Genomic DNA, 72,089 nt, shown 5'->3' with positions numbered 1-72,089 from the left:
ATAACTAGCAAAGTTTGGGAGAGTGAGAGAAAGAAAAAAGAGAGAAAAAAACGGAGGGAGAAAGATTGTAATAACTAACTGGTGTCTCATGGCACTTTTCTTCTTGTGCTTGAGTCCTATATCTGCAGCAAATTATAATAAAATATTTAAGTCTGGCTATGTGTCATTGGGCCATCGCCGATCTTATGTGACAGAAAACATACTGTACAACAGCTTATTTGTGTGAGACGTAGTCTCTCTTGCTGTGTCCACAAAACAAGTAGCACATGCATTCATAGATACACGCGGACACACAGACGTGAACACACACACAAACACACAAACACAACAAATAGAGACAAATATAGAGGCGCTCGCTGTGAACTTTCCTTTTTCCCTGCAGAGAACCGGAAATAAGCCCTTACACCATGACTCACGACTGACAGAACATCTGACACACAACATCCACACAGCGTCTGAAAGGCCTCATTCTCATGGCGTCTGAAAGGAATCATTCTCATGGCGTGTGATAGGCATCATTCTCATGGCGTGTGATAGGCATCATTCTCATGGCGTGTGATAAGCATCATTCTCATGGCGTGTGATAGGCATCATTCTCATGGCGTGTGATAGGCATCATTCTCATGGCGTGTGATAGGCAACATTCACACAGCATCTGATAGCATCTGATAGGCAACATTCTCATGGCGTGTGATAGGCCTCATTCTCATTGCGTGTGATAGGCATCATTCTCATGGCGTGTGATAGGCATCATTCTCATGGTGTGTGATAGGCAACATTCACACAGCATCTGATAGCATCTGATAGGCAACATTCTCATGGCGTGTGATAGGCCTCATTCTCATGGCGTGTGATAAGCATCATTCTCATGGCGTGTGATAGGCCTCATTCTCATGGCATGTGATAGGCCTCATTCTCATGGCGTGTGATAGGCATCATTCTCATGGTGTGTGATAGGCAACATTCACACAGCATCTGATAGCATCTGATAGGCAATATTCACACAGTGTCTGGTTGACACCATTTTCAGTCTGACACAACACTCACATGGCATCAAATAGGCGATATTCAATGTCCTGTTTTTTAACAGGGCATTGACCCATAACACGCATGCAGCATGTGTAAGGGCTATTTGACCAAGATGGAGTGTGATGGTGCTGCATCAGATGACCTGGCCTCCACAAACACCGGACCTCAACCAAATGGAGATGGTTGTTGGATGAGTTGGACTGCAGGGTGGAAAAGGAGCCAACAAGTGCCCAGTGTATGTGAGAACTCCTTCAAGACGATTGGAAAAGCATTCCAGGCAACTTTGCAGCAATTCAACCAAAAGTCCGGATACATGCAGTCTTCCCCCGAACAGTTTGTTGAGATGTGTTTCTTTTTTTTTTACTCAGTGAAGCATTTATTTGGGCTGCAATCTGAGGTGCAGTTATTAATTGTCAATTTCTGAAACCGGAAACTCTAATACACTTTAAGGAAAACCCAGAGGTAACTGAGTTCTGTACTTTCTAAGGTTAAAAGAAGCTTTCCTGTGTTGAAATGTTGCGGGTGTGCCAGGACAACAGGATGGTGTGGGCGTTTACAGGCCATTTAAAATATCACTGTTAGTAGACTGTTGAAGGCTCAACTCATCTTACTCAGGAGGATGGCATTGTGATCTTAGAAGTAGAAAGCGTGTATTAAATTATTTGAGTGACATATACATTTTAGGTCATTTTATTTAAAAAAAAATGTAATGATGTATTATTTTGTTATATGTTAACCGCTGACTCAGACTTTTAAATTCAGGATTTTCACCTGACATTTACTTAACTGAATGACATTGTACTGCAAAACGCGCAGTTACAGAACAGGAAGCAGAGAATGGATAGCTCTATAGAGAATATGCCAAGATGTAAAGTATGAGCACTTGTTAACCTTCTTTCACTTTTTTTTTTAAAGAAAACGGCTGGTGAAAACCCACACAAGCCCGCTCCTCCACAATTCCAGTGATTGTCGGCTCGTGGGAAGAAGTAAACGAGTTTGCAATTCAGGAGAAAAGACCGATTAACGCGAAGCACTTAAATACGTTTTACCCGTTCAGCACCACGGACAGCACCATGGCAAAAGGCCCACACTCGCTTTCGCTGTCCCTAGTCCCACGGTGCTGAAATTGCCTTGAGGAAGAAATGCACTCCGCAACGTGACTGGTTGAAAAATAAATGGATGTGTTATTATCGTTTGTTAACATGCCAGGGCACACACGACAAACATGCTCGAAAAAATAAAGCATGTGTCCACTCCAGACGGAAGAAGAAAGCCAACATGAAGCTCGCTCCATCCTCCTCGCGCCCACAACTTCCAATTAACTGAGAGGTCCCGCGCGGGCTAACGCCTACGTAAGTCTGACACGTTTTGTTACGCACTACTCAGAGCAGGAGTCCCCAAAAGTCATCATGAATATAGATGACTTTGGAATTGTATCACGCACGATTATAACTCCTTCTAACAGTAGAACCAGGTAATATTCCTGGATATTTTCAGACAAAATGTTTAATTAATTGTGAATAGTAGGTACATTTCATGTTCACATATATATCATAATATGTGTGTGTGTCTCTTTGATGGGTTGAGTAGTCTCAAATGGACACGTCCGTCCGTCAGTAACTGGTAACCGTAGGCTACATTTTGGTGTGAAGCAGTAACAATATTTATCTATGGTGCTTACAACAAAATTTAAATAATAATATTATCTTTTTAAACGGGGAATAAAGTATGGTCGTTCACAGTGGCCGATTGTGATTGTAGTGCCTCTTGAATTTGGGCTAATCTTTTCTTATACTCGCTGACTAATGTTTAGAAGGGCAATCCTAGCGAGCGACGCACCACAGCATATCTCGAGCGGGTTCTAAAACCGTAGTTCGGCTCCATGAGAGTACTGATAATGACAGCCCCGCGTGCACTTCTACTCGAGCCTTGTCGTGTGACTCAAGGACAGAGACGAATGGATCAACTCGTAGCCAATTCCTGCACCACGGATAGCCCAGTGCTACGGCAAAACTAGGTAATATTCAAATAACGAATACCCTTATGCAGGACTTGAGAATGATTTTTGCGGGACATTAGCTGGATACTGTACAGGAATGTATTTTGTCGATTTTTTTCACATCACCAGTAGACTACCACATCAAAATGATCTTGTTATACGTGAAAACGGAATGCAATTCCCATATAATTAATTTGAAATCTGAATTACGGGAGTCGACCTGAAAAAATATGTGATGCCATACTTTTCCCTAAAAGATTACTTTTCTGATTACCTTATTTTCTCATGTACCTGTATTTATTACCGACAAACATTTTTCAGATAAGGCACCCAACTCTGTGTAGTCCGAAACAATACAGTGGTATTCATTTTATTTCCTGTCTTAGTCCTTGGTCTACGGAACCAAATGAACAAATGCAGAAATGGCTGCTCCGTTATAGCCTGTCTCCGTTCCCACAACCTAACTTGACGTAAAGATTTATTCTTCCTGAAGATACTTCTCCGTGTGAAGTGAAAAAAGCTTGATACATTTGCCTTTTATTTATTTGGGTTGATTCACATATTAGATATTTTAGAAAAGTTTACATATCAGCTAAGCTTCTAATAAAAGTATGAATATTCTATTTTCATCTCCTTTCGGCAGTGTTCGGACCGTACCTTCCTCTCCACACGCGCTGCTGTCTTGTCTGTATAAATAGCCCCTCGGTTGACAACATTCCGTGGGTGACGTAGGCCACGCACGTAGATGTGTAGGTGATGCTTTTTAGTGAATGAGTTGTCCCCTCCCCTTCTGTGCCCCGACTCTGGTACTAGTACTACGGCTTCTATATAAAAACCCTACCGTAGATCCGGTTCAGACGAACGACTTTTACTGAAGGAGAAGAGGAGGAGCAGACTAAAGGTTTCTGAGAAGGGGGAGTAGATTTACGCTCCTGTCAGCCATAGCAGCAGAAAAAGAAGAGTTTCATCTGTTGAAGCCCATGTAACTACCTCCCTTGTCGAGACTGGCAGCCGCGGTGTTGATTGGGACACTTGATGACTGGAGCTTGACGGAGGTAAGTTCCAACCGGCGTGTTTTCTACATTGGTTAACGGAGGGTTATAATGGGACAATTTGGGATGAAGTTATAGGTTCAAAACGATTCTCCTGAAAATGCTAACTTTTTGTAATTGTGCGGGGCTCGTTTGTATGCCATGGGTCAAGTGGCGCCGCGCGCGCCTGGTCTTCTCGGCAATTGAAAGTTACTGCAGTGTGACTCACTTTCTCTCGCACGTGGGCAGCATGCAGCCTATTGACGGGCTGTTAGATGGGCAATGAGACCGAGCGGCCAAACAAGAATAACGCCAAACATGCGGTCAGATTTGTAGTTAAGTGTGTAGCCCCCCCGTAATGGTTTTTGGAAGAGTAAAATTAGTCCACGCTTGAAACGTCCTCATCGTGTTAACGCATATGGGGCGATCAAGACCGCAGGCTAACTGATGACCTATTGAAATATTTGGCTACGTACTTTCACCACTTGCTCGTGGTTCTAAAATGCAATACCAGTGAAGGTTGGATAGTATTTTGTATGTAATATCTCACCTGAAGTGTAGCCTATAATACATAGCCGTAACCCATGATTTACTCTCCATATTCATTTGGCAAACCAATCGGAAAATATCGTAATTTTTGAATATTTTCAATACACTCTTAAAAATCTTTGTTTTTGCCTCTCCCATCGCTGCCCATGGTGCTAACCAGTCTGCCTCTGCGTTACAAACACACTGTCATCGAACGATTTCGTTTTTTCGTTCTCTCCCTCATTCTAACTCAACAAGAAGTGTGTAGCTTTATTACCTTTTTTATTAATCCACAGCCGCTGTCTAAATGGACCTGATGGTATACCTAAGTAGATAGCGTACATTTGCGCGGGCACACGCACCCACACTCGCACACTCTCTCACACACGCGTGCGCACACACACACGTATACACGATCCTGCGTTGGGGTGTGTATTTACGGACTATAGGGAATAACACCCCACCACCCACAGGCTCATCTCCCGGGAGCGCGTGGCACCAGGAGGTTTCCGGTGAAGATGATGACAGTATCTCCTCTTCCTTTCATCCCTCCCTCCGACCGGCTCTTTCATTATCATATCCCCTGTGACTCTCTCTCCGCCACCCTCCTTGCCTCCCTGTCTCCTTCTTTCTCTTCCCTCCGCCTACTGTGTATTTCCGCACAGTCCGGCGTTTCCTTTAACTTTTTTTTTTCCGTTCTCAGTTCAGTGACGTGTATTCGGCTCTGCGTCATTCTTGCGCACTTTGCAGATGATTTGCAGTCCCCTACTGTAACCCTTTAAAGAGACAGCGCGCAGCTCTGACACTCACATACCACACACACACACATACACACACACACACACACACACACACAAGCATACACACATACACACTCAATGATAACAGTGATCTGATCCGTGTGCTGGGTCATTTGTGTGTGTGTGTGTGTGCGGTTGAGGGTGGGGTGGGAGGGACGTGAATATAGATCTCAATTCTGCATGCAGGGGGAGAGGGTGGCAAAGAGGAGTGTGTGTGTCTGTGTGTGTGTGTGTGTGGGAGGGGGTGTAACGTTCTAGAGAGGCGTGTGAATGGCTTGGAGCAGTATCTGTTCATTCATCATTTTCCATTCAGCATTGTGTTAATTGAGGAAGAGTTGATTAATAAACTCTGGGCTGCAGCAGATTGCGGGGAGAATGGAGAAAGAGCCCTGTCTCTTGAAAGTCCAACAAGACCGTGAGACTAGCCTGTATTTCATAGAGGTCAAAACCATTTGCAGGACAACATTTTCAGTGATGAACTGGAGTAATTTGTATTCTGTTAATGAACATAGGAACGCTGTGTATTATATCTTATGTATATATTGTTTCTCTTACATCTGGAAGGTTCATTCTTGCCATTCGTCATGGCTGTGTGTTAACACTTTCTGGTATTTCCGTGTTAATCTCTCCCTCTTTCTCTGTCACACAAACACACACACACACACACACACACACACACACACACCATCTCGTGAAGAGAGCAAAGCTGAACGCAGCGGAAGCTGCCCTTGCCATGGAAACCAATCCGCACCGAGGGCACTCCCCGTGTGCTCTGATTAGCCGAGGCAGTCGTCGGGCGAGTGGTGATTGGATAAAACACAATGTGACGTAGAAAGCCCTTCCTCATCACCACCTTCTCCTGTGTGTGTGTGTGTGTGTGTGTTCTGACAACGTTCTGCTTAGGGCCCCTACGTCACTCTGTCCTCGTACAAGCTGACGTCTTTACAGCTGAACACAGAGCCACGTAGTGTGAAAGGGCAACTACTCATGACTCTGTCAGGCTAAAACTCTTTACAGTGATCAACCACCTAGAGTTTAGGAGGTGAGTGGTTTAATAAAGGGATGTATGCATTGTGTCACAATACAATGTTTGTAATCCATCTTCAGTAACAGTGGAAGAGGTCCACAACATGTAATCGCCAGAAATTATTTTGAATGCGTACGAAATACGAAATGCTAAATTTCTGTTGGTCCATAGAAGGTGCATCGGCTTTTGTTGTAAAATGCAAAGTCGCCACTGTCCCTCTCGCTGTACTAAGCCGTGCTATCATCTCAACTCAAAGGAGAAATGGCATACAAGGGCATGTGAAATCCCTCAGTCATGTCCTGGTTTCTAAAAGTTCTATTTGCAAAGTATCTTTTCTATGCTGCTTGACCAAGAAGTGAAAGAAATGTGAGTGGAGTGTTAGTTTGAATGCGCCGTTGTGGCAAATCAGTTAACATCCACAAGGTGGCAGCAAATTTGGGATATCCCCTTTAATGTGGTCTGGCTAATGGGTGGTTGTGGTTAATAAACAAGGAAACTCCGGTGTCATGGTAACAGATACACAGCAGCTTAAAATAATAGACATAGACAGAAGGGCAGCCACCCTACTTCCTGGATCTGGCAAACAGGTGGGGTTACTGTACACACCTAACTACACTATTAGATTTAGAGGAGCTCCTTAGATACTCAAGAAAACATTACTTTATGCACCTTTATTCACTGAGATGTTCTTAGAGAGACATTTAATGGTTCACCTTAGTCCCGGAGGTGTTCTGTAGGGAAGGCATGTAGTAGCGGAAGCTACTTCATTAACAGTTTTGACTAACTGTTAATGAAATTAATGTTATTTCAGTTAATCTTATCTGTTGTGGTGTTGTCACAAGTTAAGGATGTATGCTAACACTCAATGAACTTCAATGAGGCTAACAGAGGCATATGAGTTTTATCAGTGTCGGAATAGTCAACACTTTCTTACTATAAGTCATCAGAAATGTTTGTATGATTGATATTATGCTAGAATCTATAGTGTGCATGAATATGGAAGCAGCATTTTAATTAGTGGTGTTTAACCTTAAGATGACAAACAGGAATTACATTTATGGTATCAGGTGGTCAGGTGATTCTAAGAAGCCATGCATCCAATCTGATTCCCCTACATCACAAAATGATTCTGGTTCAATCATTTCCACAGCATTTTCTACAAGAAACCTTTTGAACTGGAACTGTTCTGCCCAATGTTAGAACCTCAAAAGGTTCCTCCAGGTACCGAGCCAATATACAGCTCCTGAGAAAATTAAGAGACCACTGCATCTTTTTCTTTCCTTTACAAAAAAGTTGAAGAGGACAGTTTTGAGTGAGGAAAAGAAGCGTTCAATTTGCAGTGGTCTCTTAATTTAACCCCTCTGTTCCTCACGTAAATCCTTCCTTTTCTACTTTTTTGGAAAGGAAAGAAAAAGGTGCAGTTGGTCTCTTAATTTTTTCCGAAGCTGTATACAGGGTGTCCAGTAGAAGAATATATATTTTGAGAAGTTATTCTAACTATCCATAATCTACAAATACTGCCCCCTAGGCCAGCTGTGCGACACCTCTGCCGTGGCATCTATTGACAGATAAAGCCTTTTCTTTTGACATTAGCTTTCTGAACACAGGTAGTACAGAACAAATGTAGCTTAACCTTACAACCAGACAATACTGATTCAGCTTTAACAATGCTACATAATTGATTAGCCAAGTTGTCAATTTGAGAAGCTGGCTACTGTGGAAACAGACTGTGAGACAGTTCAGCATTATGGACACGGAAAATGGCCTCTTCTGCCATTCTCTTTTGGCATAGGAAGAGCTCTGTAGTTCACAACGGAGCCTCAATTAGTCGTTTTTTTCAGCTTGTGTTGAAAGAAACCGTGGTTTGTGAAGGGCATCAATTAAAGTGTTGAAAGAAGCATACATTCAGTGATTATAAATAAGTACTTAGTTATTAGAGAAATTGCTCCTTTAAAAAGGTTTCAGCCGTCATCTGTTGAAATTCCAGAAAATAATTATCCTAGAGAGACAGTGGCGGTTGACTGTCTGTGGCTTTAAAGACTCTGTCGCTGACTCAGTAACCTAATGTGACAGGTGTTACAAGCAACACCTAAGAGGGATTTCCAATATTCACCGTCTTGACGAGGATCAAAATAAAAGTCTGGGGAAGTTCTCGTCTGTCCTGTACAAATCCAGTAAACATCTAGTTACGAAAGCTTCACCAAGAGTTGAAATGACATAACAGACCCCCATTTCCTCTAAAGACAGCCAGTTACTGGGAACCCAGCACAGGGTGCTGAATCAACAACGCAGCCCTGTTGGGGCGTCACAAGACGTCAGGACTCAGTTAATCCGGTTCGTATCGGCGGAGTTAGTGGAGCTGAGTGTCTCCAGCTTGATCTAACACCAGCTCAGGCATTCCAGGAATTATAGCTTAGACAGGTGTTTGTGTGTTTGTGTGTGTGTGTGTGTGTGTGAGACAGAGAGAAATACTCCACAGGCATATTTATGAACTCAATTGTAATAAATAAATGAAGATGAGTCAAACAGTCGCATTGCAGGCTAACGGGCTGTCCCTCACTTTCTCCAGCCACACAGAGAAATGCCTTTGAAGGGAAGAAGTTGGGCTTCAGTTCTGGTCTCAGTATCTCTCCATCCTGTAAACCCAGTAAGCTGTTGAGATGCAGTGCCGTCTAACAGTTGGGTAACTCATTCTGCTACGTCAGTGCCGGGTAGTGGGAAGACACGTTAGGAACCCCACCCACGCCTCCTTTTCTCCCTCTCTGCATGTATCTTTCTATCTCTCCTCATCTCCCTCTCCGTGTCCCCCCCTCCATCTCTCCTCATCTCCCTCTCCGTGTCCCCCCCTCCATCTCTCTTCCTCTCCCTCTCCGTGTCCCCCCCTCCATCTCTCTTCCTCTCCCTCTCCATGTCCCCCCCTCCATCTCTCTTCCTCTCCCTCTCCGTGTCCCCCCCTCCATCTCTCCTCATCTCCCTCTCCGTGTCCCCCCCTCCATCTCTCTTCCTCTCCATGTCCCCCCCTCCATCTCTCCTCATCTCCCTCTCCGTGTCCCCCCCTCCATCTCTCCTCATCTCCCTCTCCGTGTCCCCCCCTCCATCTCACTTCCTCTGACGGCCCGGGGCCCCTGTGGGGAATATCAGAGATCTGAGATAAGCCTGGTTTTAAATCAATACTGTAACACACACAGCAGAACTGGGTCATCAGCGAGACAGAGAGAGAGAGAGAGAGAGAGAGACAGACAGACACAGAGAGACAAAGGGATAGTTTTAGTTTGTTTTGATGTGTAGATAATGGATGTGCCTCTTTAACAGGAAACACATGACACATCTACTTATCAATGCCCCGAGACACATGCCAGACCAACAATAAACCACTTCTAACAGGTAAAGTAGTGGCAATGGGGCACTAAACAGGACAATGTCCTCCGACTGAAGTTGCAATACCACACGGTCAGGGCCAAGGAAGTGCACTGAATAGTATATTCTGAATAGTATGTTCTGAATAGTATGTTCTGTGCTATTTTCCCATCCAAACGGATGTGCCAGGCTGAAGGTTGCCATAAGCTTTCCTCACGGGCATCCCAATCGTACCATTCTGCTTCCCGCAAAGGGCTTGACCAACCAGAAATGTACATGGGTCTACGGGTGCCTCCCCAGTCCCCTGGCCAGTTAGCATCACCCAAGCTCCCCAGCCACTCATTAGCTATCAGCAGAGTCAAGGCCGATCCTTGCCTCTGGTGGTCAGCTTGGTGCTACGAGAGAATGCCTCAGAGCACTGCGCCACCTGGAAGAGGTGGAATTGTACTTTTTTCTTTGTTAACATTGGGAATCTCCTCTGTATCTCATTGCAGGCCCCTCCTTCTCCTGGTTGCTGTGGCAACAAACCTTGACAGCCAGGGCTCCAGCACCTTGGCTTTAGACTGCTTACTGCTTTAAACAGTCTCACAGTCACAGTAACAGTCTACAGTCATGGCTACTGGCGCCTGGCAACTCGTCGTGGAGACACTACCTGCCCAGGAAGTGACGCTGTGGAAACATTCTGGAAGAACCAGGGACAGAATTCATACTGTAATGACAATGTTTGAGCCATGTATTTATTTACAATATACACGTAAGTGAATATAGCCCTCTGTCTCTGAATCTCTGCGCCTCCCTCCCTCGCTCGCTCTCTCCCCATCACCTTCTCTCCTTCTCGCTCTCCCTCACATTCTCCCCCTCGTCCTCTCTCTTTCTCCCACAGCCTCCATCTTTTTCCTCCCTTTCTATCCCGTGCGTGTGTCTGTGTGTGAGCTAGCCTGTTTAAATGGGTCTACACTATGGGAGAGTCCTGCGCTGATGTGCGTTGCATCGCTTCAACCCACAAGCCAATCGGACTTCACTTCCAGTTACCATGACAACCCCCGCTCCTCCTTCTCCCTGCAGTCTCCATGGCGACCGTGGCTTTAGATTGTTACTCTAGAGACAGGACCATGGTAACAGTCTACAGCCATGGTCGTTAGGAGGCATGCGTCACAGCAACAGCGAAAGACAATAAAGAGCGGGATCAGAGAAAAGAGGGAAATAAAGACAGTAGTGTGTGTGTGTGTGTGTGTGTGTGTGTGAGAGTGACGACAGCAAAGTTGGCAGGTTTTTGTAGGTAAGCAAACCAGATATCAGCACAGCCCTCTGACACACACACACCCACACACATAGACCTTTTCGGGTTAGGCACATGCTGCCTGCTGCAGTCTCTCTAAGTAGGTCAAAGGGACACTTCAACAAAGTTGATTATATAGTTTAAGATCAAACATAACTGTGAAGATACACAGCTGTTGATTATTAAACAGATTCAGGACAATCACATAAGCCTACCTATATCTCAGTTTTATTGGCAAAGGTGTTGATTTTTCTTTTAGTTTACAGGTTAATAAAATAGATTCCAACCAAAATGACCACAATTTATTATTAATCGAAAGTCTCTCCACATTGTGCATAGCTTGTGCATGTGTGTGTGTGTCGTTCAGGCAGGGCTCCTGTACCAGGGCCTGGGTATCAGTCGAAGCACAGCATGATGATCCACTTCAAAGCTTCAAAGACAGGAACTCCCTGTGGTCACAACTTTCCCTCGTACAGGTCTTATCACTCCCTCTGTGCGCTCTTTCTACAATCTCTCTCTCCCTCTCTTCATTCTCTCTCTCCAATGTCTCCCACCCCCCCATTCCTATTTCTCTCCCTGTTTGTCTTTCTTTGCCTCTCTCTCTATGCAACACAATGGCTAAATTGCTATATAAAGATAGTTCAGTGATCACTGAATGAATACGTAGCAATGTTTTCATATTTTGATATTTGAAAATCAAATTTTATATACTTGTGATTATGGTCAATGCACAATGAGTGATCGCAATGAGCACTTTAATTTTCTTAAACTAGCTGCTATATGAACTAATACTGGCATTGATGTAAATCAAACTCACTATTTAGCTGATTTAAAAGTCTAAATCATCAAAAACATCTCGATATCAACTGCATATTCGTCATCCCCTGTTCTCCTCGCCTTATTGGGGAAGAAATCCAGAAGTCCCACCCCTCCTCCAATGGGTTCGGGGGTAAGCAGAGAGAGTTGGCAAGGAGAATCGTGTATGGAGTGCAACACATTTAGTTCCAGCGATGATGCTGGCTTGAAATGTGCGAGTCTCTGCCGCCCCCTACAGGCAAGCGAGTGTCATTGGACTCCACATCTGGACGTGGGAACCTGCATGTATTATTCTTTATTTCAGCTGCGTTTTACCAGGTAAACGACCTGGCGAAGACACAAAGGTACAAGACAACAGATAGTTACACATGCAGCACTCGTGAAGGGTAAGGGCCCTGCAGCTATGTTCGCGTGTCGAGCCTTGAGGGGCCTATGGGGTCGGGTGGAGCGTATGGGGCTGTGCTGGGCGAGTGGAGATGTGTGGAGCATGTGGGGCCGTGTAGAGTGGGTGGGAGACGTGTGGAGTGGGTGGGAGCCGTGTGGAGTGTGTGGGAGCCGTGTGGGAGCGTGTGGGAGCTGTGTGGAGTGTGTGGGAGCTGTGTGGAGTGTGTGGGAGCGTGTTGGAGCTGTGTCGAGTGTGTGGGAGCTGTGTGGGGCCGTGTGGGAGCTGTGTGGAGTGTGTGGGAGCTGTGTGGAGTGTGTGGGAGCTGTGTGGAGTGTGTGGGAGTTGTGTGGAGTGTGTGGGAGCGTGTTGGAGCTGTGTGGAGTGTGTGGGAGCTGTGTGGAGCATGTTGGAGCTGTGTTGGAGCTGTGTGGAGCCTGTAGCCCTTAGATACACAGTGTCTCAGGTAGAAAGAGTCACACATCTCTTATGCCATAGGAAGATAGAGAACCTCACTGTTGATAGAGGAAGGGGGAGTAAAGAGGAAGGGGGAGTAAAGAGGAAGGGGGAGTAAAGAGGAAGGGGGAGTAAAGAGGAAGGGGGAGTAAAGAGGAAGGGGGAGTAAAGCACGGCGCAACAGACTCATCAAAAGACTGTTGATTTCGGTGGCCGATGTGTGTTGCAGATATTTTGTCAGTTTCTTACGTGGGGCTTCGGCGACGCTGCGTATTCACAGCGGTGACACAGGACAGATGAAGGGACAGAGAGATGGAGAGGGAAGGAGCGTCCTCTCATCCCTGTACTGTAAGAGGTCACATGCTGATTGAGAACGCAGCACATAAACTCTTACTGTCCAAGGCCGAGAGAGATTGAGAAGCAGAATAAATGAGTCACACGTTTTCTTACACGCACACACTTTTAGCACACACACTTGATAATAGCTTGGGTGTGAACTACACAGTGGTTGCCTTAGAACAGTGTTACACAAACATGTCAATTTAGTCAGACACCAGCCTCCTCCACACTTGCTTCTACACATCAACCCACCCCCCCCCCAGAAAACCTCATCAGCCCCCCCCCCCACCTTCCCCCATCATGCATTCCTTCCTTCCATCCTCTCCGGATGATGACTAATATTTACAGTGTGATGTGTGTGAGTCAGACAGGCACCTATGAGGATGGCCAAACCACAGAGCTATGCCTGCCAGCAGCTTTGACCGCTTTAGGCCCCTTAAAAAACATGGACGCCAGCCGATGACCTCATACAGCGGTCTCGTGGCCCGCCCTCTGCCCTCGCCTCACACCCATCTTCTGACCTGAGAGTGGGAGGTTAGAAAGGAAGGATGAATAAAGAATGACAGGTAATAAATAGCATTACATAGACCGTAATAATAAACAACACTAATATAGATCGTAATAATAAATGATAACCCACCTTTTAGGTAGCTATAATAAATTATAACACACCTTTTAGGTAGCAATAATAAATTATAACACACCTTTTAGGTAGCAATAATAAATGATAACACACAACATGGCTTTCCTTCAAATCCGCCACATTGTCCACAAGCAAGGAGTAGAGTGGAGAGAAGAGGGAGTAAGAGAGAAGAGTGAGGGGAGAGAATATTCTTCATCACAAATCACACCTGTACAGACTCAGAGGAGCAACATGCGAGCAGCTGGGGGCATTCAGGCATGTTATTACTAGTGATCACCACTGTAGAGAAACAGTTTCAAACACATCCCACCAAAAACAAGACAGTCGGAGAGATTCAGCGGGACCACTCTCCACCACATTTGGTTTCCGAGGAACCTGACCCTGACTGTCTGACCGTCGGCTGCTTTCATCTCGTCACCCGTCTTTCTTTGTTCGTCACCCCCTCTGTCTTTGTTTGTCAACAGAGTGATGTCACACGATGATGTCAGTGCTGTCCTTTCATAAAAACGTAGCCAAGCAAAACGCACAGACTAATGGTGGCGCACACGCACACAAACACAAAAACACAAGGACAAGATACTGCAGTCAACCAAGTCTTTTGGATAGAAGCTATACCTGTCAAAACATAACAGTCACCTCAACCAGCATAATGGTTACACAGACATATGCTGGAATGAACCCACCCACGCACGCACAACATATGTGTTCGCACGCATGCACGCACGCACACACGCACGCACGCACAGGCAAGGGGAAACGTGTGACATTCCAGAACTTACACACAACACTAATGCAGAGCACTGATCCCATTTAATCCACCTTCCTGGAGGAGACAAGGAAAATCCCAATCCGACAGCCTCTTCTCACAAAATGTTGAGGATGATGAAGAAGCTGGCAGCAGAAATAAAGATGAACTGATGCTTTGGTTGAGGTCAGGAGGTAAAATACACACGTGCATGGAGGCCATCTGGCGGTAGAGACAGTAACACGCTGAGGCAGTCTGGCCGTAGAGACAGTAACACACGGAGGCAGTCTGGCAGTAGAGACAGTAACACGCTGAGGCAGTCTGGCAGTAGAGACAGTAACACACGGAGGCAGTCTGGCAGTAGAGACAGTAACACGCTGAGGCAGTCTGGCAGTAGAGACAGTAACACGCTGAGGCAGTCTGGCAGTAGAGACAGTAACACACGGAGGCAGTCTGGTAGTAGAGACAGTAACACGCGGAGGCAGTCTGGTAGTAGAGACAGTAACACACGGAGGCAGTCTGGTAGTAGAGACAGTAACACGCTGAGGCAGTCTGGCAGTAGAGACAGTAACACACGGAGGCAGTCTGGTAGTAGAGACAGTAACACGCGGAGGCAGTCTGGTAGTAGAGACAGTAACCCATGGAGGCAATCTGGCAGTAGAGACAGTGACACGTTAGTTGGTTCAGTGGTATCAGCAGAAGTTACTGTCCTGAGCTTTAGTTTAACGGGTGACCAGGCAGTTTGAAGTTATAGGGCCTCTTTTATATACAATCTCTTAAGCTCCTCCCCCAGTCGAGTCTCCTATGACAACAAGGCTTCTAGAATCCAAATGCAGCCTGTTGGTGACACACCTACCCCCTCTGTCCCTCACTGCTCAGCGCTCTCAGATCCTGGTCGGCGGCCCCTGTCCCAGAACCTTTATACAGACAGAGACAGACAGGGAGACCCATACCAAGGAGAGAGAAAGAGAGACAAATAGAGGGGAAGGAGAAACCACCTCCCTCCCTCATTCCTTTATTTCTCGGTTGTTGTGTAACAGAAGAGGAACAGATTCCAGAACAGAGAGTCATAGTTCTGTTGTAAAACTTACTGGCAACACTGACTGTTATTCTTTTTCTGTTTCCCTTTTGCTCTCACTCCCTGCCCTCCCTAGTTATCAAAACCATGTGTATGTGTGTGTGTGTGTGTGTGTGTGTGTGTGTGCACGCTACGGTCTAGGAGGGGCAGAAGGGACAAAAGGAAGGACAGGAGACGGAAAGAGAGATGGAAAGAAGACAGGCAGGCTGACAGACAGGCAGGCAGACAGAAACAGACAAAGAAAATACCTGACATAGAAAGACAGCCGCTCTGCAGAAAGACATATGTAGAGATAAACAGAGACATTGGCTAAATAATGTATATATCCTGATGATAACTGGATGGTTGTAGAGGTCAGAGATGGCGAGAATAAGAGAGGAAAAGAGACTGAGACAGATGTAGAGAGAAAGAGAGAGAATGGTGGACAGAGAGGGAGAGAGAGACAGACAAAGAGATTAACAGGGAGAGAGAGACAGACAGAAAGAGATTAACAGGGAGAGAGAGACAGCAATATATAAAGACAGCGATGTAGAGAAAGAGATGCTGTACAAGAGGGAGAAAGAGATTGTGATGAGTTAGTTTATTACTTCCACTCTGAAAAATAAACACAACCCTCAGCTGCCCCCTCTTCCTGAGTTTAGAGTGCATATACACACAAACAGACACACCATCAATCTCATCAGCGGTTATTTAGGTCAAGTATGAATGTCCTTGTATTCGTGGCGTTTCACATGGTAAAATTGCTCAGAGAAAATTTTTTTTTATTGTATTAAAACTCATTTAATTCAGACATATTTTCTCAACAAACAAAAAAATATTTGCACCCCTAGAAGTTCTTATGGACCAAATATCTACATTTTTTATTCAAGATCAACTGAGTCATTAGGCATTCCTAACTGTTCATCCACCCGTTTCATTAGGGTATAAAAACCCAAACACCCATAATATGCAATTATCAACATGAGGAACGTCAGAGAACACAAAATGAGACAAAAGTTAATGAACATAAAAAAACTGGGCAATATCCGAAAAATAGCTGCACAGCTGAACATTCTTCTTTCTTTGTTGGTCTGGAAAGGTATTTAGATTATTATATATATTTTTTTGGATCAAAGGCTCAGAACGCAAAGGTTAAACCTCACCTCACATGCCCACTGTGGTGTTCGTATAGCAGTTTTTATTTTGCAAAGCACTGCTCGTTCTATAATGCTAGTTTGACATATTGAAGAAAATAGACAAACACATTACGTTTTGGGATAAGCATGGTCTACTCACAAAATTCACTCAAAAAATCTCTATAGAGGGATGTGAGTAGGATATGTTGATAATGGGGTATGTCTATAGGGTGATGTGAGTGGGGTATGGTATGAGTGGGGTATCATTTTAATGGTAGGTTTATTTGGACAGTGAGAGACAGAATAACAACAAAACAATCCAGAAAAACGCATGTCAAAATTTTTATAAATGTTATAAATAAATTTGCATTTTAATAAGTGAAATAAGTATTTGATCCCCTCTCAATCAAAAAGATTTCTGGCTCCCAGGTGTCTTTTATACAGGTTAAGAACTGAGATTAGGAGCACACACTTAAAGGGAGTGTTCAAACAAACCTACCATTAACATTATAGTCTGATCATTTCTTTGTCAGTGGGCAAATGTACAAAATCAGCAGGGGATCAAATATTTTTTCCCCCTCACTGTATATAGTGGAGTGTGTCTGCAGGGTGATGTGAGTGGGGTATGTATATAGTGAGGTATGTCTATAGGCTGATGTGAGTGAGGTATGTCTATAGGCTGATGTGAGTGAGGTATGTCTATAGGGTGATGTGAGTGAGGTATGTCTATAGGGTGATGTGAGTGAGGTATGTCTATGTAGGGATGTGAGTGAGGTATGTCTATGTAGGGATGTGAGTGAGGTATGTCTATAGGCTGATGTGAGTGAGGTATGTCCATAGGCTGATGTGAGTGAGGTATGTCTATAGGGTGATGTGAGTGAGGTATGTCTATAGGCTGATGTGAGTGAGGTATGTCTATAGGCTGATGTGAGTAAGGTATGTCTATAGGGTGATGTGAGTGAGGTATGTCTATAGGCTGATGTGAGTGAGGTATGTCTATAGGGTGATGTGAGTGAGGTATGTCTATGTAGGGATGTGAGCCGGTTATGTTTACGGAAGAATGTTTGAGATGACGTCTAACTGTAGTTGTGGTGCAGCCAGGGCTGTGTGGTGGTTGTGGTGATTCCAGGTCAATCTCAGTGTTGCTGCAGCTTTTCTTCAGCAGGATGGCAGATATCTTGTCTTCAGAAGCACAGCAGATATCTGTGTTTTGTGGCGCAGCTCCCTGTTAATGTGTTTTAAGTTTTGACCAAAACCTAACCACAAGTCTGCCCCATCAATTTTTTGGGACTGATTTGTCAGGCTTTACTATTTTGACGGTACTTCTGATTATAGACACACTTCTGCTCTGGTACACAAAAACTGGGATCTCACACACAGACTGGGATCTCACACACAGACCGGGATCTCTCACACAGACCGGGATCTCTCACACAGACCGGGATCTCTCACACAGACCGGGATCTCACACACAGACAGGGATCTCACACACAGACAGGGATCTCACACACAGACCGGGATCTCACACACAGACCGGGATCTCACACACAGACAGGGATCTCACACACAGACCGGGATCTCACACAGACTGGGTTCTCACACACAGACCGGGATCTCACACACAGAACATACCAATGTGGATACAACACCATTACGGAGCAAACAGAATTCCATAGCACAGAGTGTTTACATTCCTTCATGAAACCATCATGCATGTTACAGACCCACACAGATTAGAGTGAGGGGAGGGAGAGAGACAGAAGGAAGGGAAAAGGGAAGGGCTGAGGGGGAAAGAGGGAGAGGAGGGAGAGTCTTCCGGAACATTGAGAGATGAAAGCGTGATAGGGAAAGAGAAAAGGAATAAAAATGAAAGGGGAGAAGGGAGGGGGAAAGAAAAGGAATAAAAATGAAAGGGGAGAAGGGAGGGGGAGAGAAAAGGAATAAAAATGAAAGGGGAGAAGGGAGGGGGAAAGAAAAGGAATAAAAATGAAAGGGGAGAAGGGAGGGGGAGAGAAAAGGAATAAAAATGAAAGGGGAGAAGGGAGGGGGAAAGAAAAGGAATAAAAATGAAAGGGGAGGACGGAGGGGGAGAGAGAACGGATTGATATTCTCAACCCATCTGGAAGCAATCAGGATGAGAGCAAGTCCAACACGTTCAGTCCTCCAGTACCAAGGAACACAGAGTCCTTGCCTTACCCCCCCCCCCCCCCCCCCCCCCACACACACACACACATTCTAATTCAGCTATATAAAGTTCTTATTTTTATCATAACAAAAAATAACTGTAACTGAAACCTTTATTCACATACCTAACACAAACTGTAACTTCAACCATAGCCCTAACACAAAAAGGTAAATGCCTTTTAGGGACACTAATAACATATTTTTTCAGGTTTAATCAAAGGTCAGCTTTGTACCCACTAATACATTAAAATAAATTATCATGCAGTGCTCTCTGCAAGTACTGGGACAGTGAAATGTCTACCACCTCTCTTTCAAGATTAAGGACTTAGTTGTTAGTTAGGCTGAATCATTAATGTTTCAATGGTCCATCATCTCCCAGAACGTAAGGTTGAAGGACATGGTCACAGTGGTCACTAAGAAGTCACATCTCCCAGAATATCAGGTAGAAGTACATGGTCACAGTGGTCACTAAGAAGTCACATCTCCCAGAACATCAGGTAGAAGAAGTACATGGTCACAGTGGTCACTAAGATGTCACATCTCCCAGAACATCAGGTAGAAGTACATGGTCACAGTGGTCACATCTCCCAGAATATCAGGTAGAAGTACATGGTCACAGTGGTCACTAAGAAGTCAAATCTCCCAGAACATCAGGTAGAAGAAGTACATGGTCACAGTGGTCACTAAGAAGTCACATCTCCCAGAACATCAGGTAGAAGTACATGGTCACAGTGGTCACTAAGATGGGACACCAGTGGATCTTGCAGCAGCTGAAAAAACAAAACATGTCCCAATCAATCGTAATTTATCAGTCATAGTCAAACTTCTTATTTCTATATCAACAAACATATATAGATATATTTTTTTTTACCATACTAGCAATTTTAACTTAATTATGACCTGGTACTCAGGGCCAGTAATCTTTTCTCTCCACCATCAACAAAGATATTTTGCCTTCTGGTGGTGGCCTGCCTTGAACAAATCTCATCTGGGGCCCCCAAAAAGCCTGGGCCAGCCTGGTGCCCGCCATCCCCACTTCATCCCCTTCGGATCTCCCTCGTGCACGCTGTAACTGCACTGAACAGTGCGCACATGGGGTCACTAGCTGTCCTATAGCAAACCTATAGAACAACTGTTATATCTCCTTACCTTCTAAGCTCACCACCCATGTGACTGCCGTTATATGCATATTGATTACACCGGGTGCAATTCTGAATGTAATTCTAGTGTACAGCAAAAAAGGTGATTCTGACCTCTTGTGGCTACTGTTGGTACTGCAGCGGAAGTAGTCAGGATTGCATCAACGAACACATCTCGGTTAAATTGAAGTGTTGTATCAAGAGGCAGGGGCGCTGCTAAAGAGGTGGCAATTTCCTCCTCCGGAAAAGTCATAGCGCCGGGTAGTCACTAATGAACTGTTCACATCAAATTTAAACAAGTAATATTAATATGTGATATGTGCTTAAGTCTGCACAGTTTGAATCTTTCCTCGCTCTTTTCCCTTTCATCATCTTTTATCACTATCTGCTGCAAGGACAGATCCCTCTACAAGCATGACTCATAAAGTGTTGTCAATCCTAGATTGAAATTAGCCTCTTATAGCCCAGCATTCAGTACAACAGGCAACTTGATGTTAGTGTTGCTAAGCTTCTTTCAGTTGAAACTGAATAACTTTTAGTAGCCAGTATATAGTCTCACATCCTCAGTACCACCATCAGGAGATGATGAGGACCTGCCACTGCTCCACTCACTGTCACGGACGCCGCCAAGGCCACCCTGATACAATCGCTGGTTCAGCAGCATTTCCAAGGTTGAAGAACTAATGACATGAAATGGATGTTTTACTCTGATTTATCGCTTTTTCTTCTGGACAGGTACATTTATTCACATTATAGTATTTACAAATTGTTCCCTTCGTATTTTAATAGCTATCTAGCCAGTGCTGGTAAACTAACTTGGCTAGTTACCCAATGAAAGTTCAACATGGAGTTAATGCTTTCTTTCTACAGACAAAAATATTTGTGCATTAATATACAGGTTGTTAAGCTAGGTATTGTGTTATACTAGCCAGCTGTAGCATCCAGAACCACTGAGTTAACAGAGGGCCGAGGGAAGAATTGGGGGCACTGTTTCTCACGTTTAAATTATTTTTTAGAATGTTACCCAGTGCAGCTTTAAATCAATAATGTATATTGTTCATAATAGTTAATGTGAAAGAAAACAACAAATGCATAGCCAGGCTGGCCTTAATTTTTCTCATCTTCTGCTGGCTATCTGTCCAGCCTGGCTATGCATATTTTTTCTTTCAAATTAGCTATTATGAAAAATACACATTATTGATTATGATTAGCCTAGCACATGTATATACAGATCCACAACAATCCAGTTTTAATGTGTTATGTAACTCAAAATGTTAACTGTCCCATATTATTCTATGCATGTCAGATCATTAGGAACTTTACCTGTAAAATAAGTAACTTTTCTTAACTCTCATACTGTTATCGTTTTCAACTAGCCTATGTAATACGACCTGAAATGTTGTTATGGCTTTTGGTGTGTCACCCCAAGATTTTCAGTGAGCCCATCTGGCCACCACTATGGAACATTTCTAGGGGTGCCGCTGTTCTCGATGGCTGTTTCTGAAACTAAGGGCCAAGTGTTTCATGATGTTATGCTTTTTCTAGGTCATTTTGATGTATACTGTATAATAACATATGACCAGAGGTGGATCTTAAAGATTTTAGCACTAGTGAGCTGGGCTGTTATACCAACATTTCCAATACCAAGGATGAAATGTTAATAGCCCTCTTTGTAACTGTTAACTATTAACCAATGTTTTCTATAAATATTTTCCCAGTATTCATGTAAAGTTAGTCGGTGCACAATATTATATATCCACTAGAAAGTGAACTATTTTGTGAACTGAAGGATCCCAAGAATAGGTGTAAATAGGCAATGTGTGATGCAGAAATTAGTTTTTAATATTATTTTAATAGTGCATACAAAAAAAGCATAACTACATTGAACAAACATTATTGGAGATTAATTCACATGTGAAGGATTAAGTGCCTATCCTAGATATCACAAAATAACATGTATGCTACAATATTTGTTTATAAATCAACCGTGCATTAATCCTGCCTAATCAGTCATATTCTCAGCAATTTGGATGTTCATGCGTTCATACAGACCGAAAGCATTTCTAGCACCTGCCTTTCCTCCCATATTAAAACTAAATCAGCGCTGAAAAGTTGACGGACGAGTGGTTCTAAAATTAGACTCGCCTGAAATGTGAACTACTCGCCTTAGGCAAGCGGAGTGGGAGGCAAACTTAATTTCCAGCCCTTCATATGACATTATACCTAAGATTCTGATTTGTTTATGATACTGATTTACGGTATACAATGCAAACATGCACCAAGCTAGATCCCTGGCTGACTGCCTTAAATCTAAACAAGTGCTTATATTAACTTAACTATTGTTAAACTATCAGTTGTGTTCACCTTTCTTTACCAATAAATGAATTAGCATTCTTTCTCTACCCTTTTCTTTAGTGGTACCCAGATTTCCCTTTCTTGGGGAAAGACATGACTCAATCATAGTAGCAGTCACTCAGCTCAATTAGCTGCGACGAATCCTGGTGCAGGGATTGACTAAACCAATGTGTATTTTGTAAGGGGTGAGAGTGGCCTCAGAGAGCCTCCGCTATGTTTGGGATACAAATTCCAGTCAACCAACCAATTTAAATGTAGTTATGACACTAATTACTTAGAAAGCAAAAATTGCAACAACAAAAAAAAAGTTTTTCCAAGATTTACAAGGCCCCCCCCGCATTGGGGGATGGGTAGTCAGTCCCATGTCCCCCCCCCCCCACTTCGACGCCCCTGTCAAGAGGTGCTGAATAGATACAACTCACAGAGTGATGGATTCAAAACAAAACTGCTTAAGAGTTGGGTTTTAGCTATTTATTTCAACGTTAGCTTGAGGCCCTGAGAATGATACAGTAGTGCTGTCCCTGAGTGACATGAGAGTGGCTTGCTGTTTTTCTCCAAACTAATACTTAAACAGTTAAAAGCACTTTAGGAAGTCAACACTGTATAACATCAGCTGCTTTAAATTAAAATGTTTTAACATCAACTCGGAATACACAAGAAGACCTAAGGTCATTCAGATAAGTGCCTTGTTTTCTATGTATGATTAGGTGTGGCTCATTCAGCCACCGAACTCTAGAACCTCTAGTTAACACGTCTCTTTCCCCTTCTAAAACCTCTCGAGAAACTCCTTGTAGGTCTGTCTGTGTGCCGAGGTGGCCGGCACAAAATGGCCACCGGGATGAGTCAAAACCCTAGGCTCCTGGAACATGGGTAGGAGTTCCCGGCTCAGCCTATCAGGAATGACTTGGTCTTCCAGTCCAAAGACATGCAAGGACGGGATGACAAGGGGAGCATGGGCGTCATAGAACTGCTGGTGTTCTGTACAAGCACTCCGGAAACCAGCCACAAGGATGGCAAAGCGGAATTGGAGATGTGGTTCTTGATTGTGCTCCTGTAGAGAACAGAGCATGGCGACTAGAGCGGCACCCTGGCTGAAACCCAGAACGCCGTCAAACGGTCCCATGCTCCTCACTGCCACCCTCACAGCTTCCACACTCTCCTCAAGCCCTAAACTCGCCTGACACTGCTGCCTGGCGTCGAAGCTCCGAGCCTGGGTGTCAGAAAACCACCATCCCCTGGGCGACTCATCACTTCCGGGAACCGCCCCATTTTCCTGCCCTTGGCCTACAGTAGAGTCAGAGAGAGAGAGAGAGAGAGAGAGAGAGAGAGTCAGAGAGAGAGTCAGAGAGACACGTCTTATTTAAATACACAAAACAGTGGAACCTAAGAATGGGTTATAATAAGAATTGCCTGTAAAGTGTTGTACAACCTTGTACTAAATTAGCCTATTTCAGCAGGCTTTACAATGGCCACGTTTGTTTCATGATTTATTGGGCTAACCACAGAAAATCAAGGCCATAGTCAGAAAAAGTTGCATTGCAAAACAATATATCCTTACTGAAACAGGCCCACAAGCTTAAATTGAATCTAAATTTAGGATAGAGGAAACAAAAAAAATTATATAATTTTCCAATGGCTATTGAATACACACGAGATGTGCGTTCAGTAGATGTTTGATTACACTTGGTAATGTGATGCTGAGTGATGGCCAAACAAGGCTTCATTCGTGTTATTTTAGCAGCAGGATATTATGCTGCCAGCATTCAGATTTTCTTTATCACAATAAAAGCCATCATTGAAATGTATACGGCAACATAGTTAACAATATAGCCTGTAAAAAAGAACAGGCAGGAACCATATTGGAACAGAAAATTAAACATAAAAGGTTCACACTAGATTGGTAACTATATTGCCTTATATATTTCAATCAAGGCCTTTATTTTAAAAAACAAAATCTGAGTTAGGGCTGCTAGCATAATATCCTGCTGCTAGAAGAACGGTAAAGAAGCCTTGTATGTCCATCACTTGTGATGTTTAATCAATTTGCACAAAAACAATATGAAGGCGTTAACCGCATCAATATTTTCCTCCATCGCAAATGATGATCTAATTCCAATGATGAAGTTGGATTCAGCCTCTAATTAAAAATAAGCAATCCCTGTCCACACACTGATGGTTCTTAAACCAATCTTCAGGGCTCTCCATTAGTTTCATATCACTTTATCCACTGTCAGACCCATTAGCCACGTTCCAACAGTTAGATTTAAGCGAGAAGGTATCAATTGTCTAAGCCCATTCAACAAGTCAAGTTTGAGTGAGCGCAGGGTAAATTATTATATCCGTTACCCATGTAGCTTCATGAATGATTCCAGAACCGGCAAACCGGATTGAATATCACATCCATGATTAAGTAAACTACATTAGCTGGCTAGATTAGGACTACAACAAAATGTTGGCCTTATAACCAAGGTCATACACCGTTCACTTTTTAATGTAAACAAAATATGTATTTTTCCAAAAGGAGTCCATGATGAAATACAACGAATTACCGGAAACAATCACAACTGGATGACTGGTTAGTGCTATATGACCCACCATCGCCGGTTAGTTGTACAAAGTGAGGCGCGTTCATGTAAACCAGCTCCACATGCTTCTTTAAGAGCTTCCGTAGTGCTCCTGTCTTCTCACGAAACGAGACGCCGCTCTGTCGGTAACCGTGAATGCACAGGATCCGGAGTGGAGCTGCTCGTACAGTAGTAGCCATGTATGCAGTAAGTTATTGACAACTTTAAACTAACAAGTTAGGAAGTTATCATGGGGACAGTCCCCTTACAAATGAAATAACATATTCATTTGTAGAGTTAATTTAGCCCTCTAGTTGCCAAATAAAAACAGATAATTAGTAAGCGTAGCGAAACAACATTTCAACCGGAAAGGTCCATCTGAATAAAGCGGCCAACGGAAACGGTAGCTTGCTAATTTAATGGTTCCTAATGCACATAGTTCCAACCTAATTCGGGAAGAAGTAGTCATTGTGATTGAAATAGAATAACAAAACAGATATGCCTTCATAACAAGAGCAATCAAGAAAAATGTAGGTTGCATATACCTACCTTGTGACAACTGCAGATGAAAAAAGTTTTTTTGTTAAATAAATTTGACTAAAATGTAAAATTTAAATCAAGTCTGTAAATGGACATGTGCAAAGCTTCCCAATAAAAATCAAAAATTAGCAATTTTGCTTATTGTTCCATTTAATGTCTTATAATCTGCCAGAAAATGTGCCTCAAAAGATATTCAAAAGGATGAGTTTCATGGCAATGAATCACATTTATTTTATAAAGCCCTTTTTACATCAGCTGTTGTCACAAAGTGCTTTTATAGATTGCAAGCTTGAAACCCTAAAGAGCAAAGCGACAACTGAGTAAATTCACAATTGCTAGGAAAAACTCCCACAGAGTTAACTCCCATCGCAGAGTTCACTCCCACCGAAGACAATGCAGAACAACGGTAAGCCAGTGACTCTGCCCCTGAAAGGCACTGGAGAGAGGAACATGGAGATCCCAGTGGAGATGAGATACCCCCTGGCAAAGGCAGCAAGGGGGCTTGTAAATCCAATGCCTTACCCTTCACCTTCACAACACTGGGCCAGACTACACTTAATCATAGATCTCGCTCAAGAAATGAATCTTTAGTTGACACTTAAACGTTTAGTCCGAGTCTGCATCTCTAACCTTAGTAAGCAGATCATTCCACAGTAGTGGAGCTTAATGTGATAAGGCCCGGCCTCCAGCTGTTTGTTCAGAAATTCAAAGTACAATAAGGATGCCCGCAAGGATTCAAAGGGTTTATTTGTCAATTGCAATAACAAGTTGGTCGTCCTACACCCGACATCTCGTGATCTTATGTGTGGGTATGTATGGCTGGACCAATTCAGCGAGGTAAGTAAGAGCAAGTCCATGCAATGCTTTGTAAGTTAACAAAACCTTAAAATCAAATTCACATATCAGAAGCAGCAAGGGTTTTATTACCAAGTAAGTTTCACAACAAACAAGGGATTTGTTCTGGTCTGTTGGTGCCACAATGTATACAAAAGAAATAAAACCATAAGAACAGTGGATGGAGCATAAAAACATCAAATCTCACTCAGCAGTTTTAAACATAATGTTTATTGTTTTGCAAAGATTTCTGCGGAAAAATGCAATTACAGTAACTCCACCTCCAGTGCTATAAACTACCCAGCCTACACCTGTGTAGGCTTATTTCTGACCCTGGTGGATGTGTCCAGCATATTAATTATGACAGGGTGGAACTTCCTGTTTGACTGGGCGATATTATGTTTTACAACGTGTGTCTGCGTTCCTGCATGTTAAACACCCAGCATTTGTTTTTACGATAAGTGTGATAACAGATAATTTAGGGTTTTGTTTCGCAGTACTTTTTTATGACTTTTGGGGGTCTCTAAACAGTAAATCACACGATTGAAGAAGGGTTATGATTGGATTAAAAAGGGATGCACTCTTTCACCCATGAATTATGTCCAAAGGTCATGATTATTGTTTTGTGATCTGAGTTGCTGCATTGCAGTGTTTCATATTCTACAATAAATGTGTGACCCAACCAGGTGTGATCCAATGATTTTTGTTACATTGCAAATATAATAAACAACAGTTTGAGTTGACTTCTGGGGTATATTTTTTCATTATTTTATTCCAGCGTTTCAGTGTGTTTAAACCGCACAAGCCGCTGTATACACAGTTCAGCTAGCCGCAATGGCTCCACAGCAAGTGGACAAGGGCCTACACACAGATTTTGAAGACGTGACAACAATGTCAGCCCAGAAAAAAACAGTGCTGAGTTTAGCTTGAATTCTTCAACTACACCAGGATATCGAGTCACAGGAGTGGAAAAAAACCTGGCCACTGGGATGGAATCAAGAAAGCGAACAACAAAAAGTTACCCACCTTCGAACGTATGTGAACGCACAATTGTGAACTGAATTCAACTTGATTCCCAAAACAATGCCCAAAATTATAAAGTCACGCAACTCTACCCCAGATCTCTGATGCCCGGAGAGTGAACTTGATTTACATGAAGCAGTGTGCACTGCCACCTGTTGTCACAACTCTGCTACTGTCAGACAATCTCTCAAATAAGCCAGTGCTGTGATCCCATTAATAAACCAGCACTGTGATCCCACTAATAAGCCAGCACTGTGATCCCACTAATAAGCCAGCACTGTGATCCCACTAATAAGCCAGCACTGTGATCCCACTAATAAGCCAGCACTGTGATCCCACTAAAGCCAGCACTGTGATCCCACTAACAAGCCAGCACTGTGATCCCACTAATATGCCAGCACTGTGATCCCACTAATAAGCCAGCACTGTGATCCCACTAATATGCCAGCACTGTGATCCCACTGAGACCCAATGAGCACAGCTACACCAACCACCTTGGAAAAGGAGTGGGAAGAGGGAGAGGAAGAAAGGATGGGCCAGGAAGTCATGCGCACAGCACGATACACTCACAAAGAGTCTTAAACTTGGCAGCAGGTGTCCTGAGGGAAACACTCCACTTTGAGCTAGTCTGTGAATACCTCAGTGCAATCTCCTCATAGAGGGATGGGGAAACCCCAGATTTGTCCAATGACAATTGGGAATGGTCTACAAAGGGTTGGAAACACAAGAATGGAGAAATAAATTGTCGTAATACTGAGACAACGTTTAGTTGTTATGCTGCGCAGGGTTGGAACAAACTGCCTGAAAATCTTACTCCAACATTGACCAGTTTAAAATCTAGGCTACATTCTCTTAATACCTTTTAGCCCTCTTAAATGTGATGTTTTTTTTAAATGTGCAGTTTTCTTTTCATGCTTTGTCTTTTATGATCAGTTTATTTCTAGTATCCCTGATGTTTTTTTGTTTTTTTTTGGGCTAATAATGTGAAGCACTTTGAATCACCCCTGTGTATGCTATACAAATAAACCTGCCTTGCCTCGCATAGTTACCGATTGGTTGAGAGCACCCTCCAAAGCCCCCTCACCAAGAAAGGAAAAGCTGGGCGAGGGCCAGACAAATCAGTCAGAGACCATTAGGGGGAATTATTTACGTGTCATGGGCCCAGTGTGAACATAATCCTAAAGGCATCAGGTTATAGTGATAGTTTGTTTCCATTAGTTAAATCTTTCTCATGTAAAAAAACATATTGGGGGTGTTTCAGAAAGCAAATTCAACATACTCTGGGTTTAAACCACAACTCTGGGTTGGCTGACTCTGAGCTGTCAAACTCAGATTTGACAGTTTCAGAACAGGTGGTAAAAATGTGTTCAGTCAACTCTGAGTTAAGTTAACCCTGAGTAAAGCATGTGCACGAGGAGATAAAAAGCCCTCATCAATGGAACGCAGATAACATGATACATCATGGCAACAGGAGAAAAAGGTCTCGAGCTCCATACTTCTTCTCACTGGAGTTAGACATATTTATGAATGTATATGAAGAATATGAGAATATATTCAAGGAAAAAGCAATAGAGTAGCAGCAGCAAAAGAACATGTGCTAGCAGGGCAGAACATTGGTGACCAAGACTGTGTGAGTATTAATTGGAAACAGAAAAGTAAATAGTGTGTGTGTAATATCAAGTTCAGAGTTTATCAAATGCACCAAATAACAGTGTCATTCTGAACAGTGAAATTCTTGTGACATGGCACATGACCTCTACATAGTAAAAATATATCAATAATATACATAATGTAAATTAGCAGTAATTTTTAAGAGAGTAGAATGGGGAATATGAACAATACAGGTAGAAGGATTGAATATTATAGGCACGAGTGTACATGCTAATTCTAATGTACATTGAATGTTTGTGTGTGATCAGTATGATCATAAATCAGTGTTGCTGGTTGAGGAGCGTTATGGCCTGAGGGAAAAAAACTGTGAGTGTGGAAATGCGTGCCCTGATGCTCCGATAGTGTCAACCTGTCAGCAGCAGTGTGAACAGACCATAGCCTGGGTGGCTGTAATCTCTGATGATGTTCTGTGCTTTCCGAACGCATCGTGTAGTGGACGTACTCAGCAGCAACTGAAAAGGAAGTGGAAATGTTTTACTTCAAACAGGAAAGTATAATATCAGTACAAGCAATAGTGATGCTGTTTAGCCTTCCCTACCTAATTCAAAACATTTCAATGGCTACATTGAACATATATTTAAGTAGTAAGTGAAATTTAAGCAAAAAATAAGTACAATTCTCAAAGGAATTACAATTATTTGCTGGCCTATCTGCACATTAATGCTGTGGGAAGACTTATTCACATAATCTCCTTCATTTACTTAAGGAGCTGTGATAGGAGTATGAGTGCCATCTATGCAGCCAATCCCTGGACACCCTAAAATATTGACTGATTAGTGCTTTGAGTCTAAATAAACCGATTCCTGCTTAGACTGATACTTGCAATTCTGTGGAACTCTATTTTGATGAGTCTCGTGGGTCTTTGACTTGGGAACACTACAAAAGTGTCACATCTATGACAGCCCTAGAGAGACGCTTGCCTTGGACATATGCTCAGAATTATCGATGTTATACAGAAAACTGCAACACAAAGAATTTGTTGCGAACTGAGAGCACGTCCACGATGTATCATGGGAACGATATGAGGGCTGAGAATATTGTTCAGATGAATGATCGATTGTGCAGAAAAACGGTAATGCTCAAACAGATAATCATTAGGGAATGATTCAAGCGGGGTCTGATCATTCACGGCTGAGATTTCTGCGGTGTATTTGTGCTTCAGTTGGCTCTTCGAGAAAAGGACACACCGTCTGACACGTTCAGACAGCAGGTTTTCAGAGTAACGCTGAACTGGCTCTATGAAACCGTAAACCCAGATTTTCCCTCTATGAGTTTTCACTAAACCCGCTTTCTGAAATACACCCCACGATCTTGTCATATTATCTAGTGTTTCTGACTGTCCCAAAGTGAACAGTCTGTGACAGAGGGCTGAGTTTCTTAATTGGTCTTCCTCGTTTTACTACAGCACCTTGTCGTGTACCTGTCCTTCAGGACGACAGGAAGTGAGCAATGTCCAATTGCCCAACCAGCCGGTGATACAGACCGATAAGGAGGGATCTGTAGATGTTTATCTCTGTTAATGAATGTCTCTGTCACCATAGAGCGAAATTGTACACACCTGACTTGAATCACACGCTGAATGAGAAGCAGAAATCAGGTTAGTAACAACTGCGATTGGAGAGAGAACATATACAGGACCGTAGATCTCAGGAACGGGGTTGGGCGGCCACGGTGAATTTATTAAACTACGAGATCGAAGAGGTAACACACGGTGTTGGTGTGGAAGAACTTGCAGGTTGTCAGTGATGCTATCTTTATCCACACTGTCCGTCTATAGCTGTCGCACAACTATATGTATTCACTATGTCATACCATGAATGTCTAAAATATGTCAAAATGTGTGAATAATTGTATGACATGATCCTTTTATATGCATGGACGGGTACTACACGAAAAACAATGTAGGCAATGGCATGAGAGTCGTGAACCCTATACATTCACACATAAGTCAGATGTACTAACTACTATGCCACTAAGAGGGATTCATATTTGTTCCACAATGGTCATTTTAAGAAGGGAGATCTTTTTTTTTCATCAATAGTTAAATGTAATACTAAATCGTCTATATACTCTCTGTACAATTTCAAAACAGATTTTGTCATTATATACATGTGTTGGAAGTCAAGAAACTATAATGGATTATAGAATACAAGAAAAAAACTATGAACATTGAAAGTAACAAATTAACTATTTTCTGACCATAGCTGGCTTTTATATGAACAAGTTGATGTTCAAGGCATCCAACTCCATGGAACATGCTCAGTGCTGGCTGTAGCCTTTTGGGGGCCCTAAGAATTTTTTTATTTGGGGCCCCCTATTGGTTGAGGGCTTCCTAGCGTTCCCTAAGCAACTGCTTGTGCCTGGAGCCGGCCCTGAACATGCTGCCTAATGAACATGCTTCTATACGATTTATGTACTGCACAATTGTTGGTAGAGAAGTGAATGTAAAAATGATATTTTGGACCATCATGCCCTCAAGCGTTCCATTCAGCGCAGCCGACGCGTCTAATGGCTTATAAATGTGTCACAGGCTTCTGAGTCTGGAAAGGGTGTTTTTGGGTTGTTGGCAAAAGGCGTTGATAATGAATGGGAGGCGCAGCGCTGGTCGGATATCTTTGTTTCAAAGTCGTGATCTATGTTTTGCTAATGCATCGCCACACAAAATCAAACGTACAAATTCTTTGGTGTACTGAGTAGATGAGAGAGCTTGTGCCGTTGCGTTTACATTGATCAAGTAAATGAGAACCAATCGAAATGCACGCACAATATTCTGAGTGAATATAACCGTTACAATAGGCACCCGTCCAAACCTGTAAGTCATAAGTCTACCTGCGCTGTCAGGAACGTGCCATCGCGTCGTCCAGGGTAGGGGTGGGGCACCACTGGTGTAAAGTATTGTCCTGTAGACAAAGTGGGTGTTTGCCAGGGATACACAGAAAGAAGACTGGTACTGTTCCTGTAATGTGATTCCTACGCATCTTGATTTCACAGTGGGCTGGGGTTGGAGCTGCACTTTGGGTCCTAACACCGTACAGGCGACTGGGAGTAGGTGATTCTCAGGAACATCAGGCAAAATGCTACAAAGTGAGTAAAGTGCAACAGAAGCACGCCTGCTTTCATGTATGTGTCATGTAGATGTTATGTGAAGGCAAGCGTCAATGTGTTTTATATGAATGCTTTGTGGATACCGTCAACAGTTTGATCTAGATAGCAGAGACCTCTAGTATTGTGTTATATGAAGCAGATTTTTACATGCAGACACATGTTGGAGGTTGCCTCGGATGGTGAACTCTGAGCTTTGAGGATATGGATTCCTGGAGGTAGCTTAGGTTTGGAATGTTTGTCTTTCATGCATTTCTCAGAACCAGCAGACCATAAAAGACCCTAAGATGTTTGTATTGAAGAAAGGTCTTCAGTGAAAATGGAGACCATGAAACATGGAGTTGTGAGCCATAAATCACACACGCTCCACCTATGACAACCAGCTCTATTACATGGTAGAATGATTTCACTTTGTTCTGGATGTTTTGGTTCCTGACACTGTATCCAGGATCTTTTGGGTCTTGGCTCAGGAAATCCTCCCCTCAACCATTCTGTCACCGCTTTGAAGCAGAAAAGCTGTTGACTATGTTCTTTAGGTCTGATATCTAATTAGGAGATAATCTGTTACAGATCAACAACGCTGAATGTCCCAGATGGTTATAAAATAGCCCAACATAATTGTCTCTGTCTCTGGTCCTCCACACCTCCTCTTTGTGGTGCTCTCCTCTGTTGGGTGTGGTGATAAAATACCTCCCATTCTCTGCCTGTCCTGGGGCTAGGGTCATGGACATCTGGCCATGCAGCTTTTGTCTCTTCCCCCTGTTGGATCATGTCCTGGCTAATGCTTTGTTAAATCTAGTATTAACTTGTAATTTAACCTGGATGCCTTGTACAATGTGAGCTTTCATTTACATTGTTGTGAGGTAAATCCATTTGTCTGTAAACTCAGAAGTTCTTTCAATTTTGCAAATGACAAATCTAGAAAAGATAGATTTTCAATAGAATATCTACATAAGATTACAGAGGCCCTTAATCAGCAAACATCAGCCCTGTGTTACAATGTCACATTGTGTTTGCTAATCCAAGTTCATAATTTCATAAAAAGGTAATTGATCATTAGAAAACCCTTCTGTGATGGTTAGCACTGCTGAAAACTGTTGTCCTGATTTAAAGAAGGAATAAACCTCTTTAAATTAGTTTAGTAATCTGTTTTTTTGGGGGGGGGGGGGTTGATTACAGGCAAAAAATTGCCAGAAACTCATCAGTCTATTTTTTTTCTGAGAAATGAAGGCTATTCCATATGTAAAATTTCCAAGAAACAGATTTTCATACAATTACGTTTTCTACTGGCTTCACAGAACAGTGCAAACTGGCTCTAACCAGAACAGAAAGAGGAGTGGGAGGCAAGTGTTTTCCTCTTATAATTAGAGTGGCGCCCCGCCGCTGAAATAACCGAATATTTTAATGAAATATAACCAAGCTGAGTTTACCATCGTGCACGGTTTACTATCACACAAGGTTTACTATCGCACAAGCGTCAGAGCAGAGCAACAAAATCATGCACCTAACGTTTGGAGTATCAAGCTAGTGAGTGAGGTCAGAGAAACTTAACTGGCTGTGTCTGTGCACGCGCACTTTTGTTTTGAACTGTCAGTTTGTGGCTGTCACATTGATATAAAGGTAGCCATCGTCTGAGTGACAGCCAAAGATAAGAATCTAGCTAGCTAATTGATTTCACAACTCAATAGCTACAATAGATTAGCATCATGCAGGCAACATTTGAGATTTGGCAGCAACAATAAGACCTCCAGTTTTTGTATTTTGCATTCAAAAGATGTCTGTGGTGAAATGTTATATACATTAGACACCAACAATAGGCCTTCCGATTCTGTATTTTGCCTTCAAAGTGTGTGTGTGTGTGTGTGTATTGAGGATATAGATATATAACACACACACACACACACACACACACACAGCTCTGTAAAAAAATTAAAATGTATTTAAGAGACCACTGCACCTTTTTCTTTCCTTTCCAAAAAAGTCTAAAAGGAAGGTTTTTGAGTGAGGAACAGAAGGGTTAAAATTAAGAAATCCACTGCAAATTGAACGCTTCTGTTCCTCACTCAAAACTTTCATTTTCAACTGTTTTGGAAAGGAAAGAAAAAGGTGCAGTGGTCTCTTGAATACATTTTTTTTTTTTTAATTACAGTGGATATAAAGTCTACACACCCCTGTGACAATGCCAGGTTTTTGTGATGTCAAAGAATGAGACAAAAATAAATAATGTCAGAACCTTTTCCACTTTTAATGTGATCTCTTATAACTTGATGTGGCTGTGTTCAGAATTAACCAATCACATTCAAACTCATGTTAAATAGAAGTCATTACACACCTGCCATCATATAAAGAATTTTCCTGACATTTTCTTCGTTGCATCTAAGCAAAAGCCATGGTCCGCAGAGAGCTTCCAAAGCATCAGAGGGATGTCATTGTTGAAAGATATCAGTCAGAAGAAGGGTACAAAATAATTTCTAAAGTATTAGATATACCATGGAACACAGTGAAGACAGTCATCATCAAGTGGAGAAAATATGGCACAACTGAGACATTACCAAGAACTGGATGTCCCTTCAAAATTGGTGAAAACTGGTCAGGGAGGCTTCCAAGGGGCCTTCAGCAACATTAAAGGAACTGCAGGAATTTCTGGCATGTACTGGCTGTGTGCTACATGTGACAACAATCTCCCGTATTCTTCAAATGAATGGGCTATGGGGTAGGTTTGCAAGACTGAAGCCTTTTCTTATGAAGAAAAACATCCAAGTCCTGCCGAAGTTTGCAAAAACAAACATCAAGTCCCCCAAAGCATGTGGGAAAATGTGTTATGGTCTGATGAAATGTGTTATGGTCTTTTTGGCCATAATTATAAAACATCACCCAAAAAACACCATACCCACAGTGAAGCAGGAAGTTCATCTTTCAGCACGACAACGACCCAAAACACACATCCAAATCCACAAAAGCATGGCTTCAGCAGAAGAAGATTAACATTTTGGAATGGCCCAGCCAGAGCCCAGACTTGAATCCAATTGAACATCTGTGGGGTGATCTGAAGAGGGCTGTGCCCAGGAGATGTCCTCGCAATCTGACAGATTTGGAGCGCTTTTGCAAAGAAGAGTGGGCAAATATTGCCACGTCAAGATGTGCCAAGCTAATACACTCCTACCCAAAAAGTGCTGTAATAAAATCAAAAGGTGCTTCAACAAAGTATTAGTTTAAGGGTGTGCACACGTATGCAACCAGGTTATTGTGAGTTTTTTTTATTTTTCCCCCTCAAAGATTTCAGTTTGTTTTTCAATTGAATTGTTCACGTTATAGGTCACATTAAAGGTGGAAAAGGTTCTGACATGGTTTAACTTTGGCTCATTCTTTTACATCACAAGAACCTGGCATTTTAACAGGGGTGTGTAGACTTTCTATATCCAATGTATATATTAGTGTTTGTGTATTGTGTACATTTCCATCAGAAACATATAAACAAAACAGAAATTACTTTTTAAATAATACTTTACATAAGGTAAAGAATATCATAAGTTGGAGCACATTGATAAATAGTTATAGCTTAAGTTAATATAGAGAACATATCTAATATTTCTTTAAATGCTGTTTTGATATTGTTGTCAATTTGTATGTGCTTATTAGCTTTGGAGAGGGATTGTGTTATTAATCCAACTACACTATATTAAGCAATATAGTCATGTTGCCTCAATTAGTAGCTATTTGCTTTTATTAGGAGTCTGGGAGGCGATTCATGAACTGTTTTAGAGAAGGGTTAATTGAAGGAGAGTACTTGTAAGGAAAGATATACACTCACCTAAAGGATTATTAGGAACACCTGTTCAATTTCTCATTAATGCAATTATCTAATCAACCAATCACAGGGCAGTTGCTTCAATGCATTTAGGGGTGTGGTCCTGGTCAAGACAATCTCCTGAACTCCAAACTGAATGTCAGAATGGGAAAGAAAGGTGATTTAAGCAATTTTGAGCGTGGCATGGTTGTTGGTGCCAGACGGGCCGGTCTGAGTATTTCACAATGTGCTCAGTTACTGGGATTTTCACGCACAACCATTTCTAGGGTTTACAAAGAATGGTGTGAAAAGGGAAAAACATCCAGTATGCGGCAGTCCTGTGGGCGAAAATGCCTTGTTGATGCTAGAGGTCAGAGGAGAATGGGCCGACTGATTCCAGCTGATAGAAGAGCAACATTGACTGAAATAATCACTCGTTACAACCGAGGTATGCAGCAAAGCATTTGTGAAGCCACAACACGCACAACCTTGAGGCGGATGGGATACAACAGCAGAAGACCCCACCGGGTACCACTCATATCCACTACAAATAGGAAAAAGAGGCTACAATTTGCACGAGCTCACCGAAATTGGACAGTTGACGACTGGATGAGTCTCGATTTCTGTTGAGACATTCAGATGGTAGAGTCAGAATTTGGCGTAAACAGAATGAGAACATGGATCCATCATGCCTTGTTACCATTGTGCAGGCTGGTGGTGGTGGTGTAATGGTGTGGGGGATGTTTTCCTGGCACACTTTAGGCCCCTTAGTGCCAATTGGGCATCGTTTAAATGCCTCGGCCTACCTGAGCATTGTTTCTGACCATGTCCATCCCTTTATGACCACCATGTACCAATCCTCTGATGGCTACTTCCAGCAGGATAATGCACCATGTCACAAAGCTCGAATCATTTCAAATTGGTTTCTTGAACATGACAATGAGTTCACTGTACTGAAATGGCCCCCACAGTCACCAGATCTCAACCCAATAGAGCATCTTTGGGATGTGGTGGAACGGGAGCTTCGTGCCCTGGATGTGCATCCCACAAATCTCCATCAACTGCAAGATGCTATCCTATAAATATGGGTCAACATTTCTAAAGAATGCTTTCAGCACCTTGTTGAATCAATGCCACGTAGAATTAAGGCAGTCCTGAAGGCGAAAGGGGGTAAACACAGTATTAGTATGGTGTTCCTAATAATCCATTAGGTATGTTTTTATTAAACAATGATGTTTAGAAAGTATTTTTAAATAATGTTAAGAAAATTAAGTTGACAATCAAGAGGGAGGAAGTTTTTGCTATTCATTAAAAACACGTTTTTATCATTTTACACTTCGAGCGTTTTATGTCGTTGACCTCGGAGTGTTGGTGCCGAAACCCCCCCACCCCCCAACCCCCCACTCGTTGTTGGGGAAAAAAGTAAGGGCAACACTGGGGAGGCCCTGGTGCACAACTGAGCACGAGGACAAATTCATTAGTGCCTAGTTCGAGAAACACCTCACAGGTCCTCAACTGGCAGCTACATTAAATAGTCCCCCTCACAACACCAGTCACAACATCAACAGTGAAGCGCTGATTCCAGGATCCTGGCCTTCTAGTCAGAGTTGCAAAGAAAAAGCCAAATGTCAGACTGGCCAATAAAGAGATTTATATGCGCAAAAGAACACAGACGCTGGACAGAGGAAGATCTCTGCCTAGGATTGCAGCATCACAGAGTCTCCTCTTCTCTGTTGACATTGAAACTGGTGATTTGCGGGTACTTTTCATATTCATGGGGGGTGAAGGAGAAGAATATTCATGGGGGATGAAGGAGAAGAATGTCTTCATTGTCAAAGCAAAGGTGAGTGCTAATTTACCTAAATTACCGTTGGGTGGTCAGTATAACATGGTGCACCCAGAATAACACAATCTTGTGACAAACGTACCGGTAATAATATAAACGTTTCCCAATGTCAGGTTAACCACTCCTCCTGTTTAAATGCCCCACCATTAACAGCGTGGGTTGCTCTGGAGATTGGTGAATTGGTGCGATTTTTCTCTTAATGTAGCTAATGCTATATGTTTAAAAAGAGAGGTTTAGCTAGCCTCACTAACATTAGCATGGACGTTGGAGTTGTTTGCATTGGTGCAGATGAAAACAGACCGTGTCATTCATCACAATGATGTGGATATGACTGCAAAAACAATATATACAGTATCTCACAAAAGTGAGTGCACCCTCACATTTTTGTAAATATTTGAGTCAATCTTTTCATGTGACAACACTGAAGAAATGACACTTTGCTACAATGTAAAGTAGCTTGTGTAACAGTGTAAATTTGCTGTCCCCTCAATATAACACAACACACAGCCATTAATGTCTAAACTTCTGGAAACGTAAGTGAGTACACCCCTAAATGAAAATGTCCTCATTGAGACTGGTGATGTCCTTGACCATGTTGATCCAGCAGGCACTGAGTTTAGTGTCACACCTGGCTTCTATACAGACAACTTTCAATTCCTAACACCATGAGTGTTTTAATGTTTCTTTTCAAGGTTGTATTTAGCTTCTATAGGCAGTTTGGTATTTAGCGAATGGGTGGACCCACATGGGCATAGGAGAGTGACGAGCCAATTGAGTAACCAGCTGTAATCACTAGGGGTACTTTATATACCAAATTCAAGGCTTTTAAGGCCTGAGATTATCAAATTTAAGACTTTTTCAATGCTTTTAAAACACACACACACACACACACACACACACACACACACACACACACACACACAACATCATATAAGATACTGTCCATAGATATAGAACAATATATCTATGATACTGTCACTTACCAGGTAACAGTAACGTTGCGGTTGGATTGTCGGGCTGGTTTTCTGTAACGGTAATCCGGTCGTCAGGATCTGCGGCAGCTGTGTCACCCGACGCGGCAGTAGCTTCAGGGACGGACTTTTTAAAACCCTGAAATAGTGTTTTTTGGGTCTGTTTCAAGCACAAGCCCTGAAAAGTGAAGCCAAAACGTCTCGATCGCCCCCTGGTGAGTGATCCCAGTATAGGTCATAAACCCCGCCCTCCCCATGTTATTCAGTGGGACGCGAGACCAACTAAACAATTAAATTACCCTTCAAATATATTTTTTCCGAAGCTGGTTTCTGTCATTTACTGTAGTTTGTATCACGCTAATGTAGTTTGTTTTTAAAATGTTTGTTTTTAGTTAGTTATTTAATGCTCTAAAAACGGTGGTGTGACGTCGTGATTCACAGCTGTGATTGACAGCTATCTGAGCCGAGGAGCCACTGAATCTTCGGAGGACTGAGGAGATTGGAACTTTACATTTAATCTCTAAATTTCTATAATTGATATAATTTCACACGGACATAATGGGTTGTTCTGCAGTACATTGTGCTAACCGATCTGGCATTTCCAATTGATCTTTGAATTTTTTTCGGTAAGTTAAATTTATAAACTATTTAATTAGTAAATAAATGTAATGGGCTAGCTAATGTTAGCTAAAAGACAACAAGCCTCGTTAATATCCATGTTAATAGCTAGCAGGTGATCGTTAGCTAGAAGTTACCAATTATTTTTGTATTAGGCCTATTCTAAATTAAGGTTAAACATGATGTAAGTTAGGCTATAACATATCGTCTAGGTTTAACAAGCAAAGGTTGTACTGTACTTGGACTTGCGATTGATTACGGTATGCGCATTCTGCGAGGGAGAGTGAGGGCGGGGCAAAGGGGTGGGGCCGTTGATTTCGCGGCTTTACGGCTTTACTTCCTTCTCGCTACTGCGCATAACTACTGCGCAGAACTGGTCCCAAGATTGCTATCTGCGCAGACGCAAGTCCAAGATGTCAGCGCCATATCAGGACACTGGTGGCTTCATTTTTCACCAATGGAAAAGAGCGAAAGGGCGTCGTCCATTATTTATACAGTCTATGGTCTGTTTACGTTTCATTGGCTCTGCTCTACCTAGCTAGCTAGTTGCGAGAAACAACTTGTTGTTGCTTAGTAACGTTCATTGACATATATACGGTATATAAGGTAACCATAGGTAACCAGGGCACCTCCACGGAAGCCTCAAAGGTCCAAGTGTCAGTGCTTCACAACACAAACGGGGTGAATTTATGAATGAAAAATGAGAACGTTCTGTCACAACGATGTTGTTCGGTATCATCGCGCTTTTGTAAGTGGGTATACGGAAATCCTTGACTTTTCCTAGTGGGTATACGGCGTATACCTGCGTATCACGTAGACTACACCACTGCTTTGCTTTGGTTTCTTTGTACAATGCGGGAAGCGCAGAATCAGTGAAGGTAGCTCTTGTCGGTAGCTTATACCGGGGCTCAATTGTTTTAAGCATGTGGCGAAACCCCGCATTTTCTACTATAGAATAGGTTCGTAGATCCTTCGCTATGAAACATGCCACCGATCGTGTGATCCTCTTTGCTCTCTCTGAGTTGTGTGGCAACGTTGACACTAGCGACTCGTCAATTCTTGGCTGGGATGTGTCGACTTTGTGTTGTTGTTGTTGTTGTTGAAGCCAACTCAGGATGCCCCCGTAACTAATTGAAACTTCACAACTTTATTGTCCACTCAAGACCAGAAAATAAACAGTGACATAATCGATTATGGAACTTTGCAGCATCAATGCTGAATCGTGCATGCCCCATTGCGATGCATCGCTGAATCGATTATTGTTGTAATCACCAACTCCGACATTCCCATCCCAGACGACTGTGTCCCTCATCTGTCTAATGGAGTACCATGATTCTGTACTGAGACATGGATGTTGTGTATTCAAATGCTTGTGATGAAATTTCAAAATATTTTGTGTTGGGTCTGGACTGACCCATGGACAAAAACTCCCTGGACTAACCCACGGAGAAGCACTCCCTGGACTAACCCACGGAGAAGCACTCCCTGGACTAACCCACGGAGAAGCACTCCCTGGACTAACCCACGGAGAAGCACTCCCTGGACTAACCCACGGAGAAGCACTACATGACACTACACTTTCATCCAAATGTCTCCATAGTATAAAGGTGAAATACAAAACTCTGAAATACAGTGCTTGTTACTTTGATATTTCCTACAACACATACATTTTAATAATGTCTTTGTTTCTTTCCCCAGAATATCAACACTGCCTGGTTTCTTTAATTATGGCTGGGGGAGTGGTTTTTTGCTGGTGAGGACGTTTGAGAAACAGAGCAGTTGTACTCTTTGTCACATTGTAATAATTTTTATGATTGCTGTGGTTGCCATTGATCTATTTTCTGTTTTTTCATTCCCCTCCAATCAAAGGCTTGGCTACATGTACTCTACCTCCTTGTCTCCAAAGTAAGAAAACATTCACTGCACTGCTGGTTGAAAGCTTTAGTTGTAAGATCTGGCTAAAGATTTATTTTAAAGTAACTTCAAGGTAAATCTGCTGTCAAAACTGCAAGGGACTGCAGCCTCCCTTGTAAGTCTAATTGAAATTATGATTCCAAATAACAATGATCTATTCACAATGGTTTTGAATAGCATAACCCATCTTTGTACTACAGGTCAAGGAATTAAAATGAACATGATTAGATATCCAGGCTACCCTTGGTGTGGCAAAGGCTTTTTAAGACCCAACTAAACAGGATGCTGATGTTATTTTCCTGGTGACCTTGTAATTCTCATGTGTGGCTCCCACTGGACAAGTAATTAGACAGGCACGAAAATGTCTGTCTGTCTCTCTGTCAGTGAGGGTCCCAGTAAATATGACGAGGAGTTAACATGGCATCCGGTTGTGCTGAGTGACAGGTGAGCGAGGATGTGTGGGTATTGCCTGTAGTGACCTGTGGAACCTGCACTACACTGCTCTCTTCATAGCATCAGTAGCTTAACCTGAGGGCCTTTCTGCAAGGTGTGAACCCAGTCCCCCTTGTTTTACAGATCACAGAGGAAGCAAGCCATGCTTATGGAACCAGTGTAAGTGTCAGTGTAATCACAAACGGAGCGTTATGGTGAACCATTCAGTGCTCTTCACGATTACTGGCAAAAAAAAAAAAAGCTATAAAAAAAACTCTATATTTGAAATCTTGCTTTTAATTTGGGTAAGATTGTTCCTAGTAAAACTAAATCTTAATCTAGATGTATTTTTTTTAAATGTGTCATGATTATTTACACCGCTAGAAATTCAAATTTACCAAATCTAAGGCAATCATTATTACATTTGAATCAACTGCAGGTGTGATCAACCTGCCAAGAAGATCAAAGTATATTTTCCCCCTACGCACAGTAAGGAGAATGCTTTGAGGTAAAAAATTCACAGTTGGACAATTTTGGTTCAATATGGTCATCACCAGGTCTCCAAATCTGCAATTAGACGCCAACTCAATGCTAACAAGGTGTTTGGAGGACATGCTAGAAGAGAACCTTTACTCTCATTAAGACATGAAGGTTATCGTTGACAGACATAACTGAAACTTCTCATGAAATGAGGTTCTTCAATCGAATATTGCTTTTTGAACCAGAGTTGGGTTTGCCATAAAAAGATGGTTGGTCATGCAGAAAAAAACACTCCCCACTTTAAAATATGTTGGTAGATCTGTCAAGTTGTGGAGCTGTTTTGCTTCCAAAAACCCTGTGAATCTTAGTATACATGGAATCACAAACTCTGTCATTACCTGTAGATACTACAGCAACATTTGGATGCCTCTGCAAAAAGGGCAAAAACTCATCATTAGATCTTTCATTAGTAGGAGGATCCAAAGCATTCCCCAGATCCCCACACAAAATGGTTGACCACAGAATCAAGCATTTGCAATGGCCACCCCGGTCTCCTGACATAAACCCTACTGAAAACATGTGGGGGTAACTTGAAGAGGAAAGTCCACAAGTGACCACCAATGACATGAATGGATCTGAAGAGATTCTGCATGGATGAATGGCCTCAGATCCATTTCTGTATATTCTCCCATCTCAACCATTATAGGAAAATACTAAGCTGTTATGTTTTCAAGCGTGAGGTTGCACAAAGTAATTAATGCAGGGGTGCCAATAATAGTGACACGTTTTTGAGAATATATTTATTGATGAATTGTTTTTTCTTCAGAATTGCAACTCATGCAGAGTAACAACAATGGCCTTTTTGATAGGCTTTGTTGCGCATCTCTACCAGGATACCAATAATCGTGGATGGCACTGTACATACCGACTGTATGTACAGTTAGGTCCTGATATATTTGGACACTGACACGATTCCCATCATTTTGGCTCTGTACGCCATCACAATGGTTTTGAAATGAAACAACCGAGACGCAAATGAAGTTCAGACTTTTAGCTTTAATTCAAGGGGTTAAAAAAATTAAACATTTAGGAATACACAGTCTTCTTATTTCAGGGGCTCAAATGTAATTGGACGAATTAACACAATCATAAATAAAATGTTAATTTTAAATACTTTATTGAGAATCCTTTGCAGGCAATGACTGCTAGAAGTCTGGAACGCCATGGACATAACCAAACGTTGGGTTTTCTCCTTTCTGATGCTTTGCCTGGCCTTTGCTGTAGCTGTCTTCAGTTGTTGTTTGTTTGTGATTCTTTCTGCCTTAAGTTTTGTCTTCAGCAAGTGGAATGCATGCCCGGGTTGAGATGAGGTGATTGACTTGGCCATTGCAGAATATTTCACTTCTTTGCCTTAAACTCATAGGTTGCTTTTGCAGTATGTTTTGGGTCATTGTAAATCTGTAACGTGAAGCGCAGTCCAATCAACTTCGCTGAATTTGACAGAATCTGAGCAGACAATACAGTGGGGAGAACAAGTATTTGATACACTGCCGATTTTTCAGGTTTTCCTACTTACAAAGCATGTAGAGGTCTGTAATCTTTATGATAGGTACACTTCAGCTGTAAGAGATCACATTGTATGATTTTTAAATAATGAATTTGCATTATATTGCATGACATAAGTATTTGATACCTACCAAGCAGTAAGAATTCCAGCTCTCACAGACCTGTTAGTTTTTCTTTGAGAAGCCCTCCTGTTCTCCACTCATTACCTGTATTAACTGCTCCTGTTTGAACTTGTTACCTGTATCAAATACACCTGTCCACACACTCAATCAAACAGACTCCAACCTCTCCACAATGGCCAAGACCAGAGAGCTGTGTAAGTACATCAGGGATAAAATTGTAGACCTGCACAAGGCTGGGATGGGCTACAGGACAATGGAAAATGGAAGAAGTTCAAGATGACGGTTAATCTCCCTCGGTCTGGGGCTCCATGCAAGATCTCACCTTGTGGGGCATCAATGATCATGAGGAAGGTGAGGGATCGGCCCAGAACTACACGGCAGGACCTGGTCAATGACCTGAAGAGAGCTGGGATCACAGTCTCAAAGAAAAACATTAGTAACACTACGCCGTCATGGATTAAAATCCTGCAGCACACGCAAGGTCCCCCTGCTCAAGCCAGTGCATGTCCAGGCCCATCTGAAGTTTGCCAAAGACCATCTGGATGATCCAGAGGAGGAACGGGAGAAGGTCATGTGGTCTGATGAGACAAAAATAGAGCTTTTTGGTCTAAACTCCACTCGCCGTGTTTGGAGGAAGAAGGATGAGTACAACCCCAAGAACACCATGCCAACCGTGAAGCATGGAGGTGGAAACGTCATTCTTTGGGGATGCTTTTTTGCAAAGGGGACAGGATGACTGCACCATATTGAGGGGAGGATGGATGGGGCCATGTATCGCGAGATCTTGGCCAACAACTCCTTCTCTCAGTAAGAGCATTGAAGATGGGTCGTGGCTGGGTCTTCCAGTATGATGACCCGAAACACACAGCCAGGGCAATTAAAGAGTGGCTCAAGAAGAAGCATATCAAGGTCCTGGAGTGGCCTAGTCAGTCTCCAGACCTGAACCCAATAGAACCTCTTTGGAGAGAGCTGAAAGTCTATTGCCCACCTGAAGGATCTGGAGAAGGTCTGTATGGAGGAGTGGGCCAAAATCCCTGCTGCAGTGTGTGCAAACCTGGTCAAGAACTACAGGAAACGTATGATCTCTGTAATTGCAAACAAAGGTTTCTCTACCAAATATTAAGTTCTGCTTTTCTGATGTATCAAATACTTATGTCATGCAATACAATGCAAATGAATTACTTAAATATCATACAATGTGATTTTCTGGATTTTTGTTTTAGATTTTGTCACTCACAGTTGAAGAGTACCTATGATAAAAATTACAGACTTCTACATGCTTTGTAAGTGGGAAAACCTGCAAAATCGGCAGTGTTTCAAATACTTGTTCTCCCCACTGTATGTCCCTATACACTTCTGAATTAATCCGGCAGCTTCTGTCTTCTGTCAAATCATCAATTAATACTAGTGACCCAGTGCTATTGGAAGTCATGCATGGCCATGTCATCACACTGCCTCCACCGTGTTTTACAGATGATGTGGTATGCTTGGGATCAGACCTAATGATGGCCTGCTTCACTTCCACTGAGAGCTCTTTTGACCACATGTTGTGGGTTCCTTGTAACAGTTTCCAAATGCAAATGCCACACCTCGAATCAACTCCAGACCTTACCTGCTTTCAGGTGCTGGTCATAAAATTTGAATATCATCAAAAAGTTGATTTCAGTAATTCCATTCAAAAAGTGAAACTTGTATAATGTATACATTCATTCCACACAGACTGATATATTTCAAGTGTTTATTTCTTTTTATTTTGATTATTATGACTGACAACTAATGAAAACCCCAAATTCTGTATTTCAGAAAATTAGAATATTGTGAAAAGGTTCAATATTGAAGACACCTGGTGCCACACTAATGAGCTAATTAACCCAAAACACCTGCAAAGGCCTTTAAATGGTCTCTCAGTCTAGTTCTGTAGGCAACACAATCATGGGGAAGACTGCTGACTTGACAGCTGTCCAAAAGATGACCATTGACACCTTGCACAAGGAGGGCAAGACAAAAAAGGTCATTGCTAAAGAGGCTGGCTGTTCACAGAGCTCTGTGTCCAAGCACATTAATAGAGAGGCGAAGAGAAGGAAAAGATGTGGTAGAAAAAAGTGTACAAGCAATAGGGATAACTGCACCCTGGAGAGGATTGTGAAACAAAACCCATTCAAAAATGTGGGGGAGATTCACAAAGAGTGGACTGCAGCTGGAGTTAGTGCTTCAAGAACCACGTATGCAAGACATGGGTTTCAGCTGTCGCATTCCTTGTGTCAAGCCACTCTTGAAAAAGACACAGCATCAGAAGCGTCTCGCCTGGGCTAAAGACAAAAAGGACTGGACTGCTGCTGAGTTATGTTCTCTGATGAAAGTAAAGTTTGCATTTCCTTTGGAAATCAAGGTCCCAGAGTCTGGAGGAAGCCAGCAAACTCGCCTGACCTCAACCCTATAGAAAATATATGGGGTATTGTGAAGAGGAAGATGCGATACACCAGACCCAAAAATGCAGAAGAGCTGAAGGCCACTATAAGAGCAACCTCTCATAACACCTGAGCAGTCCAACAGACTGATCAACTCCATGCCACACTGCATTGCTGCAGTATTTCAGGCAAAAGGAGCCCCAACTAAGTATTGAGTGCTGTACATGTTCATACTTTTCATGTTCATACTTTTCAGTTGGCCAACATTTCAAAAATTCTTTTTTTTTTTATTGGTCTTAAGTAATATTCTAATTTTCTGAGATACTGAATTTGGGATTTTCATTAGTTGTCAGTTATAATCATCACAATTAAAATAAATAAACATTTGAAATATATCAGTCTGTGTGTAATGAATGAATATAATATACAAGTTTCACTTTTTGAATGGAATTACTGAAATAAATACACTTTTTGATGATATTCTAATTTCATTACCAGCACCTGTAATTGATGAAGAAATAACGAAGGAATATCCCACACCTGTCCATGATACAGCGTTTGATTGAATTTTCCAATTACTTTTGGTCCTTGAAAAAGAGGGGGCTACATATTAAAGAGCTGTAATTCCTAAACCCTTCCTCCAATTTGGATGCGAATACCCTCAAATTAAGGCTAAGAGACTGCACTTTAAGCCCATATTAATTATTTAACTGTAACTTGAATATACAGCTCTGGAACATTTTAAGAAACCACTGCACCTTTTTCTTTCCTTTCCTAAAAAGTTGAAAAGGAAAGTTTTGAGTAAGGAACAGAAGCGTTCAATTTGCTGTGGTCTCTTAATTTTAACCCTTCTGTTCCTCACTCAAAACCTTCTATTCCAACTGTTTTGGATAGGAAAGAAAAAGGTGCAGAAGTCTCTTAATTTTTTCCAGAGTGGTATTTTGGTAAACAGACTTGTCATTGTCCAATTACTTCTGGACCTAACTGTATAAGGATTTATTATGTCTGCTTTTTATAGAGTCACAAATGTATCCACAACAAATCAAAGTTAGCACATTCATCTGAATATAGTTAGGTGGGACTATTACAGAACATGGTAATAGTAATTACATTTTATTCAATTAAGTAGCTCACACCAAAGTCTGCTTGACTGAAGGAAAAAAAAAGCTAGAAAAGTGAATATATCATAATTACTATTATTCAGGGGAACTGACTTACTGACTGTAACCCCATGGCTGGCTCCTATTGTCTGGGAGGGGATCTATTATTATTTTTATTATTCAGGAGGACTGACGTGCTGACTGTAACCCCATGGCTGGCTCCTATTGTCTGGGAGGGGACCTTTGATCCCCAGGTCATAGATGAGGCCTTCAGGTCCTACAACCTCACCATTGCCACCACAGTGTTCGCTGTGGGAAAGTAAGTCACACAGCAGCTCTGTGTGGAGAAATGCCGCAATTACAGTGGGTACAGAAATGTTTCTGTGTGTATGTCCAGCGTGAAAGGTTGTTGTCTTCTGTGCGATGACAACATCCTGCATTGATGAATGAAGATTTGTAATGGAGCCAGCTATCTTCCCTAATATTTTTTTTTTCCAGCCATTGTAATTATTGATGCAACTAAATGTATGTGTTTTCATCTCTGTCCGTCCTCACAGATACACTCGTTTTCTCCATGCCTTACTGGAGTCAGCTGAGAAGCACTTCATGGTGAGAAACCAGAACAACCAAGTGTATTGACTGTTTTATTGAATGTTTGGGTTACTCTAAACTGAAAAGTTCTTGAGGTATATATATACACACACACACACACACACACACACACACACACACACAGCTCTGGAACAAATTAAGAGACCACTGCAAAATTATCAGTTTCTCTGGTTTTACTATTCATAGGTATGTGTTTGAGTAAAAGGAACAGTTTTGTTTTATTCTATAAACTACTGACAACATTTCTCCCAAATTCCAAATAAAGATAGTCATTTAGTGTTTATTTGTTGAAAATAACAACTGGTCAAAATAACCAAAACATATAAATTGTTTTCAGACCTCAAATAATGCAAAGAAAACAAATTCATATTCATTTTACAACAAAATACAAATGTTTTAACTTAGAGTTCAGAAATCAATATTTAGTGGAATACCCTGATTTTTAATCACAGCTTTCATGCGTCTTGGCATGCTCTCCACCAGTCTGTCACATTGCTGTTGGGTAACTTTATGCCACTCCTGGTAGAAAAATTCAAGTAGCTCAGCTTTGTTTGATGGCTTGTGAACATCCATCTTCCTCTTGATCAAATTCCTGAGGTTTTCAATGGTGTTCAGGTCTGGAGATTGGGCTGGCCATGACACGGTCTTGATCTGGTGGTCCTCCATCCACACCTTGATTGACCTGGCTGTTTGTGCCATGGAGCAATGTCCTGCTTGAAAAACCTATTCTCAGAGTTGGGGAACATTGTCAGAGCAGACGGAAGCAGGTGCTCTTGATTCATGCTTCCTTCTACAAAGACAAATATGCCCGATTCCAGCCTTGCTGAAGCATCCCCAGATCATCACCGATCCTCCACCAAATTTCACAGTTGGTATGAGACACTGTGGCTTGTAGGCCTCTCCAGGTCTCTGTCTAACCATTAGACGACCAAATGTTGGGCAAAGCTGAAAATTTGACTCGTCAGATAAGATGACCTTACTCCATTCCTCTATGGTTCAATCCTTATGGTCTTTTGCAAACTTCAGCCTGGCTCTTCTTTGCTTCTCATTGATGAAGGGCTTTTTTTCTAGCTTTGCGTTTCAAACCATCCTCGCCATGCACTTCACCCAAGCTGCTGTTTGCCGTTCTTTTTGTAAGTTATTGATGTCATCCTATGGTTGTTGAGTGACATTTGAATGAGTTGACAGTCATCCCAGTCAGTGGACAGTAGTTTTCGCCCTCTGCCAGTCTGTTGCTTTGTTGTCCCCAATGCCAGAATTGAACCCTTCTTTTTCTCACTCAAACCTTTTCTTTTCAACTCTTTTGTCATGCTGAATAGTATTTATTTTTTAATTCAAATTACCTTTTGAGGTACTACTTGCACTGTTTTTGCCATCCAGCTGGTCTTATTGCAAGTGGATAGTGATGACAACAGCTGTGGTTTTTATACCTTTATATTACATTTGGTTTAGGTAATCACCTAATCCCTACCTCTAAGTAAAATGAGGTCTCCCTGTGTTGGAATTTAACAGAAATTGGAATGGAATGGCTGCCATACATGATTTAAGAAACATTAGTAGTGGTCTCTTATTTTTTTCCAGAGCTGTATATAAAGTACAGTAGGTACTCTAATGATGTTATAAGATTGGGTCCCTGCTGCTTATGTAATCATATTACCTGTAATATTAAAATAGTATTTCATAGTTAATCATTAAAGCAGTTTAGTTAAATTTAATGCAGAGCTTTAGGGTTTACAATGCCAGAGGTTGAGGTTCCATTCCCACATGGGATAATGTCAGAACTGTATGCACTCTATTGTAAGGTGCTCTGGAGTAGCAAAAACATGAATGTAATTAAATTGAATTCAGACTGTTACAAATTCCATCAAATTAAATTCCATGTGATTCCAGGTGGGGCTGAATGTGCAGTACTATGTGTTTACTGATCTGCCAAGTCACGTTCCTATCAACATGACTCTGGGTGTCGGCAGACGGCTCAAAGTCGTGAAGGTGCCAAAGTTTGACCGCTGGCAGGAGATATCCCTCCGCCGCATGGAACTCATCCAGGTTACACTATTATTATTATTAAATGCATCATCTTTACTTTAGTAATACTCGTTAATTGATTACCATTTAATGATATCAATTAGTGTATTGTTAAATCATGGCTATATGGTTACTTAATTTACTGACCACTGAAAGTAGTAGGATCACTGACAGAAATGTTGCTGAAATCAGATGGTCAAATGACAAATTCTTTTCTGAAAGAGCTAAAGGCGCAAAAAACAGACAAGCGTGACAGATAAGGCGGCCCTTCCTGATGTAATTAAACACAAATCAACAGTGGCTTTTTTGTGCTGTGTAATATAATGCAAATGAACACCAGGTGGACAAATATGGCAGAGTTAGGGAACGTGTTGAAAGGCAACTAAAGTCCATGGGGGTGAATACTTTTGAGGGCCAGTGTAATCCCACATACCGTTCCGTTCCAGATTCCAGTGACCACACAGGAGGCCAGAAAGAGATTGAAAATGGGCTGGAACCTCATCTTCATTACTTAACAAAATAGATGAGGTACTAGCATAGCCCAAGAGGAACAACGAAATGGAATAAGATTAACTACCATTCCATCTATAATACATGCATTGTTTTAAAAATAAATTGATATTAGAAGATATTTCTAGATTTATAAAATTTGTAATTAATACAGAAAACATTGATTATTTTATTCTGGAGTATTTGTGAGGTAAAAGTTAATTGTTTTCTTAATTTATTTTTTAACCTTTATACAGCGAATTCAAACTGAGGTGTCTTACAGTTAAGCAGGGGTAGGTAGTAACGCGTTACAAGTAACGCAAATGAGTAAAAGAGTATAGTTTCAGAAGAATGAGTACTTTTCTAGTTATTTTCTAGGGGCTGTACTCTTTTCTCTTACTCAATAATTTTTTTTTTAAATAAATCGTAGTCTTTACTCCGTTACATGTCATCTACTCTTTCGTAACAATTTTTGTCTTCAGTCGTTTGTCAATAAAAATATATAGTTTTTTTCGTTTTGTGATTTGATATTGGGTGTTCCCTCCCGCTTCTTTAAATCTGCATCGGAGTGCGGGCGGTCTAGGTGCTAATGGATAATTCCTTATTCGATTAATTTTTTTGTGTAGATAGCGACCAAATCTGTTTGGTTTATAGCGGTTATGTCCTAAAATCCAATATAAATTTTTTTTTTTGTTTATCGTCTCGAAACGAAAAATGAATTGGCAGAAAACACGTTTTTCTGGACATGTTTCATTGTTTTAATTTCCGATGTTAACGGAGCGGTCACCAACCTGATGCATTTCCGTATTCTCGTTATTCGTTTTATTCCAAAAACGGAATAACGAGAAAACAAATCGATTTTCATTGCGCTTTGCATAGGTTCTACAAGTCTCTAACTCTACTGGGTGGATTGAACACAATTCTTGCAAAACATATGTGGTCAAAACACCTGTCATGCCTTTTTGTAGCCCTTTCTAACCAGGTGCAGACCAGGTGTTAAAGTCAGCTTTAGGGTTCCCCATCAGAATGCATGGCCAACAATACAGTCGTTTAGTCGCGGGACTGCCCGTTAGCCAAGGAAATCTCATACCAGACCACAGCTGAGAATCTTTCTAGTGACTTGGTTTAGCATTTTTGGTCATCATTATCTGTGGAGTTGGTCGTCCAGCTGTCTTGATCTTTAACCTTTGCTGCGTAATCCAAACTGTGTAAAGGCTGTGATAACAATTCATCTGCATGTGGTTTTTCCCCAGCCCGCTCTCTGCGTCCATGCCTCTCTGTTAACCCCTCACTCAGGCTGTCATAATTTGCCTTGTTAGCATCCATTCTAACGGTGATTAAAAAAGGGTACTGTATCTATCTCCCACTATCCATCGCTTTACCGGCAGGTCGTTCAATTCAAGTAAAATACAGTGGTAGAGAATTGAAGATGAAATTTGGAAATGATAATTGGACGAATGCGATGTCAGTATTGTATTCTGGTTATTGATTGGTTAGGGAGGACGTCCTCCCAATAACAGCTTAGCGTGCAAAAAGATAAGCACATTCAATTGATATGAGATCTTTCCCTAAGGAGGACAGCAGGAGCCTCCTCCTCTGCCCCCCACCACCACTTCACTTAGCCTGCCCTTTCCCCTCTGCCTTCAATTAGCCTGCCCTTTTCCCCTCTGCCTGCAGGTGTCGCTATGGAAGCATTTTAATCAGAATTTCAATTATTGATTTTTTAGAAATTATATTGAATAAATTATTTTAGAAATGATATTGATTTGGTAATAGTTTATTTCAAACTATTACACATTTTTTATATTTTGATCTTCCTCTTGCTTCTCAAAATTTGAGAAAAAAATTAAAAGTACTTAAGAACCTGAAAGATTCTAAAAAGAAAGGTATTGTGGACTGACAAGACAAGGGGTATGGCAGGTTCCTGGCCTGTGTACAGATGCCATGATTGTCAGGAAAACCTGCTTGTTAAAGTATTTTAGAAAATATTTCTAAATAAGACAGTAAGCTAAATGATTTAAATGTCCATGTGAAAATATAATGTCCAAAAGTGGAAAAAATAACCTATTTGGAAGAAATTAAAGTATTAAAAACAGAATACATTCAGATACATTTAGAGCAGTGTTTCCCAATACCCAAAGGGGGGCATGTTTTTGTTTTTGCTGTTGCACTCACACACCTGATTCCAATGTTGCCCTACCACTTACACACTTGATTGACATAATCAACCTATCAAGTCATTAATTTGAATAAGGTGTGTGAGTGCCAGGGCAAAAACAAAAATGTGCACCCCTTTGGGTCCCGAGGACCAGGATTGGGAAACACTGAATTAGAGAAATGAGTGCCCTACATAATTTTTTTCTGTAGACTCAAAGCATGTGTAAATACAATTAAAAGATGAATATAACCCCTGAGTACAGAATGTCACCTTTTATTACTTTCAACACTCCTAATTAGAAAAACATCCCTTTCAGAACTCCATCCTACCATTTCATGTGTGCATAAGCACTGGGACAATTGAACTTCAAGAAAATGTAAGAGGTAGAAAGGTTAGTATTTAGTTGCAAATCCCATTGCATTCTTTAACATCAGTAAGTCTGTGCCCCACTGACATCAACAAACTCTTGGTATCATCCTTTGGAATCTTTGCCAAGCTTTAACTACTGCCTGGTTGAGTTTTTGCTTGTCTTGAGTTTCTTACGTCTTTGGTCTCCTTTCCTCAATAAGCGAAATGCATTTTAAACCTTTGACTTTGCCAGGTGAAAACATTTTCCCCCTGATAAACCCCTAGGTTGTGTTGGCAGTGTGTTTTGGCCACTGTTGCTTGTGAATTACTGCTCAATGGGTCTGGTGGCATTTTGTAGTACATTGGTAACCATTATTCTTCTTTGCACTTCTGATTTCCTTCAGCTATTGCAATGTCTTACATTTGTTCATTAATACAGATGTTCAGACATGCATGCCTATACCATGACACTACCTCCACAATGCCTAACAGATTACCTCCTTCCTCTTCAGCGAACAGTAGGTTGTGACATTTTCATTCATGGAGTTGAGTGATTTCACTCATATTGGTGTGTTTTTCTGTCAACTGGTACTGTATTCTTTGGCCAGTCTGGTCGTAGCTGATTGTTGAAGACACCAGTGGTTTCCTTTTTCAGGACATTGCCTAGGCCCAACTTTTGAGCTATGGTTCTTATTGAGTTGTTTTATTTAAAAATTTGAGTTGCTTTATTTTCTTTCATGGACAACTCTCTAGTCTTTATGTTGGATTATGCCTACTGACACAAGGCGCAGACTTCAAAGGCAAAAGCAAAGGATAGAACTAAGACTGTATACTCTCATCTCTTATGTGTGAATAATCAATACAGCAGAAAACACCTGACCATTTAGGAACACCTGTGAGCCAAATGTCCCAATACATGAGATCACATCATGGGTTAGAAGGAACTCAGTGCTGTCAGTCTTAGTTGGTAAAACATAGCCGTGTTAAAATGGACAGAGAAACTATGTGAAATTCTGTAATTGTATTCCCATACAGTTTGGGTTCGACCATACCAGTTAGTTGGCATTTGGTTGACTGGACTGCATGGTCTTTGTATTATGTCACCCCTACAAACCAAATTTCAAACCTTTTATTGATTGATTATATACCACAGGTGAATTGACATCATTAAATGAATGTGTGCTAAAGATCCACAATCCATGTATTTTGGGAGCAGACTGCTATAGAGGAATACATCCACCAGAGGGCGAACTACATCTTCTGTCTTGACGTAGACATGATCTTCCATGGCCGTGTGGGACCAGAGGCTCTGGGGAAACTGGTGGCTGCTATACACCCCTGGTAACACACACACAGAGACACACACAGAGACACACACAGAGACACACACACACACACACACACACACACAGAGAGAGGGAGAGAGACACACACACACTCAATCACACACACACACAGAGACACACAGAGACACACACACACACACACACACACAGAGAGAGGGAGAGAGACACACACACCCGTACATCCTTAATAAGGTTTTTTTTCTTGGTTAAATTACAGTTCATTTAGACTACAGGGTTTTACAGGTTCTACTGGGTACCCCGGAGCCAGTACCCCTATGAGCGGAGGACAATCTCCAAAGCCTACATCCCCCAAGACCATGGAGACTTCTACTACCAGGCCAACATATTTGGAGGAGCAGTGGAGGATGTTCACAGACTGACCAAGACATGTAGGGAACACCTGGAGGTAAGTATTCACACACACACACACACACACACACACACACACAAATGGAGGCCTAGGCAAAAAGACAGGCTGGCAGACAGACAGACATCCTTCCTCTACCTCCCTCTTTCTTTTCCCCTCTCTTCCTCCCTCTCTCACTCCTTATCCCACATCTTGTCCTGACCCCTCCCTCTAGATGGATAAGTCTGCTGGAGTGGAGGCTGTTTGGCAGGAGGAGAGTCATTTGAACTGGTACCTGTGGAAGAACAAGCCCACCAAGCTGCTGTCACCTGAGTACGTCTGGGATGACCTTAGAGGACAGGGCGCCAAGGAGATTAAACTGGTCCGCTTCTCCTCCGTCATCAAGAACAAGGCAGAGGTCAGGGAGAACCCTTGAGGGGAGAAGAGGATGAGAAGAGAAGGAAAAGAGTGTACTTGCTTTTATCAGAGCTGTGTGTATGTAGTGGAGGAAAAGACAAACCCCTAATCAGATAGTGCCTTCACCATAGCGATATGGGGAAAACAAGTTGAATTTGATCAACAAAAAGGTTTGTCTTTACAATAAATTGACATGTACTGTAAAAATAGTATTAGTATAATATCCTGACGTTTCAGCCTCTTAATATAATACCTGGCATGCTGTCATCTTTCAATACAGTTCTGTAATGTGTTGCTATCTCTATGTTTTGGTTACATCCGAAATAGACCTCTAGAACTCTTGATACAAATGAGCGCCCTTTAGGGACAAATGTGACACACAAACCTTAAAGTGAAGAAGTGCACTTCCTTCTCAATTGTCGAGTCAAGGAGCAGCTAGATAAACAGGGCCGTCATCTCTTCAAAAGCTGCCTGATAGACTGGGCTCTGCCGTAAAGTGACTTTGGTACTGGTGAAATATACAGACAACACTGACCATGGTCTGGCAATGACGCGGCTAAACGTGAAGCAACGTCTTTATGATCTATCGAACTAGTTGTCTTTTTCACCTTAAGTTTGGCGCAGTTTGTATGGAAACAGTAGAAAGTTGCAGTCTATGACACATTAGTTTCAGTTTTTCAGACCTGGTAATTCCTTCTCAGCCAATTCTGGGTAAGTGTGTCCCAAATTTTGAATTTGGGACAGTCAGGCTGCCCACGTTGACCCAACCATTGCCAAAAGCGTGTAAGCATCAGAACTGGACCACGGAGCAATGGAAGGAGGTGGCCTGGTCTGATTAATCACATTTCCTTTTACATCACATGGATGGCCAGGTGTGTGTGTGTGTGTCGCTTACCTGGAGAACACATGGCACCAGGATGCACTATGGGAAGAAGGCAAGCCAGCGGAGGCATCGTGATGCTTTGGGCAATGTTCTCCTGGAAAACCTTGGGTCCTGCCATTCATGTGGATGTTTCTTTCACACGTACCACCTACCTGAGCATTGCAACCCTTCATGGCAACAGTATTCCCTGATGGCATTGGCCTCTTTCAGTAGGATAATGCACCCTGCCACAAGCAAAATGTTTCAAGAATGGTTTGAGGAACACAACCTCCAAATTCCCCAGATCTCAGTCCAATCGAGCATCTATGGGATGTGCTGGACAAACAAGTCCGATCCATGTAGGCCCCATCTCACAACTTAAAGCACTTAATGGATCTCCTGCTAGCGTCTTGGTGCCATTTGCCACAGCAACCTTCAGAGGTCAAGTGGAGTCCATGCCTCGACGTGTCAGGGCTGTTTTGGCGGCAAAAGGGGGACCTACACAATATTAGGCAGGTGGTCATAATTTAATGGCTGATCGGTGTATAACACCTCTACTTTTAGGAATGGCTGATTAATAGGGATAGGAGTGGAAGGGGAAAGAGGGAAGGGGGGGTCTGAGTGATGGAGGGTAGGTGTGTAGAGATCGAGCCGGGAATAGGCAGCGGAGGTGAATTCGGACCTGTTCGTTTTGGCCCGGCAGCTAACTGATCTGACAGGATCTTCTTGACACCAAGACCAGTCATCTTACTAATGTGTGCTAAACTGATTTTCTCCTGTGAAAGTGCAACTAGAACAACAATTTGAGGTACCTGTCAATCAAATGTATTTATGAAGCCCTTTTTACAACAGCAGTTGTCACAAAGTGATTTACAGAGACACCCGACCTGTCTGGCCAGATTACCTCGAAATGCTGTTTCTGTCAACATGTTTTTGTCAAATGTATTTAATGAAGAAGGAAGAATATTTTCTGTTTTCTAGTTAAGATCTGCTTGACAAATTTTGGTCTGCTTCATTTGGAATATAGCTTAATTAGTTTTTAGTTGTAGTTCCTACAAATTAAATATGCTACCTTGGTTGCAGACACAAGTCAAGCTACTGTAGAAGGTTACAGATTTACTCATAAACCTTTCTATTGAGATGATTACACTCCTGGATTGGATAGAATGTTTGTGTGAATATTGAGTGAAGAAATTGATATTTATACAGTGATGATTTTCTAATCTGGTAAAATGTTTTTTCTTACAAAAGGTAAAATGATCGTGTTTTCTCTCCTTGTATTGAAGGATAAGTGGTAGAATGCCGGATCCACATGGTAATAGTATTTTTTACGTATAGAAAAACATGCTGTGTCCCACAGTGTCAAATCAAGTCATTGCCTATGAAACAAAACAGGGAAAAACAGTAAAAGTTTATTCCCCACAATAAAATTAGATGTCCTATTTTAAATGCTGAATTGAGTTGGGTTTTTCATTGTTTGTATTTACGAATGATAAATGTGATAGTACTTACCTTGCTACAGTCTGAGGACCAAGTGAGATATTTTCTGTGTGGAACCGTAGATTTCTTATACATTAAAGTCCCCCTAGGATGACCCCCAACCATTGTTTCCTCTTAAAACAGGGTAGCCTATTGCTAAGGGTTACATTTGAGTGTTCAGACTGTTCTCAACAGTGGTAATTTCCTCAACATAGGCATATAGGTGCTTTCACTCCTATTGGTTTAACCCCTCTGCCAATCGACAGGCACTGAAAATGTCTCTCGCTGCTACCTGTCTGGCAGCTATATCAGAGAAATAGAACTGTCCGAGACATTGAGGACATTAAAGGCAGAGCTGCTACACACGCCTGGTTGGCATTCTCCAGGGGAGGGTCTTAGCAGCTGAAGTCTGATGTTTTAACAACTTTTAGTCATTTATGTTTTGTGTTATTTGTAGGTGGGACAGAAATGTGGATTTACAGCACTTACCTGCGTATACCCCCCACTACACCACAGCACCTGGCCCATTGTGATTTAGGGCTCGGCCATTAGTTTGACCAAGGCACAGCAGCTGGAGTAAGGGGAGACCGGGGCTGGTTAGCAGTAGGGGTTGGTTGGCACGCAGCTATTTTCTGGTCCTTTGAAGGTCGCAGAAATAAAAAACATTCACATCAAAATGTGTGCTTTCTTGATCTGCTCTCACCTATTATGTCAAAACATCTGAAAGTCACAGGCTGTTTATCAATCCACATTTTTGTCCGTTCTTGTGTTCTTTTGAATCTGTTTGACTTCATCTTTCATGGTCCAAGTACTGTTCCAATCCAAAGAAGGCAAGTCACCAAGAACGCCTAAAATGCCCAGATGTGTTCTAGATCCGCCCCTTTTATCGAGTTCAAAGTAAAAAAATTAAAAAGGTTTATTTGTCATTTGCAATAAGTTACTAGCTCTTTTTCCAAAATGAAATAACTCCTTTCGGATCTGCTCATCTGTATTGAATGGTGGCAAATAAGCCACAACTATCCTAGTTGAATGGCGTGGAGGCGAAACTAACAACCACTTATTCCAGAAAATAAAGGTTCAAAGGTTTATTTGTCATTTGCAATAACAAGTTATGGCAAGGAAATGCTTGGTTTTCCTACTCCCGACAGTGCGGTCAAAAGTTAAAAAGTAACTGTAATTATAATTAAAAAAATAAGATGACACAATCAGTAATAACAGCATAAAAAAAACATCAATAATAACTATACAAGCGTGATGCAATGTGAAGGTGACAGGTGTGCATGGACTGTGGATGGAAGGGAGGAGGGGTTCCCAAGTTGAGCAGCCTTACAGCCTGGGGAAAGAAGCTGTCATGTAGCCTGTTTGTTTTGGACTGAATACTCCTGTACCTTCTGCTTGACAGCAGCTTGGTAAACAGTCCGTGTCATGGGTGGCTGGGATCTGTAATGATTTGTTTGTTCCTCCTCCTACACCTCTCTGTGTAGAGATCCTGCTGGGATGGCAGGTCAGAACTTGTGATGCGCTCTGCTGTTTTAATCACCCTTTGAAGTGCTTTATGGTCGAGGGCGGTGCAGCTGCCATACCAGGCGGTGACACAGCCGGTCAGGATACTCTCAATAGTGCATCTGTAGAAGTTGGAAAGTATCCTGGAATCCATGCCAAATCTCCTTAATCGGCGTAGGAAGAAGAGCCGTTTCCTGGCCTCCTTCACCACAACATTAGTGATGAGGTCGAGTTATCACAGATGTTGACCCAGAGGAAACTGATGTTGTGAACTCTCTCTACTGCAGACCCATTGATGTGTATGAGGGCGTGGTCTCCCCGCCGCTGCTTACTGTGATCAACAATCATCTTTGTTTTGCTCATATTGAGCTGGAGGTTGTTATCCTGACGCCAAAGTCAGTGACCTTACATCGTCTCTATAGGCTGACTTGTCGTTGTCAGAGATCAGGCCTATGATGGTGGTGTCTTCAGCAAACTTAACAATGGTGTTGGTGACGTGAGTTGCCAGGCAGTCGTGGGTGAAGAGAGTACAGGAGCGGGGGATGCATGGATTGGTGACTTGGCCGGCGAGAAAGCATCTGATATCCCAGAAGTCATTTCAAGATGCAAGGAGAGCCAGCCAAACATCACAAATAAGTTTTCATAGGTCAGGTAAATGGTATCTGTAAATCAGCATCTGAAAGATAAATTGACAAGAAATGGGCATTGTTGTCGCTGAATATTTCATTTAATCTCATCTGCTTATCTGGTATCGGGTCGCAGGGGCAGCAGCTCCAGCAGGGGACCCCAAACTTCCCTTTCCCGAGCCACATTTGCCAGCTCTGACTGGGGGATCCCGAGGCGTTCCCAGGCCAGTGTCGAAATATAATCTCTCCACCTAGTCCTGGGCCTACCCCGAGGTCTCCTCCCAGCTGGACTGGAACACCTCCCTAGGGAGACGTCCTGGGGGCATCCTTACCAGATGCCCGAACCACCTCAACTGGCTCCTTTCGACGCAAAGGAGCAGCGGCTCTACTCCGAGTTCCTCACGGATGGCTGAACTTCTCACCCTATCCCTAAGGGAGAAGCCATTTCAGCCGCTTGTACTCGCGATCTTGTTCTTTCGGTCATGACCCATCCTTCATGACCATAGGGGGGAGGGTAGGTAGGAAAATTGACCGGTATATTGAGAGCTTTCCCTTCCGGCTCAGCTCTCTTTTCGTCACAACGGTGCGGTAAAGCGAATGCAATACTGCCCCCGCTGCTCTGATTCTCCGGCCAATCTCCCTCTCCATTGTTCCCTCACTCGCGAACAAGACCCCGAGATACTTGAACTCCTTTACTTGGGGTAATGCCTCATTCCCTACCCGGAGTTGGCACTCCATCGGTTTCCTGCTGAGAACCATGGCCTCAGATTTAGAGGTGCTAATCCTCATCCCAACCGCTTGAGGATGAATATTTGCTTATTTTATTTTTGAAACGGCTAAATTGCAAATTTTACTTATAGATTCGCTAGCTAGTTTCAATGCAGTGGAGACGCTAGTTAACGTTAGCTAAGTTAATTACCGGTAGAGAAGGCTTTGTAGTTGATTTTCACTTAATATCGATCATATGAATATAGCTATAGTCTCCATACAACCTTCTACCAGTCATATTGGCATTAATATCTTATTCAGGGACTGCTGAGGCGATTACAGCCCTCATTGAGTGGAGGGGGGTGAATGAGACCCTCTTCACTGTGAAGAGGAATTCTTCCAGAACTGGATGGGAGTGAGTAGAGATTATAACGATTATAATTTGGCCAAATATTACAGGTTCACTTAAATACAAAAAAGTCATCCTAGCCAAGATAGTTGAGGTATGACGTACATTGTGGTAACGGGTGGGAAATAGGCACCTGCTGCTGCCAGCCAAATGGCATTTTATGTAGAACACAGTTTTTCTCCAGTTTTTCTTTCAGTTTTTACTCAATAGTTTTTACAAATACATACTGAGGATGGTCCTCCACCTCCAAGACGTCGTCCGTAGAGAGACAAAAATTGTGGAGAATGCAGCAGGCAGCAACCACCTTGGGCACAGACAGAGGATGCCCTTCTAGGGCCCTCAGAAAGATGGATCTCCAGCGGGTTTTCAAAATAATTCTGTATGATTTTGTTCAATAAAGGGTTTCAGACCACTATTCCACATTGATCACTTATAAACAACACATTCTAAACGCCGTAACTCATTGTGAAGTGGTTGATTGTCATTGCTATGCTGCATAGTTTGTGGTCCAAGATGATTTGGACCTTTTAAAACTGTTCCGATTCAGCCTGTGGAATTGGACACTCCAGTAAGGCATTTACTTCATGAGATGGTTAGGGTCCCTATTAAAGGTTTCAACTGAAGTAAAATGGTTTGGTTACTATTCCATCACTTACAGCGAGAAAGACAAATGCCAACATGATGTAGCCTTGCCATCCTCCGTCTCATTCTGGACCTCTGGTGCCTTTGCTCAGTGTCCTCCTATATATACACATCTATCTATAAATCGATTGTCTTGACTATCTTTTATCTCTGCTTTTAAATGCTGGTAGCTCGTTAATGTGCTTGTGAAATTCAAGAGGTACCAGAGTGGAAAAGTGGTGGAAGAAGATAGGCAACCGATTGGATCGATGGGCTAAATAGATATGAGGTACACAAATATATCTCTATATATAGAGGCACAGACAAGGCAATTCACATGGGGCATCATAATATTTTTAACCTTAAATAGCATTTTAGTACACAGCCTATGAAATTAGGGAAATGACAAACTCTTGTTTTGAGTTTGTCTTTAACTTTCTTTAAGGAATGATCTCACCGGTTGATGTCCTCCTGTCCGTCTCCTCTTGTCCAGCACCGCTCCCTCAGGGCGGTTAGCTTTTCTGCGTGTTCCTGTTGAGTCATTCAAACTAAGCCCACCGGAATTGAAAATGCCACTGTTCTTTCAGACCTCCTCACGTGTCCCCAGGACAGTCACAAACCCAATGTCCATTCAAACCAGAGGGGTGGCAGCCATTATCATAAACGTAGCGGTTAGCATAGCCTCTGCCTCTACCTCAGAATCAGAATTCATTCGCCCAGGTATGTGTACACATACGAGGAATTTAACTCATGATTATACAGGCTCAACTTAAACAAAGGACACTCAACAAGCGTCACCGACTGCAATATACAGTACACATAATAAACCAAAACAATAACATAGTAAGACTGATGAGACAATAGTGCAATGAGCAGGGTATAAAGGGTGCTGGAATGAAATATTTTGGTACAGGTATTATTATTTACATAATGACGGTGGATGTGATCAATATATAAATATAGTGTAATGGAACAGAGTGCAAACAATGCTGGAATGAATAAAAAATATTTTTTTGTGCAGGTGTAATGATATATACAGTATATATACAGTATGAACAGCACAGATTTATAGGATGACAAAAAAGTAGTAGACAGGTGGATGTTAGGGACAGAGTTACTGGGTTGTTATACAGGGATTGTGCCTGGCACTAAGTGTCTGTAGTTGACTGTTCATCAGAGTGATGGCCTGTGAGTAGAAACTGTTCCTGTGTCTGTTTGTTTTGGCATTCAGTGCTCTGTAGCACCTACCAGAGGGGAGGAGCTGAAACAGGATGTATCCAGGGTGTGATGGATCTGCAGTGCCCTTTCACTGACTCTGGGTTTATATAAGTCCTGGATGGAGGGAAGGTTGGCACCAATGATCTTTTCTGCAGTTTTGACTGTCCTGTTGTAGACTGTTCCTTTCCAGTTTCGTGGCAGATCCAAATCAAACAGTGATGGATGTGCAGAGAACAGACTGGATGATGGCTGTGTAAAAGTGGATCAATAGCTTCATGGACAGGTTAAGCTTCTTAAGCTGGCGCAGGAAGTATATCCTCTGCTGGGCCTTTTTAATAATGGTGTCTGTATTGGGCTCCCACTTTAGATCCTGGGAGATAGTGAATCCCAGAAACCTGCAGGATTCCACTGCAGACACAGGGCTTTTGAGAATGTTGATGGGGGGCAGAGTCGGGGGGCTCCTCCTGAAGTCCAAAGTCATCTCCACAGTTTTGAGCGTGTTAAGCTCCAGGTTGTTCTGACCACACCAGAGGACTAGCTGTTCAACCTCCTGTCTGTGGGCAGACTTGTCACCGTCCCGGATGAGGCCAATGACCGTAGTATCGTCTGCGAACTTCAGTAGTTTGACAGATGGGTCTCTTGAGGTGGAGTCGTTGGTGTAGGGGGAGAAGAGCAGTGGGGAGAGCACACACCCCTGGAGGGTGCCGGTACTGACTGTTCGGGTGCTGGATGTGGTGTTCCCCAGCCTCACCTGCTGACTCCTGTTGATCAGGAAGTTTGTGATCCACTGACAGGTGGAGGTTGGCACAGTGAGCTGGATGAGTTTGGTATGGAGGATGTCTGGAATGATGGTGTTGATCACCGAGCTGAAGTCCACAAACAGGATCCTTGCATATGTCACTGGAGAGTCCAGGTGTTGCAGGTTGTAGTGCAGTCCCATGTTGACAGCATCATCCACAGACCTGTTAGACCGGTAGGCAAACTGCAGGGGGTCTATCAAGGGCCTGTGATGTCTTTCATTTGCCAACACTAATCTTTCAAAGCATTTCATGACCACAGATGTGAGGGCGACATGTCTGTTGTCATTCAATCCAGTGATGGAGGGTTTTTTGGGGTCCGGGATAATTGTGGAGTGTTTGAAGCAGGAGGGAACTTCACACAGCTCCAGAGATCTGTTGAAGATCTGTGTAAAGATGGGGGCCAGTTGTTCGGCACAACCTTGCAGGCAGGATGGTGACACACCGTCTGGGCCAGGAGCCTTCTTGGTCTTCTGCCTCTGAAAGAGCTGCCGTACACCCTCTTCACAGATCGTTAGTGCAGGTGGGGGGGGGGGGGGGGGGGGGGGTGAGTGGAGGTGACAGGGGGCAGTGGGGGAAGGTGACTATTTGAAGATGGTGCTGGAGTGGGGGAGAGGTGTGACTGGGGGCAGCTCAAACCTACAATAAAAAACATTCAGCTCCTTAGGCAGTTGTTGAGATCCAGGAGTCTGGGGGGATGGACTCCTGTAGTTGGTGAGTACCTGCAGGCATTTCCAAACCGACGTTTTCCTATTTTTCAGCATAGCTCTTCTTTTCTGCTTTGACTTCCCTTGTCAGTGTGTTTCTGTCCTGATTGTACAGGGTTCTTTCTCCACTTCTGTAGGCCTGACGAAGCTGCCTGAGTTTTGCTGTAAACCAGGGTTTTTGGTTGCAGTATGTGCAGAAGGTTTTTGTCGGCACACCCTTATCTTCACAAAAACTAAGATGTCACAGTGTCAGTGAGTTGGTGTAGGTCTGTGGCTGCAGCCTCAAAGACACTCCAATCAGTAGAATCGAAGCAGGCTTGTAATTCCAACTTACACTCATTGGTCCATCTTTTTACAGACTTGACCACAGGTTTAGCAGATTTTAATCCCAACGTCCCAAAGCTGCACGGGCGACAGAGCGATAGGCATCCTTTAATACTGTGTAGCAGTGGTCAAATGTGTTAGATTCCCTGGTGGGGCACTTAATATGAGGTCTGTATTTTGGAAGTTCACGGCTGAGGATTGCACTGTGGAAGTCCCCAAGAATAATAAGCAGGGAGTCTGGATGTTTTTTCTCCACGTTAATCATCTGATCAGCCAGCTGTAGTAACGCCTCACCAACAAAGGCTGGATGTACACGGCAACCAGAATGAATGAAGAAAACTCCATTGGTGAATACAATGGTTTACAGTTAATGAATAAAGTCTCTAAGTGAGGACTGCATGATTTTACCAACACTGTGACATCTGTGCACCAAGCCTTCACTCTTCAATCTTTTTTCCCGTTACTCGATCAGCGCAAGACCTGCAGAAGTCCGAGTTAGTCCTGATGAGGTGCCGCAATTCATCCACATTGTGGTCCAGAGAGCGAACATTCGCCAGGTGGATTGACGGGAGCGCTGTGCGAAAGCCCCACTATCTCAGCTTAACAACTGCCTGCTCTTTTTCCCATCTACGTACGTGTCTCAGTCCATAGAGCTCAGCTGCACCTCCAACTAGCAACTCCGGGAAAGTCACAATATTGATCAAAAGCGCTGGAATAGTATGCGCATCTCTGGTAAATATGACCCGAGATGGACAGCAGAAAATGGTACAACTGGAGATTAGGGTCATAGTGCGTTATAGGCTGTGGTATACTTTTGGATCTAAGGAATGCTCCCTCTAATTTTTCAGAAGTCCAGGTGAAAGTTAGGATGAACTGGGCCCTGGGATCACACCTCAGGACTACCTGACCTGATGACTTCTGGTTGCTCCAGACCAAAATCCACCTGGTTGTATTGCATTGTGTTGTTGATTAACATGGCAGCTTTTTCAGCCTGCTAGAAACATTTGCACTCCTGAACAGTCTCACGTCAGGGGTTTACATACATGAATATGTCTAGGCAAATCATAACCTACAGGCTATATCCAAACCCTGCATGTTAATGGTTTGTGGTAGGGGATTTAGGCAACATACTACAGTTAAGGACACAATCCGGGACGCAATAACCGCCCATCCTGATTTTTAATAGACCACACCCTCTTAGACTTTATATCTTAGTTGGAGACGTAACAGGTATTCACAGCTTGCCTAGACTACTGGGGCTTTGAGACACTAAAGATATCAGTCAAAATGCTACTAAGTGAGTACCCATCACATTAGAAACTTATATATCCTTAGGTTAGTCAAGAAAATGTAGAATATCAACATGTTTTTTCTCTCTAATTTATTCCAATATTGTGGTGCTTTCAAACTAAATACAGATGTATTTTATGGAAGACCCAGGCGTTCTTCCGAAGTTAAGCAACACGGATAAGGGTGTAAATGTGGAGGGGACAGGAAGGGTCATAACCCCCCAAAATTACAGACAGATCAGTTTGAACCTCCTAGCGAAGAGTAAAAGGATCCATAGATTTTCACCCCTCCCTGTAATACAATACACACAACCTACCCTCTAGAAAAGAACAGGTTTGGCAGGTTTAATTACTATGAAAGAACAGGTAATTTGGAAGGTTTTTTAGTAGGACACTTCCATGTGAGGTTTCACCTGGAAAAAAAAAGAAGAAATGGTAGTCGGTATGGTAGTCTGTATGGTAGACGGTATGGTATTTTGAGGCATAAAAACATTATTTAATTCTCTGAAAATAGTATTTAATTCCCTCAAAATAATTTTTGGCAGTAATGAGACCTAGACGCAGACTCCAGTTTTTGTATTTTTATTCTATTAGTTTTATTGACATAGGACAGCTGGGCAGCATTTTACCACACCCCTTTTCCCCCTATAAGTACTGATGATTGTCCTGTATTAATTTAGAGACTCCTCAGATGATTATCCTGTATGCGTTTGAAGGGTCTCTCTGTTTGCAAATAAACTATCAATTGTGCCAAGATAATTTTGTCTCTGTACTTTTCAGAACCGAAAACAAAACGCAGACACAAAAAACAAAGACCGGTCTGACGGAACATGAATCATAAGGAAGGACTGAAGACACAAGAAGAAACCCTAAACAGAGCACATGAACACAAAGAGTACTGAGGGAAATGTGAACAGAGTGCAGACATGGAAACCCGGACAAGAATAAGACAGGGAGACACAAGACCTCACACTCAGCATTGTCACGGTTTGATGTAGTGATGTAGAGGAGGAACCAGGTGCAGGCGGTGTGCCAGTCGATGTAATATTTAATAAGAAAAATAAACACTGAGCACTATTAAACAAACTGAATGCAAAGCAAGGGTTTGAACAAAATCACACTCACCAGTGACATGCAGCGTAAACGGAGACAGGGAAACAATGACCGACACACGAGGGGAGCGGAGGAGCAACATTTTAACACATACTGATGACTTAATTGGGACCTGGTGTGAGGGACAATTGGAGACAAGACAAATGAAGGGGTCTGGGGTGAGTTCATGAACCATGGGAAACCGGGAAAAGCGGGAGATGACTGAGCTGTCCGTCACCTCACCGTCACAAGCATTTCGTTCCCTCAAATTTGAATTTTGTGTTCTTAAAATAGTATTTTATTCCCTCAAAATAGTATTTTGAGGCCTCAAAATTTTTTAATCTCCATGTCACATCCGGGCCTCCACAATCCTGGTAACAATCCTTGATGAAAATAAGTTTGCAAATTCTGATGATACCACATAATTCGCTGTAGCCTGCAATCTTTCGCTGAGATTATGAAACTACGCACAGCAATTAAAGCTTGAAAAACCTAGTAGAATTGTAACCTAGGAAAAAACCTAGAGAGGAGCCAGATTCTGATGATTGGTTAATCTGTCTATGCTGTGTGAAGATTAGAAGAGTCAATTACCTTATTGAGCCACATCATGACCTTTTTTAATTAACAGTCAGATTTGATTTTGTCCAGCCCTGCCCACTATAAATCTGACTTTCGCTCATCAGAAGTTGTCTGCACCACATAGACTGCCATGAACCAAATTATCCATCCATCTTCTTCCGTTAATCCGGGGCCGGGTCGCTGGGGCAGCAGTCTAAGCAGAGATGCCCAGACTTCTCTCTCCCTAGACACTTCCTCCAGCTCTTCTGGGGGGACACTGAGGCGTTCCCAGGCCAGCCGGGAGACACAGTCCCTCCAGCGTGTCCTAGGTCTTCCCTGGGGTCTCCTCCCTGTGGGACGGGCCCGGAACCCCTTCCCGGGAAGGCGTCCAGAAGGCATCCGGAACAGATGCCCAAGCCACCTCAGAACCAAATTATGTCTGGTCAATTATAAACACTGAACTCATGATGACAGTGTGTGTGTGGAATCTGGAAGAACAGGGTTGGTGTTGGTGATGTTCACAGAGTTTGGCATTCAGGGAGGTGGGAATCAGGTCCAGCCAGACAAGGCTGCCGGGAAGGCCGTGGACTGCTGGAGGCGGAACATTGCGGAAAGGTGGGGGTCAGTCAGAGGGACAGGCCAGGTCAGAAACAACCTGAGAAGGGAGAGCTAGAACCCAGACGCCAGTGAACCCAACACTACACTGCTTAAAAAAAAAACAGTATGATGTCTTGCATGTTGCATGGTCAGCACCACATCATCAATTCCCCCGAATGTATTCCCTGCTCCCCTTTAACTCCTGAGCAGCACTTGCCCCAACCATCTTGCCCACGGTGTGGTGATGTCGCTCGTTAGCCCCTTGATCTTTGTGCTCCTCCATTATTAGATACAATAGATACAATAGATACGTTTTTCATGCTGCCACACTGGTTTGACCAGCTCAGCTTGTGACTTAGTATGCGCTCTTTCTGCTGCAATATTTTACATGCCAGAGGATTAGGGTCAGTCTTCCCTGTCTCTGGCCCCAATATGTTTAGCACTTATTTCTGCAACTGGAGATTTGGGTCATTTTGTGTTATAGGTTGTGATATACTTTTGAATCTAAGGAATGCTCCTTCTGATTTTTCAGAATTCCAGGTGAAAGTTAGGATGAACTGGGCCCTGGGATCACACCTCAGGACTACCTGACCTGATGACTTCTGGTTGCTCCAGACCAAAATCCACCTGGTTGTATTGCATTGTGTTGTCGATCAACACAATGCACTCCTGAACAGTCTCATGTCAGGGGTTTACATACATGAATATGTCTAGGCAAATCATAATAACCGCCCATCCTGATTGTCAAAAGACCACACCCTCTTAGACTTTATATCTTAGTTGGAACGTAACAAGTATTCACTGCTTGCTTAGAGGCACCTGAACTTCCACAGACTACTGGGGCTATGAGACACTAAGGATATCAGTCAAAATGCTACAAAGTGAGTACCCATCACATTAGAAACTTATATATCCTTAGGTTAGTCAAGAAAATGTGTCATTCATTTTTAGCAAATTGTGTGATGATTTTTATCATTTGTTTGCATTCATTTTTTAAATATTGAGTCTGGTCAGGAAGTACAGTACTTCCGCATTTGTTGACAATTAATTAGGTCAAGGTCAAATTTTTGTTAGGACACTTGCATGTGAGGTTTCACCTGGAAAAAAAAGAAGAAATGGTAGACAATATGGTAGTCAGTATGGTAGTCAGTATGGTAGACAGCATGGTAGACAGCATGGTAGACATTAGGGTAGTCAGTATGGTAAATTTCTCTCTGAAAATAGTATTTAATTCCCTCAAAATCATTTTTGTGGCATTAAAATAGTATCTTGTGGCATCAAAATAACGTTCCTGGTAACAGTCCCTGATGATCTCTGATGATACCACATAATTCGCACAGCTATTAGAGAAAAACCTTCATAGCAGAATTCTAACCTAGGAAAAAAACTCAAGAGGAACCAGATTCTGACGGTTGGTTAGCCTGTCTGTGCTGTGTGAACATTATAAGAGTCAATTACCTTATTGAGCCACATCATGACCTTTTTTAATAAACAATCAGACCTGATTTTGTCCAGCCCTGCACACTATAAATCTGACTTTCGCCCATCAGATGTTGTCTGCACCACATAGACTGCCATGAACAAAAATATGTTTAGTCAATTATTAACACTGAACTCATGATGACAGTGTGTATTGTATTGGTATTCAGGGAAGGTGTCACCTTATTTCAATGTAGGTTTTAATAAGACAGTATTTGGCTAAAAAGTTATTTTAAATTCAAATTTTTGCGTCATATGATGTATGTAGCAGTTACATCTGGAATATGCTGGTGTTTGTAGTGGAAAACCATCTGGTGACCCCAGAGAAGAACCAGGGCATGCAGGTGGTTTTAGAGGTGACCAAGTGTCTCATGGGGACAATGTCAATAATATGCATTTAAACTTTGGAGCTACTTTGAAACTAACCACGGCAGTTATTGTGTGTGTGTGTGTGTGTGTGTGTGTGTGTGTGTGTGTTGTGTGAGTGTGTGCAGAGGTGTACTGAGACATTCCTTACATGGAATCGGGTTGCAGGTGACTCCAGCATAACTGGAGGGTGAAAGAACAAACTGTCAGGGTTAATATAAGGCTATTTACAGTGGGGAGAACAAGTATTTGATACATTGCCGATTTTGCAGGTTTTCCTACTTACAAAGCATGTAGAGGTCTGTAATTTTTATCATTGGTACACTTCAACTGTGAGAGACATAATCTTAAACAAAAATTCAGAAAATCACATTGTATGATTTTTATACAATTAATTTGCATTTCATTGCATGACATAAGTATTTGATCACCTAACAACCAGTAAGAATGCCGACTCTCACAGACATGTTAGTTTTTCTTTAAGAAGCACTCCTGTTCTCCACTCATTACCTGTATTAATTGCACCTGTTTGAACTTGTTACCTGTATAAAAGACACCTGTCCACACATTCAATCAAACAGACTCCAACCTCTCCACAATTAGTAACACACTACGCCGTCATGGATTAAAATCCTGCAGCGCACGCAAGTTCCCCCTGCTCAAGCCAGCGCATGTCCAGGCCCGTCTGAAGTTTGCCAATGACCATGTGGATGATCCAGAGGAGGAATGGGAGAAGGTCATGTGGTCTGATGAGACAAAAACAGAGCTTTTTGGTCTTAACTCTACTCACCGTGTTTGGAGGAAGAAGGATGAGTACAACCCTAAGAACACCATCCCAAAAGTGAAGCATGGAGGTGGAGACATCATTCTTTGGGGATGCTTTTCTGCAAAGGGGACAGGACGACTGCACCATATTGAGGGGAGGATGGATGGGGCCATGTATCACGAGATCTTGGCCAACAACCTCCTTCCCTCAAGAGCATTGAAGGTCGTGGCTGGGTCTTCCAGCATGACAACGACACGAAACACACAGCCAGGGCAACTAAGGAGTGGCTCCGTAAGAAGCATCTCAAGGTCCTGGTGTGGCCTAAACCCAATACGACCTGAACCCAATAGAAAATCTTTGGAGGGAGCTGAAAGTCCGTATTGCCCAGTGACAGCCCCGAAACTTGAAGGATCTGGAGAAGGTCTGTATGGAGGAGTGGGCCAAAATCCCTGCTGCAGTGTGTGCAAACCTGTCAAGAACTACAGGAAACGTATGATCTCTGTAACTGCAAACAAAGGTTTCTGTACCAAATATTAAGTTGCTTCTCTGATGTATCAAACACTTATGTCAGGACTCAGCCCTCCTGAGCTGTTTGTCTGTCATTACATCTCCCAGAGTACCAGTCTCCTTGTTCCCGGCACACCATGAAGGCACCCGTAATGCCCACTGATCCTGAGGACCTGCACCAGTCTAAACACCTGGGGGGCTGATTGCCACTCGCCCTATAAATAGGAGAGTTCTGCTTTCAGTCCCTGCCGGATTATTGTACAGCCACGTAATTACTACAGTGATCTCTACTTAATCAAGCAAGCTATCCGAATTCCCCTAGTATCCTGTTTTATGTTATCTTCTGCTCACCGTGTCTTTTCCGTCGTTTCCAGACCCTTGTTTTCCGAGACCCGTCCTGCACCTCCGTTCCAACTACCTGGATCACCTATCTGCCTTCCCGTTATCGACCTTCCCCTGTATTGACTCCCCGCTCTGTTAACTGAACCCTGCCTGACTATTCGACCATTCTTGCCTCCCGGACTTCGTACCTCTGCTACCCACTATCCACCCTCTAGCAATACATTCATACCCGCCTACGTAATTCTTACGTATCTCCACTGTCATTTCAGACTACTACGATAATCATCATCATTGTCCTTTTATCCCGGTGTCTGTATCTGCTTCTGGATCCTACCTCTGTCCTGAGTCCCGGGAATCGTGACAACTTACGTCATGCAATAAAAAGCAAATTAATTACAAAAAAATCATACAACGTGATTTTCTGGATTTTTGTTTTAGATTCCATCACTCACAGTTGAGTACCTATGATAAAAATTACAGACTTCTATATGCTTTGTAAGTGGGAAAACCTGCAAAATCGGCAGTGTATCAAATACTTGTTCTCCCCACTGTATATGTTCATTCACTATAAACTATAGTTGACAAATGTTAAATTGGCTATACAGGTGTTTTTGTACCTTTTGTTGGTGATGGATGGATGAGGACAGAGGGGACTTTAATTTCTATATTTGGATAGAATTAAAGTCATATTAGATCAGTGTCTAACACAAACTATGAGACATGTACACCTTTAGCCAACCTTGACCAAAAACAACCATATTTTGATAGATTTTACCCCCAATGTTACTCTAAAAATACATGATGAAAAACGAAGAAAA

The 72,089-nt window shown here is 42.5% G+C and overlaps 3 protein-coding genes and 1 long non-coding RNA gene across 10 annotated transcripts in view; 2 read left to right on the top strand and 2 right to left on the bottom strand.

Annotated features, from left to right (window-relative positions):
• Positions 1 to 12,611: 12,611 nt before the first annotated feature.
• Positions 12,612 to 15,900, bottom strand: LOC105031155. The gene is made up of 3 exons (XR_829673.5): positions 14,466 to 15,900; positions 13,419 to 13,564; positions 12,612 to 13,097 (listed from the first exon to the last, which is right to left on the bottom strand). It is a non-coding gene; the product is annotated as an uncharacterized LOC105031155 (long non-coding RNA).
• A 6,858-nt stretch (positions 15,901 to 22,758) lies between these two features.
• On the bottom strand, positions 22,759 to 25,275 carry ovca2 (OVCA2 serine hydrolase domain containing). 2 transcript variants are annotated; one of them, XM_010905426.5, is made up of 2 exons: positions 24,898 to 25,275; positions 22,759 to 23,586 (listed from the first exon to the last, which is right to left on the bottom strand). In XM_010905426.5, exons 1-2 carry the CDS (start codon positions 25,064 to 25,066, stop codon positions 23,069 to 23,071), a joined length of 687 nt encoding a protein of 228 aa, XP_010903728.1. In that variant the 5' UTR covers positions 25,067 to 25,275; the 3' UTR covers positions 22,759 to 23,068. The 2 variants fall into 2 exon arrangements, with proteins under 2 accessions (XP_010903728.1, XP_019903386.1); XM_020047827.3 differs by having other exon boundaries at positions 24,852 to 24,939.
• Positions 25,276 to 30,485: 5,210 nt separating this feature from the next.
• Positions 30,486 to 55,878, top strand: LOC105031152 (globoside alpha-1,3-N-acetylgalactosaminyltransferase 1-like). 6 transcript variants are annotated; one of them, XM_013140724.4, is made up of 13 exons: positions 30,486 to 30,531; positions 31,926 to 32,018; positions 40,957 to 41,011; positions 41,128 to 41,163; positions 41,557 to 41,616; positions 41,749 to 41,784; positions 47,465 to 47,599; positions 47,838 to 47,889; positions 49,783 to 49,938; positions 52,881 to 52,955; positions 54,129 to 54,253; positions 54,502 to 54,664; positions 54,840 to 55,878. In XM_013140724.4, the coding sequence occupies exons 2-13, from the start codon at positions 32,009 to 32,011 to the stop codon at positions 55,038 to 55,040; spliced, it is 1,104 nt and encodes a 367-aa protein (XP_012996178.2). In that variant the 5' UTR covers positions 30,486 to 30,531; positions 31,926 to 32,008; the 3' UTR covers positions 55,041 to 55,878. The 6 variants fall into 6 exon arrangements, with proteins under 6 accessions (XP_012996178.2, XP_012996176.2, XP_012996177.2 ...); XM_013140722.4 differs by lacking the exon at positions 30,486 to 30,531 and adding an exon at positions 30,541 to 30,635; XM_013140723.4 differs by lacking the exon at positions 30,486 to 30,531 and adding an exon at positions 30,563 to 30,669.
• Positions 55,879 to 68,608: 12,730 nt separating this feature from the next.
• The window catches only part of LOC105031151 (globoside alpha-1,3-N-acetylgalactosaminyltransferase 1-like), an 18,655-nt gene continuing 15,174 nt past the window's right edge, over positions 68,609 to 72,089 (top strand). The window contains exon 1 of the mRNA XM_010905424.5: positions 68,609 to 68,692. Within this exon, the coding sequence (XP_010903726.5) occupies positions 68,683 to 68,692 (10 nt within the window). The 5' untranslated portion in view covers positions 68,609 to 68,682. The remainder of the gene's footprint in view (positions 68,693 to 72,089) is intronic.

Source organism: Esox lucius, chromosome 7 (genome assembly GCF_011004845.1).
Source record: "Esox lucius isolate fEsoLuc1 chromosome 7, fEsoLuc1.pri, whole genome shotgun sequence".
NCBI classification, from domain to species: Eukaryota; Metazoa; Chordata; class Actinopteri; order Esociformes; family Esocidae; genus Esox; species Esox lucius.
The sequence above is the reverse complement of the archived record's forward strand: the minus strand, read 5'-3'. Positions and strand labels throughout refer to the sequence as shown.

Excerpts from the sequence above, each read along its gene's own strand:
- ovca2 (XM_010905426.5), bottom strand. The coding sequence starts at position 25,066 with ATGGCTACTACTGTACGAGCAGCTCCACTCCGGATCCTGTGCATTCAC. Across the intron at positions 23,587-24,897 it reads TGTACAACTAACCGGCGATG|GCCAAGGGCAGGAAAATGGG; the intron begins GTGGGTCATATA and ends ACTCTACTGTAG.
- LOC105031152 (XM_013140724.4), top strand. Across the intron at positions 49,939-52,880 it reads GCCGCATGGAACTCATCCAG|AACTCCATCCTACCATTTCA; the intron begins GTTACACTATTA and ends CATCCCTTTCAG. Across the intron at positions 52,956-54,128 it reads AAAATGTAAGAGGTAGAAAG|ACTGCTATAGAGGAATACAT; the intron begins GTTAGTATTTAG and ends TTTTGGGAGCAG.